Source organism: Pollicipes pollicipes, unplaced genomic scaffold (genome assembly GCF_011947565.3).
Source record: "Pollicipes pollicipes isolate AB1234 unplaced genomic scaffold, Ppol_2.1 Scaffold_3447;HRSCAF=4054_pilon_pilon_pilon, whole genome shotgun sequence".
NCBI lineage: Eukaryota > Metazoa > Arthropoda > Thecostraca > Pollicipedomorpha > Pollicipedidae > Pollicipes > Pollicipes pollicipes.
The window spans coordinates 15,831,380-15,903,468 of NW_023596297.1; the positions used below are offsets into that span (position 1 = coordinate 15,831,380).

General features: G+C 48.5%; 2 protein-coding genes across 5 annotated transcripts in view; one reads left to right on the forward strand and one right to left on the reverse strand.

The window, feature by feature from the left end:
* Positions 1 to 4,597: 4,597 nt before the first annotated feature.
* AstA (allatostatin A) lies at positions 4,598 to 32,035 on the reverse strand. Its single transcript, XM_037214846.1, has 2 exons — positions 31,986 to 32,035; positions 4,598 to 6,012 (listed from the first exon to the last, which is right to left on the reverse strand). Exon 2 carries the CDS (start codon positions 5,999 to 6,001, stop codon positions 5,288 to 5,290), a length of 714 nt encoding a protein of 237 aa, XP_037070741.1. The 5' UTR covers positions 6,002 to 6,012; positions 31,986 to 32,035; the 3' UTR covers positions 4,598 to 5,287.
* Positions 32,036 to 63,867: 31,832 nt separating this feature from the next.
* The window catches only part of LOC119091391 (DCN1-like protein 4), a 24,407-nt gene continuing 16,185 nt past the window's right edge, over positions 63,868 to 72,089 (forward strand). Inside the window, exons 1-3 of one of the 4 annotated variants that reach the window (XM_037214159.1) lie at positions 63,868 to 63,988; positions 67,529 to 67,638; positions 67,994 to 68,115. In XM_037214159.1, the coding sequence (XP_037070054.1) occupies positions 68,021 to 68,115 (95 nt within the window). In that variant the 5' untranslated portion in view covers positions 63,868 to 63,988; positions 67,529 to 67,638; positions 67,994 to 68,020. Of the gene's footprint in view, positions 63,989 to 67,528; positions 67,639 to 67,993; positions 68,116 to 71,114; positions 71,202 to 72,089 lie in introns of those variants that run through there. The other 3 variants (XM_037214161.1, XM_037214162.1, XM_037214163.1) reach the window with 3 other exon arrangements.

The following is a 72,089-nucleotide window of genomic DNA, read 5'->3' on the forward strand; positions in this document are numbered from 1 at the left end:
ATTCCAGCGGGAAAGTCATAAACAACTCCAATCTTCCCACGTGAGACAAGACAGTGTTGTAAACGTGCCCGTCTTTGGCGGTTAAGCGCAGTTATTTCAAACGCAAGCAAACGCAAACCTCTTTCGGTCTGTGGCGACGTATGACGTCTGAATCTTTGTTGGCTGCATTTGACAGGAACTCACGCTGTAGCATGGCACCCAGGCATACGCTAACAAATAAAACAAGGGGACCGGTGCTAGGAGTTGTGAGTTCTGATGTAACTATCCATGACGTTGATATCCGAATGCTGGCTATCAGGACTGCATTCAAGCTGCTTGTCGCTTTAGTGGCATACTTGCGAAATTCATGTGTGCATGCATGCGTACATGCCTATGTACAGGCGCACATGTGTATAAGTTGTCAATGTAGTGTGCGTGACTATCTCGTTGAGAACGAGACGGTGATATTACGTATGATCTACTTGTGCTACCTTACACTCCCTCATATCTCGCTATCGTCCATAACTCATCAAATGATGATGTCTGACCAGAAGCACTGGCGTCGCACAGATTTATCAGCACAAATCCTTCCTGCAACACGTTTACTCATCGCAGCAGTAAAAGCAGTTAGAAGCTGCGTTGACAGACGGCCTCTTACCTGGAATGTACGCAGCCGTACGCACGGGTCTTAAAAAACGCGCGATCCGTAAATGAAAACGGTCTTGTTCCTGCTGTCTTTGAAGGCCGAGAGGGCTTGAAAGAATGGTGCAGGCCTCTAATATATGGTGGGAACAGAATGGCTTTAATGAACGTGCATTTTCTTTGGTACATTGTTTAGTCCAGATGTCTATCCGTGTACCAAGCTGTCCGTCTGTTCGCCTTCATAAATATGGCGGCCAGTCATCGACTAATCAACGGCTATGATTACCTCTCGCGTTGAGTGTTATCTTCCCTCCTTGTAGTTCCCTACACAGGTCACATTATTTAAGTCTTCGTGCCCCACAACTATAACCACAATCATAACCAAAACCATAGACATGACCACGTGCCCGTACAAAACAACCCCCGCATATCATTATCTGTACTGGGAGAAGACGAAAGAATGTACAAGCATGCATGTACCAAGTTCATGTTCATGTTCATGGTCATATTCACCTGCGCCATCAGTTGGTGGTGTTCGGGTCCTGTTCATCCCGGCGTCACGTTGGCCACCTTCCGGCATCAGAAAGCCCAGTTGGTCCATTGGACAAAAGTTCAGGCGTGGCAGATGATTTCGAAGACATCCCTCGACTTAGGTGGTCTGCGCGATTGTCTCGGGACGGACAGTGATGTCATACTGTCTTCGATACCATGTACACACACACGTATATATATATATATATATATATATATATATATATATATATATATGTTTGATATCACGTGTCTCACGCGTCCGATTTTTCATGTACGATTTCACTGACCTTGCAGTATGAATCCAGTGCAAAGTGACCATTGGATCACTACAGATGAGGATGGCTTTAAAGGGCGTATCCCACCTATTTGTGCTTTTCACCTATTGCTGCATCAGATGCAGTTTGATCGATATATAAATATATATATATATATATATATATATATATATATATATATATATATATATATATATATATATATATATATATATATATGTATATATACATATATACATTTGATCGACACGATTTGATTAGCAATACCAATTTTCTCGAAATCCTGACCAGCCCCGAGTTTCAATTTGCAGTTGCCGACCCCGCCGGAGGAATGTTATTTGACTCCCTGCTCAACACTATGTAAGTAATGCATTTCTTTTGCATTCCTTTTCCAGCGTGTATGTTCCGTACTGTAATGTAAATAAATCAAAAGAACCTAATGTATCGAAGTGTATTTGTAACAAATGCTACGAAATCTTGAAACACTGTTTAGGCAAAGAGTTATACGAACAGGAAGTCATGATATTTCATAGAACAGAAGACTTTCATATAGAACATTAATATTTCATATGGAGCATCACGCGATTTCAACGAAACGTTATACTAAGGGTTTAATTTTACCCACCTTGGCGTTCACCATCAGTGTGTTCGAGGCGCGTTTTGACTTCGAGAATGAAAGTATCACATGATACATGTGACAGACGAGTTCCTACTTCAACCAATGCCCTTTTCGGTAACAGGCCCCTGCCCGCTGCGTTCAAGTCGCTTGACAACTATTACTGTTCCTTGCTTAATAGAGACGTCCCATTATCGGCTCATCCCAAGCGATATCAAGATTCCACAGATTTTGCATAAGCATGCGTGCTCTTATCGCGACAGGGATTATCCAGTCGAAGGTGTACACGCACTGTGGATATGGGCCGCAGTATTTCTCGTCTCCTGATCGCAAGACATCTGATCTGGTTTGTATGCGCATGACGGTTCGATCTTATACAAGATCCAATCGGCCATTTGAGCCCGAGAACGTTAGGTGCCGCGCTGCTTGTGCAGGCACCGTTTGTTGCAGCACAATGATTCAATGGCCCGCTGTTGATGACCTCTCTCTCTCAGGTACAGCTCAGCTCTGCTACGCAGGCTTGTTTAGGTCTGCGCAAATCTACCATTTTGCGTTCTTCGCCTGTCGTGTGGTGCAGGATGTCCACGGAGATGTTCTTCGCAATCGAGCGCGATGTCGGTGAATCTTATTTCCGGAGATGATGAGGTATGGTAGCGTTGAGCAGGAACTAGAGGCATATCACCCTGAACATCACCGCGCCGGTGCCGAGCACTCTCCATGGTCTGTTGGAAGCTCCAAAAATGCATTTTGTTTCGTTTTTTATTGACGAGGCATTACGTGCGTAGCTTGAGATCAACAGCCGCGTCTAGCACGTCGTCTTCGTCTTAACCTTTCGCGTTGTGCCAAAGTAACACAACCGCTGCGTTGTGTTTTTGTCTTCTTTTTCCATTTTGATCTCTATTTTTGCCTACAGAGGTGACAATGTTTTAGTTATCCGACTCCTAAAAGACGCGAATGCACAAAACAAACTCCCGGTATCGAAATATTCGTCACATTCTCCCACCTCTCTTATGTGCTCTCATCTATCCACCGATCGATCCATTCGTTCGTCCCACCGTTCGCCGGCCGTTGTGTGCTCATCGTAGAAATGTCCCCTCAATCGTCTGCGATTTTCTGATATATCTGCGGGAAGTCATGATGTTTTGTGGATCCCACTCGGCAGGTGGGCAAAGCCTATGCCGACCATCTCCTTCCCACTCCATCCATACCTTCTCTCCCTATTTCGTAACGCGGCCTCGCCCGTGGCCCGTCGAGCCGATTTGGCGGCGAGCAGCAATCCGGCGGGAAGTCGGCGCTGCGCCCGCGGCCGCCAGTTGTGATTACCTCGGGGTCCGGATGCCCGGCCGCAGACCAGTGCCGATGCGGCGCGCACTGCTGACGTGCCGCACCACATGCGGGTCGCCCGTTCGGGCTGCGCGGTCCTCAGGGGCGGGTACTTCAGTTTGACTTGGGATGTGCGGTGCACCTGTTAGAGTCGATTGCTGTTGGATGTGTTCAGATGGGATTTTTTGCCTTGTGGGGTGTCTGTTTAATGGTACAACACTGAGTTGGAAGAAGGGAAACTGGCAAATTTGGGGCCACACGCTATTTTCAGGCGAGGAGCGGGAAGGGGGGTGACTGCGGTGACTGCGCTGCAATACGGGAGCACGGCGGGATGCGAACTTACAGCCTATTCTCACCGTGTCGTTGCATGGCCGGCAACATCTATCCTTCATGCCCCCCCCCCCCCTCATTCCCTCCCCCACCCGAAGGTAGCTTGTAATCGAAAATCCGTGAGTTCTCCTCTTTTCGCTGTTTCTATATTTGTGCTTTCATTTCCCGCCGGCATACAGGTCACCGCTTGATTTAAGCTGCTGTTGTTGGTCTCAACGGACACCAATAACAAGGTTTTGATTTAGGTAGGCTATATCACGTTTCAATTTCGGTTTGCCACGCTAAGTCTCGATTTTGATGTGCTATAAAAAGCTATATGAGGACTGACTTATACTGACGGGCGCTCATCAAGTTTTGATTTTGGTTTGCCAGGATACCTCCAGCATCCAGACAACAATGCCTCCAAGTTGTTCGTTGCTCACCAAATTCAGTGGAATAGAAACAGCTATGCTGTGCTGTATTACCCGACACGCAACGCTCGGCGCTCTAGCTCAAACATGCCGCGACGCACGAATTGGAGGTAAATGATTAAATTATTCCGCCGTCTATCCTTTGATAAGGTGTGCATTGTTAAGTAACATCAGGGTAGATAAGGTGTTATGTGCAGCAACTCAGCTTTAGGAGCGCAGACAGACTATTTTAAAGGGTACGAAGCCCCGTGAGGATGCATCATGCTGATTTTCAACCTTTGGCGGGGAGCCTCCTGTGGTGAATTCGGGTCTAAGGAGGGGGGGGGGGGGGGTCCCGACGCCTGCCTTGGCTGCGCCCTTACTCAGATTTTCGTACTTCATCTCGCTGTGCTGCATTCCCTTGCTTGCGCTTCAGCTATAATGTATTTGGGAAGGATCTGCGCGATCATTTGATGACCAAAGAGCATCACTCACATGAACGTCATTGTATTCGGTGCCATGAAGCATGATCTTTCCCGACCAGCGGTCACAAACAATAATGGACCACTCATGCGCCATGCTCAGACGTCAGCCTGGCCGGCCGCGAACACCTCCACGGCTTCAATCACTGATGGCTCAACAACAAACCACCAGCTTTGACGAGCTTATATAACTTTTGCGGCAATTTTATTTTTGTGACAATGTTTTGACGGCTTTAATGAGCCCTAAACGACGCCCCAGCCTCGAGAGAGACGATGACAGAGCACTGCACTTACAGGAAATCAGACAGGCTTTGCGTTTTCGCTCTTTCCGGATCGGCAACTTTACAGTTAGTTCGTGTTTACCATTCCCTACGTCACACGGGTGGCACAAGGTGTTCGACGGAAGCCTAAATTGTGCACACTTCTTGAGGCGCCTCGTTGGAGTTCTCGGGACAAATTCCACAGGCAAGTTAACCTTTACCCCATTAGCGCTCGTATGAATGTTTTGGCTTAGTCACGGGCCGGTTTAAGCTAACAGCGTCACCGGAATCGATCTCAAAGTAAAGTCACGTCGCGTTCGCGAGGGAGCCCGGCGCAGACATCCGCTGCCAGCATAGGAGTCACTCTTGTCAGAAACCCCTACCCCGCAGGACATTGCACGGCAATCCACGCGCACAGCGATCCTTAGGAGGGTGAGGCGTACGGCTTAGCCGGAGCTCAAAGGTGGTCCGCGTACCTGACGCGGAGCCCTGGCGCCGCCTCCTCGTCGCCGCCCTCCGCCGGCGCCTCCTCGCTCTGCGCCTTCTCCGGCGCCGAGAACAGCGCGTGCGACGCCGGTGACTCCTCGGCCAGCTGCTCGGCCGCGCTCAGGATGAGTCGCGCCACCTCGCTCCGCTGCGCCTCGCCTCGCTCCGCTCCCTGCGAGACGCTGCGCTTGCCGAGGCCGAAGCTGTAGCTCGGGCGCTTCAGGACGTCCCGGGAGGGACCGTCGAACCAGGAGCCCCAAGTCCGCTTTCCCAGCCCGAAGCCGTATGTTTGCCGCTTCCCCAGGCCGAAGCCGTAGGTGCTGCGTTTGCCGAGTCCGAAGTTGTACGATGGGGTCCGCTTTCCGAGCCCGAAGGAGTAGGACGGCTGGCGTTTCCCCAAGCCGAAGCCGTACGATTCTCGCTTACCCAGGCCAAAGCCGTAGGACCTTGCCCGCTTGCCCAGGCCAAAGCCGTAGGACCGTTGGCGCTTGCCTAGCCCGAAACCGTACGACCGGCCCCGCTTGTACGGCCCCGCCTGAACGTCTGAGTCATCGGCCAGATCGTAGTTCGACTCCAGACTCGAATGTGCGGGCAGCTCAAGGTCCAGCTCCTCAGAGGCAGCTGATAAAGATGTGGCGCACCCTGCTAGCAGCAGCGTCATCAACGTCATCCACAGTGACGTCATCGTTCGGTGCCCTGTAACGAAGGTCACCGAGTCAGCATACCGCCAGCAGACGTTAGCGTGTCGGCACACTGCAAGCTGATATTATCAGGTCAGCACACTGTCAGCAGACGTCACCAGGTCAGCATACCGCCAGCAGACGTCAGCGTGTTGGCACACTGCAAGCTGATATTATCAGGTCAGCACACTGTCAGCAGATGTCACCTGGTCAGCATACCGCCAGCAGACGTCAGCGTGTTGGCACACTGCAAGCTGATATTATCAGGTCAGCACACTGTCAGCAGATGTCACCTGGTCAGCGCACCGCCAGCACACGTCATTAGATTAACTCACTTCAACAGATGATATCGGCTTAGCACACTGCTTAAGTTGTCATCTTCAAGAATGTTATCTCCCCTCCCCCCCCCCCCCGTCCCAGCTCATCTAATAGTGTATTCCCCGATATCTGGTGATTAGGAATAAGGTAAATGTTTGGAGACGTTCGGAGATAATTCATGGCAGACGTGCGTGGGATATTTATAAAATTTTCGAACCTCATGCACTAGAGTATCGTAACCACTTTCCAAAAAGCTACTTGAAATGACGATATGAAAACGATGACAAAAATAATGACTTTCCAAGTGTGTTACGAATATAATTTGGTCCACCAATGTAAAAGCTATGGTACTTTGTTACAGGCTTCATACGACCTGATCATGATGCGCAGCAATGTGATTGCCGTTGATATCCTAGCCCAATTACGCCATTCATTCGCCAACTCTTCTCGCATTTTGCTCACACGTTTTGACATTTGTGGCAGGCAGCTGTGACGCTAACAGCAGCGTAAAAAGCCTGGAAAGACCAATCCATTACGGATGCTGTACTAAAATTCAACGATGCAACAATTTCTGTTGGATCACTTAACACCAAAGAACATGTTATCAACCGTGATAACAGTGGCAGTGGTGAAAGTGATGTCTAAAAGTGGCACTAAGGTCTATACACTGGGGGCCCAGTCAAAGCATTAACAGCCTTTTCTATATCACAGTGCTGCCACTGATCGGTGTTTGGCATGCTTATCTCTGGGCAGTTAACTATAAAAATGAAGAAATACACCTAAAACTTAGGCACTACCCTGCTATATATATATATATATATATATATATATATATATATATATATATATATATATATATTAAAATGCATAACCGCTTCACAACACGTTTAGTAGTTTGCGTTATTTCCTCATGACAAGTCATAACAACATTGCAAATTTGAATGGTCTGATAGCGATTTTCACGTCACCGATGCCGTGTCGCGATGCCTGGAATCTGCCTAACCTGAAAATGTAAACCTGAAAATGCCTGAAACACTAATATGTAACACTAATTTAATGCTTGGCATGTATGGAACGTAAGGTATTACCAGAGGAAAATTTCAATGTCGTGTTACGATGTTTCCCTGACCCCAAATTAAACTTAAAGAATTATCTGAACTACGTAACTGTGTAGATACATGTTCCTACGATATGTACGGGGATCAAAGTCTGAATAGTTATGTTGGCCGACGTTAATTTATCATGCTGACAATTCCCTCTCTGTTTTCTTACCTGATATTTTTGTAAGGATTGAGACATTGAGCTGTATTTACGGAACGCTTTAAGAACCGAAGCACGCCGGGTCCGGGTCGCATAGACTTGCAGACAAAACCCTTTCAGAAATACTGCCACAATAATATAAGCATTGCGACTCCAAAAACCGCCTTTTTAATCCCAGCAGATCTCGAGCAAGTGAAATTTTGAGACTTTTGCACGCTGGTCGTAACGCTATGAAATATAATTTCATAATACAAAGTACCGTTGCCGCATACTCGTCTCTCAAAGTGCCCATTTAAGAGCCCAGGCGTCACAGAATAATTGCGGCGTTAAGAGTGCACCCTTGGTCCAAATAAGGAATTTAGACGTGGAATATCCGAAATCTTGAAGCATTTACTCGCAAATGGTATTCTGGTAGATGCTTACATATTTGGACATGTATTCGACTTCTAGATAAATTTCTCCGAGAATGTGCGATGCCGATGCATTACTTCGGCACACCAACATGAGGGTGCGTAGCTCCCAGAGTGGGTGTATCACCGGCCTCTCAGTAACCGACACTTTCTTCCCGCGTGCATCCACATCCGGTCCTTGGCACTTCAGCTAAGTGGTTTTGCTGTCGGTTTGCCTTTAGAAGACTATTCACCACCTTCATTTTTACGCATTTGCCGCCAGCCCCAGCTCGAAGTAATGCACGTCGCCTTCATATTTCGTCGGCACGACGCAGTGTTTGTTGTGCCACTAACACCCCATTAAGGAAAAACAGGGTCGTTGTTTCCTGATTGATGACGGCGGAAACCATAACGCACGTGCATTATGTATGTTTGCCTGAAGCGGGCACTTTGGCATACCGGGGTACTGCCAGCTAGATGAAAAAACGACGAAAGTGGTTGTAGACTTTCCCCAGAGTAAACAGTTCGAGGGCGTGGTCTTTTCCGAGACCACTGGCTAATGCCACGTACAGTCATGTTATAGGCAATTATCCGAAACATCTGTGGTATTCTCAGACACCTCAGCCAATAAACCAGTAATCAGACTTGCAATTTGAAAACAATGCAGTCGTAGTTTCACCCGAGCACGCAATAACTAGTAGCCGGCTAGCTTTACCCGAGAAAGGCAGTTCAGTCTTTAAAAAGTATGTATCTGTCATCCAAGGGGTAGGCAGAGACTCGTCAATTCACCACAAAGAACTTCGTCTCAGATTTTGCTGGAGGCTAGCCAGGCCCATACATGTCTGCTAAGGTATTTGTTGAGGTTTGATTAAGCGACATTTGCATTGGTTGCTTATATAGTGTGGACAAAAATCCAAAGGGCGTGTATGCATTTAGGTTATGGTTCGTTGGACCGAAAGCCCGCATGCTTTTCATGGCACCATCTCTCTTAGTTTAGGCTCTGGCAACATGCATCCGAAACAGGCATTTGAGCTGGCTTGGTGTCTTGCGGACAAACCATTTGCCTGAACTGTGTCGCTAGGTTCAAATTCCCGAGATGTTAGATTTATCCTTAAACCTTTGGATACGTGGCTGGGCCTGGAGCACGTAACCTACATCACACAGTGCCCACGTTTGTGCCAGCACGATCTTCTCGCATTCAAATCTTCCAATATTTGTGCCAAGCCGTTTTTCTTGCAAACAAGTCGTACTCATGCTATGTCGCCGTGGTCCAGATTGCTGGCTTCTGAACCTGACGACGGCCTTCCTATCCCGGCTATTCCCAACTCCCAATGTCGCTTTCGATGTAAATCAGATGACAATATTGCAGCAAACCAACGCTTGCTTAAGTGTTTCACATGCAAATGCATTCAAATGCAAAGCAAATTCTAAGCGATTGTTCCGCTTGCTCTTGGAAACTACATGAAGCTGCGATGAGCAGTCGCCGAGATGATGCGGACCCTGATATGGTTTGCATGTAAAAAGATGGCAGGTGCACCTGATCTGGCCGAGCTGCTCAAGTCGAAGGCTTTCCAATAGTTCCGTTAGTGCCAATCTTTTCCGAACATAATTCTGTCCAAGACCTCATCCACAAAAACGCCGTGGCTTGAAGAATAATCGAGTTCAGTATAAGCAGAAGGCCTTGCCACCACAAGTTCTGTGTCACCGAGCGTGAAACTCGTGGTGGCTCACCGGGCTGGGCAGCAAGATAGGCCTCTCGGACTGTCGGCCACCCTAACACGAGCCCTGATCAGGCCATCGCCATGTCGCAGTAATGTACCTTAGCGAACTTTTCCTTGGTCACGAGTTCATGCAATCAGTATCGACCTAGTCTTTCCTATACGTTGCTTGAATTCGCCCCACTCACTGCCCTAGCTTGGAAACTGGCGGAGATGGCTTGGGCGGTTGGCTTAGCTCCAGTTTTCATCGCATGGTGGCTGAACAAGGCACCTTTTCCAGGTTTCCAACAAAGTGATAGCCACCAGAGCGCTGGGTTATTAGTCATTTCAGCCACATCCAAACTTCGCCCGAACTCTCCTCACCACTAAACGCTTTGGGTCTATTTAAGTTATTAAGGTTCAGCTGGAGCCTCTGGATGCAGGACTTCTCGGAATCAGCGCCCACGCTATGCAGTGCTCGCTGCATTCACCCTGACATCACCATCCGATCGCGAAAGTATGTGTCAGCGGCAGCACTTTGAGACGAAAGAGGGATATCCCGCAGTTCTCGGCCCGATCTGTCCTACCCTTTAGATGTTGACCTTGAGCGTGGTGTCGGTCACCTACCGTGGGCCATCCCAGTCAGAGGCAGACAGCGAGCGCATAGAGCGACCCGAACCTACCCAGCCATGGATGGGTAAATACGAAGGTATACGCTGTGACCAACTTAGCTACCGGATCGGACAAACCGGCATGGTCTGCATGATCACGTCTGAACACATACCCTCCGCTGCGGACCATTCTATCACATCCTGGAAAATCCTGTCACATGTGTTAGCTGGATCATAACTCAGAGAGCTAAGCTTTAACAAGCATGTGTTTCCGTGCTCCTGTGCTTTATATTGCGGTCGAAAACGTATAGTGAACGAGGACTATGTACCCAAGCACCGCCTCGAATCCAAAAAAAGAAACTCTGCCGTATATACAGCGACACCAGTCACCTCCAGTAGCATCAGTCGCGCCCACAAACCTACGTTCGCCGCGCTTGTCGCTGCCCACTGTTCCCTGCAGCCTGGATCCGCAGCTCATGCTGAACATCTAGAAAGGTGTTCCATTCTCTGCGTACACTGCACGTGTCGCTCGCTCAGCGGCCTCCCACCGCGTCTGCCGGGCCGTGGCCGGCCGGGCTCGCCAGGGGCGGCCGTTCCGTGCGGCCACGAAAGGTCACCAGATAACGGCGCGGACAGGGAACCCGCGGCCAGCCGCCGCTCCGACCGTTCACAGGAGTACTTTCGGAAATTTACGACTCTAATGCACCACTTATTTCTATAATCTGATTACTTTTATCTCTGATCTTACCATAAGCGCCCGCAGTATCCCGGTCAATTGCATCGTGCTATGGGGACATGCATCTTCCTGTGGATGAGTGGAATATTCAGTAAAGCCGGAGGAGCTTAATAGCAACCACTTACAGTATGATACGGTACAACCACTAAGTTGCGTCTCTAGTGACATTTGCTCTATCTGGGTATCATTCTGAGCGTCGCATGCGGGAGGCTGCGGCCCTGGTGAGGACAGGACATCTCCCGCCCGCCGAGACGCCTACTCCCCAGGCGCCACGCACCATCTGACACCCGCTGGTGGCGCGCGGCGTCTCAGGCCTGCCGCCGACGGCGCCGCCGGCAGCGACGATCAGTCCGCGAACGTCGTCGGCATCGACGATCAGCTGCGACTCGCCGCGGGCGGCCGCCGGGTCACGTCCGACGCGCGCGGCCGACAGCCGGCACGACGCGCTATTTACGCTGTGACAATACGATAACCTCAATAGGGTGTGGACGCCGACGCCAACCGTGACCGTCCGCTGGCCTTGCTGCGAGGTGTCGGCGGCGCTCGCACGCGCCGGCGCGTGCTCACCTCGGCTGCGGCTGCCGCCACCCTCGTGACTTGTACGCGCTCGTATCTCGCAGGTTACCGCCGGGGTGCTGCCGCTGGCCCGTGGAGCGGAGCCACGCTCACGCGTCGCCGAGAGCTAGGACATGCTGCCCGGAACGGGCGCGCGACCGAAGCAAAAATATTAAAAATCATCGCTCAGTACGCTGAAAACCGCGCTCCTCGTCCCGAGCTAAAGAACGAGAACGTTACACGCAGGGTGCCGGCATGTTCAGAATTGTTTGGCTTTAGTTGCCTGTGTCTGCCCAATCGTGACTCGGGATGTTCCTGGCCGAAAAACGTATTGAGAGGCAAGCACAGTTTCCACATGAGTTTGGGCGTAACGCTGAGCTCGGAAATACAAGTTAAATGACTATAATTCGAGGGTTCACGTGACGCAGGCAAAGCGTTATGGGCACGTGGTCTTACGATTGTGGGGTGAATTCCCAACCGTGCAGACTGAAATGATTGCACGGCCGCGGTTAAGCAGCGCCAATTTCTGCTACGTAAATTACATTCAAGGACATCATGGAAGGTGAATGCCTTGCGTCTAGTCCATGATTTTACGACTGCCAAACGTGACCTATGTCTAAGCAAAGATCACGTTCTTGGTTCAGATTCAGAATCAATCATAATACAGCGACATAACTCAGAATAAAAAATACATCTTCTGAAAGCTAAGGAAATGTTCTTCCTTCCATTTCAGAAGGTCTGATACAAATGGATTACGTTGTTCTGCAAAGGAAACCTCCCTTCCTTCTCGCCACTATCGCTTAGATCTGTGTTACTTTTCTTTTACATGCCAAACGATAGTAAGGTAAGTACCCCTTTGACGCAATGGCCCTCCCGTAGTTCTAAAAGGCACCAAGCCTGACTACTAAGCAGCGAATAGAGGTTACCGTGGATCTGAACTACATCAAAGCCAGCTGCGTTTCCCAGAATGTAGACGTGGACGCTGTGACAAACGGCTGTTTTATAACATTGAATGTTACGGCAAGCGATCAGTTCGATACACCAGGTGGACTTCGTTCGTCGTATTACGCTTGTATTAGCGTGGATAGATAGGATGTGAAAGTGCGGATAGAACCGAAGCCAAATATCACCTTTGCTATCCCTGATAGTTCTTGGAAGATGATGACCCGAATACAGACACTTGCGTCCATACTGAGACAACAGCTGTGTCTGTCAGGCATACATATCCATTAAGAAAATGTGAACAATGATTTGGAAGCCGCATTGTCCTAAATTAAGCCAAAGAACAAACTTCTAAAGCGAGGCAGCCCTGCACATGTACAGCATCTGTGCTGCATGCTCACGCCCAGTTAAGCTTAATTTAAGACCCAGAACTGCATATGTGGGGCCGCGCTTCAGCCTCGTAACAGCGGTTATCTCACGTCACGAAGTAGTTTAACGACAAGCTATGCAAGGCGTTCTCACATTCCATCAGACCCCGACTGACTCGAGTCAAACCTCATCATTGGCCTCCGACACATGCTAGGTATGCTAGAACCCTGTTAGGCGTCCATGCATCTGCTAAACCACGGCAAGCATTAGGAGAAGAGGCAATGCTACGCATTCCAAAGACAATGCGAGTTTTTGCAGTAAAAGTCATGACAGCTAAATTTTTTGAAGTGTTAGTTTTGTCGTGTGGCACTAATGTCGGATGTAACACTTTGCGGTACAGGTAAAGTCGTGTATAAGTAATGACTACATACGTTTTGCATATAAATAATGACGAGTATAGATTTGTTAAGTAGAGGTGATGTCACGTATAGCTAAAAAGCGTGTAGTTTGAAATAGAAGAATGTTTATATGTATGCTGATATCTTAATATGCATGTACGTTTGCAGTATGTCTGTAAGTGTTTGCAGTAAAAGTGATAAAAGAAGTCATGCAGTTTTTATCCTGCCGGTAGGAGTTTTTGTTGCAGCGCTGATGTCGCGGAACTCTTGCCCAGTAACAGCCTCGTCGCACGTCGCCGTACACAGACTAAGCACACAAGCTGGGCACCGCCGCGAGCGCGTCGGTGTTCGGGCCCGTAGGCACATCCGCCAGGCATCCGGCGTCGCGGGCGTTGGCAACGGCTGACGCCATTACACCGATTGGGCCGCCAGCCGTTGCCCGGCTGCCGGCGCCGGAGCGCCGCAGCCATGGCGCGCCGGTCAAAGGCTGCCAAACAACGGCAGCCGCACGCGCCAGCGGCAGCCGACTAACAAGGTTGCGGCGCTGATCAGGGCCGCGTCGGTGCGACTGCGGCACCCGCTGTCTGCTGCACGGCGCGTCAGCGAACTCACAGCGGCAGCTCGGAGCGCTCCGGCTGCGATGGAAACCGAGACACGCGCTCACCGACCGGGTGCCGATGCTCGACGGAGCGTCTTTGCTCACCTTTTTATCACGTCTCCCACGCGACCCCTTCTCACACTGCGAGCTCCGACCGAGGGTACAGCGCGCGGTGCACAGAGACGCCTCGTCCACACATTGCGCGGGAATTTGATCGAATGCAGACACGCGCCCACAGCATTCTTGCCCGTGACAACCGGCCGTGGATATTCTCGTGTTCCTGCGTGGGCCGAATCCTGCGGGGACCTGCCTGCGCCCATCGCGGCGAAACCAAATCAATCAGCCCCCAGCTGGTCCGCCGACGCGCGTGCTGGGCACGCGCCTGAACTTCGGACCACCTGCCCGCACACCGGCGCGACTTACTCCGCGCGGCGGCTGGACACCATCGACCCGAGTGGCCGCCGCAGCGGTGACGGCGAACGGCGCTGCTCGAGCCGGCCGGACCACAGACCGCCGGGAATGACGCTGGGCGCTGGCGCCATCTCCTCTGTACACCCTTCTACGCTAGGCATCCGGGTGACGTTGTCCGGATGCCACCCACACGTTGCCCGGATGCCCAGTACAGCCTGCTGAAGGAACGAGACGCTGGGGACCTCGACCCACACCAGCGGGCCTGGGATGGGCCTGTGACTGAGATCATCAAGGCACAGCGTCGAGAAGTGCAGCTCGAGCCGTTGTAGAGCTTCCAAGGCGCCCCCGCCAAAGAGAGAGGGCACAGCCATGCAAGCACGCCCGGAACTCCTTACGAGGGGCACCCGCGGCCACGTGATGGCCACGGGTTCTGGCCTGTGCAAAACGCCCGTGCTTCCTGAGGGCATCACTTTCATAAGCGGTCCGTGGTTTGCTTATAATGGTGTCGATGACACATGCGATGCGTCTAGCAATGCGCGATTTGGTTCCGGTGGTGGGATTTCTATTATGTTTGGGCCGTAATTGTTCAACATGTACTGTTTAATCTTAGCTGAGGGTAAATCGCTGAATCTCCAGCTGAGTCGAAAGCCAACGCCACCAACACAATGCTATCATGTGCGCTACCAGACTGTACATCATGACTGGGTATTGAATCCAAATGACACACATGATTCTGGTAAATTGAAGGGCGATAACTCGGCATATGAACTGTGGACTCATATTACTAAAACATTTATATTTGCGTTCAACTCACCGCACGTACAGGCTGACAGTGTAGATATGCAGAAAGCACATAATTGGTACGAAACGTACATTTCTGGTGTGTATTGATCAATTGAGTAAGGGTACAGAAGTAGTAGATCTGCTATACTAAGCCCAATACCGTTTGGTTGAGACACATTTAGGCACCGGAGGTGCTTGCTTCAAGGCGGATTATCCAGGGTCATATTTCCGCTTGATTACGGGCGTTGATCTGCGTGAGGCAACATCAAGTTTGCTGTTTGATTCACACTCGCGTTCGAAAAAAAGCTATAACAGAAAGAGTGTCCGTGCTAAACATATGTGAGTAAAAGACAAATAAGCAATTAAGTAAAAATATCTCCGTAGGTTTGGTTCGGAAATGGGTGCATCGACAACGACACAAGTTTCAACACCACAAAAACTCAGGCCACACTAAAAGCTGATTGCTCCCAAGAATCACAATGAAGGAGTCATTTTGCAGAGTCATAGTTTTTGTATCTCGCTCAGTAACGAAACAAGCTACATCCATATTCATCTTATTTTAATATCAAGCTGGTCTGGCTACCAAGATCAAACGCAAATGTTTAGCACGGCTCCGAAACATTGAAATCTCCAGCGGAAACCATGGCATCCATGGTTTCCGCTGGAAAGCGAATGACATACCACACGTAGATGCTGACAAACAAGCACACAAACATTGGCATGTACACTGATGGAACGACGCGGTCTGTGCTCAGAAAAAGGTGGTTTTCTTGTGCGGTGCGATCACTCAAGGCTTCATAGACATTTGATCGGTTTTAACATGCTTTTGGATGATTTCAGAAAATTGACTGTGAGTGTCATTGCCATGTTAAACAATTGAAACATTAGTGCCATTTCGCCGGTGTAAAGCCAAAACTGTACAGGATTCTGACAGCGTAAAAAGACAACCTTTGGCAAAAAAGGAGACGACACGTTTATTGGATTTTAGTAAAGACATTGATGTCTTTAAGCATCATTTCCAAGGCAGCCCATGTTACGCCCCCCCCCCCCCCCCCCACCCCGCTGTCTTCTTGTAGGCTTCGTTCAAAACTCACGTAAAAACTAGTCTTGTAGAATTGGAGACATGGAAACCCCTGTGGCTTTGGTCAAGGCTGCCAATTCCAGCAGTGGCGTAACTCTTTCTCAGAACGGCGAAGCTAAACTAGCAATCTCCTCAGTTAATCACGACGTTAGTGTGTCCCTGGCGGCGTTGGCGACCGCCAGACCGCTGCTGATGCCTATTTCACCCCTGTCTGCGACCACGTGACGATGGGGCGAGGCTTGCCCTTCGAACAGCGCTGAGGGTGAAGCGTGCAACACGACCAGTACTCCCCTGAAAAGGTGCGCCAGTGCCATAAAAGTCATCCCAAGAGCTCTGCTGTGATGCTTTATCGCACGCGCGCATTTCGACAGGTCCGCGGGCACTGAGCAACTGCGAAAGGTGGAAAGTGGAGCTGACGCGGTTGTTTAAATTCGGAGGCGTCCAGATGTGAAAAGGACTGGTGCCCAAACCTGAACTGGCCTTTTCCAAACTCGTGAGCTGTTACTTCGGATCACTTGACGCGCCAGATCGTCAAAGTTGTAGATTCTGCTGCCTGAACTGCACGGCTTCCTTTCCGCTAGCTCCGCAAGACTGGGCTTAAGGCTGCCGGCCCTGCTTCAATCAATGTAAACGTGTAATGGCCACCCCTATGGCATGAATGAAACGTGATCATGCTACTTCGGGCGTCGCCAACTTCTCGAGAAGCCAGGCTGGCATTACGTGAGAGAACGCTCTGACTTCTCGAGAAGCCAGGTTTACACGGTGTTGGAGAACTCTGTGAAGCCAGGCTGGCGTTGTTGGCGAACGCTCCGAAAAGCCAGGCTGGCATGGTTTTAGAGAAAGCTCTGAGAAGCCAGGCTGGCAGGGTGTTGCGGAACGTTGTAAATCTCAGTGGCTCACCGGGTGGAAGCTTTGCCCGTGAGCGGACTGTAGCAAACGTTACAACGGTCCGTTCTAAAAATCAAACAAGCGGATGGGGAGCACATTTTTAGTTTTTGAACTGATTTTATGCGTATTGTTTGCGATTGGTCTGCCCATTGCTTCATGTAGTATCAGTCTACCTCCGATGTGCTCAGCGACCTTTACCATACATGGGATTAACAGTCATGATTTCATACCTACAGAAAATGCGAGGGAGTAAATTCAGCTCTCCCCACTTGGTTAGCTCGGTGATCTGGTCGTTTGCATGTATGGGCGAACCCTCTATCGCTATGTGAAACATTCATTGTCGCGTTTGGTTTCGCTGGAGGAGGAGGAACGTGTTCACGGGCCTTACGTTCGCGGTGCTCTTGTTATTTGCCAGTGCATAGGACGTCAGCCGAGCACGACCAGCCGACCCTGAGTCGCCTTTAAATCATATGCTTTGTACAGAGCCGCGTACACTTGAAGCATGTTGCTCAGAATCAATCGTGTACATCGCTGGCAATCGATTAAAAGGCTTGGCCCGTTAAAAATGCCATACGGACGTCCAGTTGAACTTGAGTAAATGTTCATTGTTCGGTGCCCACGCTCGTATGTTCGGTGTTCGCTGTACCATCCAGTCCTGGTGCAATCAAAATGAACTGAGCCCCAGTAAGACAGAGCTCATCCTGTTTCGAGTCCAGCGCCAAATCCCTGAGTCTTACTTCTCCATTACTTTTGCCGAAGGGTTGGCCAGAGCGGGCCAAAAGGTCAGCGCGTTGGCGTGGAATTGGACGCTGGTAGGTGTTGGGAAGACCATGCGTTGGGACCTCGGAGGGACGCGACCTCGGCACACTCACTGGATACGACAAGTCTCGAAAGTTGCTAGCTTGGTTGAGCAGCTTTATTCCCTTGCATATCTTTTCCGGCGCATAACAATGTGGGATGAAACCACCCGAACGGAAAGTTCAGGAATACGTGCAACGTGAAATATTGGCCATATCCGTGCAGACACTACCAAACTTTGAATAACGAACGAACTGGCACCCTGCAAGATCAATACATTGATATCGTAATTGCGAGATTACGAGGTGCAACCCATTATGGACCGAACCTGTTAATGGTGATCGTGTTCGTAACGCGAGCATGATCCGTTAATGGAAATACACGCAGTGTCAAGGTCCACACACAGGGAGCATATCCCTGTCCCTAATCACCCGATTTTGAGGTAACATATAACATGCACTCTAATATCCACCCCAGATGCATTCCCGTTCTAGAACTGATGTCTGCCTCAATCTCTAATTAACGTGTTGTAAATGCTGACCAAATGGAAGGGTATATCGCCCCACGCCATGCCCAACGACATCCTCCCTGTGTGCTTTCAGTTCCAGGGTTGTAATTGCCGGGACTCAGCTACCCTTTTTTAATGCAGCCTCACAGGTGAAACCTGTCAGCGGAGATTATTAATGGGCATGTGTAGCGTATCTCTCACGTAATGAGTTGGGTACGGCAAGGGTGGTAAAACGCACTGACTTGGTGGATGAGGTCGGCAACAAAAACTAAGTTTTTACGTGACGCTTAGTGTCAAAACTTTTTTTTACTTAAAATTTTGGCGACGGTAATGACACTTACAGTTCAGTAAATGCCAAGACTGCCTGTCTGATTAGTGCCCCTCTTGCTGTTTAGAGCCCATGCTCTTAACGGGGTCTGTCTAGCCATTAAGCGACCAGGTCAGCCCCCAAGCAATCCTCCGGCCACTGACATTTTCTCTGGCTGCTCAGGGTCCGCACTAAGCTAGTCACAAAAAGTCATCTAGCCATGACTAAGGTCTGGTCGAACGACCCCGTAGGGTTTGGAGCGCCCATTGTCACCCGATACCATAATTCGTAAAACCTGGAGTTTTGTGGAGGTGCACGGCGGGGTGTTTTGCTGCGTGCGGCGAGAAGAAGAATGGGCGTGCTGAATTAGAGCAGCCCGCCCTCTGCCTGCTCGCCAGGTCCCACCTGGCCACCGTAAGGCCCCTGTTACGGATAAGTGTGGGCCCAAAACCGTCCACCGTGGACACTCGGACTGCTTTAGGGACCCTGCAGCTACAGAGGACCCCTCTGGCTTTAAACTGTCGCTTCAGCGTCCAATATCGGCTCGGCACTACCAAGACTCTATCTGAGCGTCTTGGTATAGCGGTTAAGATGCGCGGGGGGAAGCCAGAGGTACGGTGCTCTATCCTCCTCCGTGCCTGCCTTTCCTGCCAGGGTGAGAACCAGGTGACACTATATAACCTCAGCAGCTGCGTGCGTCGTAAAGCCCCAAAGGCAACAACCGCTCACGTGCCGCACTGACCTCGCGACCTTCTGTATTTTCAGAGCCCCTCTGCACGGTCCATTTTAGCTGATCCATCTTAGATGAGCATTTAGCTTAAGTGACCCTTCTGACTGCTGAGTGGCCCCTCTGGCTATCCTGGAACCTCTGGTGGGTGGGGTACCTCTCTGACCGCTCATGGACTTGACCAGTCGTCCAGATGGCCTCGAGGAAGCCCACATGTTGGAAATCATCCCCGAGAACTGTCTGCCACCGCGCAGGTTCGAATTCTGACATGCATTCAGCTGCCATGGCTGTTGAGGTCCTTCGTCGTTTTTTTCGCTGTCGAGTTAAGCGAATCCAGCCGTATATCGAGTGAGGCCTCGTGGTTAGCAATCCCGAGGATGGAAGAAGACTGCTTTTGTGATTGGACTGTCCCATAGTCTAGGGCCGGTTTGCCCGCATTCCCAGTAGTAGCAGTTATTCTGTCATTAGTTGAACGGCATTGTACAAATGAGCGCTTCGGTTGTGTGCTTAATATTGGAAATTGCGGTGATGAAAGGACTTTTGGTGATACGCTGATTCCTAGTGGCATTACGAGGCATGCACTTCATCACCATTTTATGTCATATGGTGTCGCGTTACGCCGCTAGCGATACTTTTATTTGTAGAAATTTGGTCGGCAACAAAAAACACACTTAACGACTCTTGGGAGCTACAAATCCATGATTTATGTACATGTGTATGATTGGATATATATGACGTAGAAGGGTTTGTGGCAATTGTACTTAACAACTGCAACTGATCATACGGCACGCAAATGGTCTACACATTTTTTAAACTGGTGATTTAAGAAACAATGCACTCAACTGAACAGTAACCCGTGGTTGGTCGCATAGCGATGGGCCCTGCAAACTCCGCTTAGTCTTTAAGAGCTGCAGGAAAGACTTGCGCTTGTAAGATGGTGTCTTAGCTTTGTAAAGAATCCCAAATCGAAACATCGAAGAATGCACAAAGAACTTGGTAATGTGGAACCGGCGGTTCTTTTTGGTGGCACAAACTTAATATATGTTTGTATATATATATATATATATATATATATATATATATATATATATATATATGTATGTATGAGTGTGTATTAGAGTGTGTGCGTGTATGCGCATTATGCGAAAGCACCGAAGTAATCAACAGATGCAATCGTGTTCGAAAACAAGGATCGTTCACATTTTGCCGTATGACCTGACCCGCAATGCTTTTTTCGATAAACGCCCACGAGTACTGATATAGCATACACGTCACTCGTCTCTTTACTGCCAATCAACGTCCCTTCGATGAATTGAAATGCATATAATGTTTAGAAGGCCGTTCGACAAAGACACAGAAGCATTTGACCTTGACAATTTTCCCAGTGTGTCGTCACTTTTCCGTTTGCATCAGCACGACCGATTAATTGGTTCAGGAAATCTGTAAGGGGGAGGGGTAACCGTGCCAGAGCATAGGAGGGCGACAAATAACCGGCAATCCCGGCAATGACCCGGCAAATGTCACATCAATAGTGACGCCAGCTACAAATAGCAGTGTATCTGGTGAAGCAATAACGCAACAGAAACAAACACATGCAATCCAAGCATAAAATATGGACATGCGTAGGAAACTCAGTGAAGCGTAGAGGCTACTAAATCCTGACTTATTAAAATTTTCTGGTGCGCCCCCAGGTGGCCGTGAGACGAGGGTCAGCTGGCGGCCAGCAGACACCGCGTGACACCCGCGCCGGGCTGTGTGCATGCGGCCAGTGGGCGCGCTGGCGCCACCGCCGGCAAACCAATCCAGGCGCCATAAAGCCGCGGCGCCGCCGACCGCGACGCAATCTCTATCTCGTATTTCGCCGTCTCGGACAGATTTGAGCGACGCGGGGAACGGAGCCGGCCGCGTTATGAGCGGCGGAGACGGGGACGGCGCTGGCGAACGGGGCAGTCGGGCTGGGAAGAGCGAGAGGGCTCGCCATGCGCCGGTCTGGGGGGACCGAGGAGTCAACAGAAGCCGGGCCGTGAGGTGAGGTGGGAGTCACCAGGTGCCGGGCTGGGAAGAGCGAGAGGGCTCGCCATGCGCCGGTCTGAGGGAACCAAGGGGTCAGCAGAAGCTGGGCCGTGAGGTTTGGTGGGAGTCACCAGGTGCCGGGCTGGGAAGAGCGAGAGGGCTCGCCATGCGCCGGTCTGAGGGAACCAAGGAGTCAGCGGAAGCCGGGCTGCAAGGTTTGGTGGGAGTCACCAGGTGCCGGGCAGAGAGGAGGGGAAGGGTGTCGCCATGATTCAGGTTGGGCAGAAGGCACGCATCTGGAGCCGATCTGGGTGAAGGATACCTCTCCGGGAGAGGGGAGTGTCAGTCACCATGCTGAGTGAAGCGGAGAGTTAGAAGACGAGACTGGATGAAGGATACCACTCCGGGAGAGGGGAGTGTCAGTCACCATGCTGAGTGAAGCGGAGAGTTAGGAGGCGAGACTGGGTTGGAGAGGGATAAGGAGTCTGACCAGGAGACCAGGAGTCTGGATAAGTGGAGGGAGGTTGTGCCAGGAGCAGTGCGAGATAACGGTGTCGGGGTGGTGATGAAGGCATTAGAGACTGCCGCGCAAGATGAGGGTGGCGGGACTGAGAGGTAAGCATCAAGGGCTGGACCGGCCACCGCCACCACTGACCACGCAGCGAGTAAGGCTGGTCTCAGCATGATGAACACTCATTGGGTCAGACAGTTACACGCACGGCTCAAATGTCTCCACGAGGAAGACGTGAGCGCTAGCAGAGCGCTCGTGAGTGTCTGGAAACTTCCGCAACACCGCCTCTAGCGACGCTGGCACCGCCGCACTACTACCGGCGGCGGCCTGGGCTCCCCTGGGCGAGATGCGCGACGTTGGTGCATTGTTCCCTTATGAGTACGGCAGACTCCGGCCAATATCCGCGCCCGTACTCTGTGGCGGCCTCGTCGCCGGCGGGAGCCTCTGCTCGCTGCAGGGTCGCCTCGGACGAACTCGCGGCCGTCGGCGCTATCGGATGAGGCTTATAGGCGCGACGCCTCCCACTTGATGCCCGCCGGGAACATGCATGAATATGAATGACAGTCGGTCGCTATTTATGGACGAACCGGATGGTAAACGGAAAGTTTGGTCATGACTTCTGCCACATACGCTTGATGTGTTCGAATAGGGCGGTCACTAGGACATCCATTGTAGTTTGCAGGGCACACGCCGGCGGATGAAATCATGTTAGGCTGCAAAGTAAGCATGCGTGACGTGCAGTTGGAAAATGGCCGTCAGACAGCCGCAGACAAATAGTTTTATTATTAACGGTTTGTCGACATGGGAAATTCGGTCCGCTAACACCAGCACGGAAGGACACCGGTGGACCAGTTTTGTTCTGCGGTCGCTCTAGTTCTCAGCTGATTATTATTACAGTGAGCGCGGTGATCGCTTAAGTGAAAAGGTCACGTCTCATTGACGAGCTATTTTCACGCTAAAATATCCCTTCATTGGCCCACGTCTTTGTATATGACATGAAAAGGAATGTTCCACACTTGAAGATATTCAAGCAAGCATTAGATATGATGAAATGGGCTCACTTACAACTATTGGTATACTTTTAAGCGGGTACGTTTGCTCTAGACAACGCAATTTCCCCATTTATTACATTCTCTCTTAAACGTGTCACTGCTTGATTACGTCATTGTATCTCGCACAACAATGATTGGGAGCCAGTTGAAGGCCGCTTTATCGGAAATCATGCTCACGAACGCCAGATATGAACGCTTCGAGACTTATATGCTTCTTGGCTTTGACTGCCGCATGGTCAATGGAATGACATGACTAAAATGACTGTATTATGAGTCATGGATGCCTGGGTGACCTTGAAATAGTCTGCACGAAAAATTCTACACATATTTGAGGGGCGTGTAGCTTAGAAACTAGAGGGGTTTGGATCTAAAAAAGAGCAGGACTGTTAACTGCGCCGCATGAGTGATGATCTTTGAATGATCTTTAAATGGCTATCTCAAAATCTCACACAAGTGTGGAACATTCCCTTTAACCCTAGCCCAACAAGAATCTTCATATCCGCCCTAGGAGCGAGATTAAACAATGCCAAATATGACCTTTGACGGGCCTTATTATTCCGTAGGAGTCATATTAGCGCATAATCCTGCTATGTCAAGAACTAAGCACAGTGCGACAATCCAGAAAATGGTTTTGAATACGTCATGACTACCTTTATCAGATGGGTACTGCCGGACATCAACGCATGTTACATATGCGGGTGAAATGGATAAGACTTTTGTTGCATGCCCGTGCGGCTGCGTGCAGAACTGATCAAACCACACCAAGTGAAAAAGTTTGCAGATCTTCGAAAGGTGTGATGTATGCGATGTAAATGTTTAAATCACATCACTTTCAAAAGGTTAACAAATTCCATCATAAAGGCCAAAGGTTGACAAAGCTCGTCGTTGCATGGCCTGACCTTGGAGAAACCACCATTACGGTAGTAATACACTTCAGAGTAATTCAGGTAAGAAATAAGTTTTGACAACTACTTTGGAGTGCTTGGAGTTACCCTGCGCGAAATATGCGTGGTTTGCCATTCTTGAGCAAAACGTCAACGGATGACTCGAGAAAGTCTTCACAGATCATGAACTGCACAGGTCAGAAGCTTCATTTTCTTCTCCAAATGCGTAAAAATGATGCAAGTTGAGCTATGTCATATTTACGCTCCATGATTAAGATGGATCGGGTATTATTCTGGAAAGCAACTATAAAGACCTCCGAGCACTTGCCCTGGTAGGGCGAGGGTTAATGCCACTAGCAATCACCAAAACTTTGATTCCGATTCAACCACCAATTAAAGTACCGCATGCAACATCATCCACCTTGCCGGCAATCTACTCGCGTTCGCTCGGCAGCTTTACACCCGAAGCTGATCATCCGGGAACTTCCGCGCCCACAAAAGCAGCGGGCCACGGACAGCCAATATTCCGCCAAAGCTCCCGTCCACTACTAGAGCCAGACTTCGGCTCCTTTTGAAGCGCTAGCAAGGCTTCGGACTGGCAAGTGGCAATGAGACCTGCCCAGCTAGCCAGACCAGTCTACAGCTCGGGCCGAGGGTGAGTTCCACGTGAGGTCGCGCCTACCCGGCTGTGGGACGCCTCACCATGCTGATCGGTTGCTTCTGATCGCGAACTTCCGTCGCATAGTTGGATGGCATGGCTCGGTGGATTTACTATGGCATGGTGGTCGGAAGAATGCCACGCGTAATTGCCTCGTTCTCCGCTTAGAAAGTCTGCAAACCAATCGTAACCAGACAGGCAATCAGTCGTGCAAGCACTCAGCCCTGTCCGTCAGCCTGCAACTCTCAGGGCCAGAGCATGCTTCAAAACGATATGGTGTTCTCTGCAATCTGGCTTAAAGGAAAACACCTCCTCCTGAGTACAACGCTTCGATTCCGCGACAGATTAGAGGTGTCCTCTGTGAAATATCGCATGAATATCACGGCAGCGAACCAACACCTTTCTGCTGACAGGAGGGCTGGCTACGACTGTACCTGTGGCGGCCGCAGTCAAACTCGTCGGACATTTTGTGGGCTGCGTGATTGGGCACATACGGGCGATCTTGCAATGCACTATCAGCGTGAGAATTTTTACGGCGGGGTGGTTTGACAGTGATTGCACGTTTGAAATTGAAATGTTGCAATTAAATTATTGTTTCAAGTAAGATCTAAATACCTTTTAAAAAATGACTCTCATGCTGTTTTTCATTTATTCAAGTTCTGTATGCCACACAATATCGCAGTGTCAGGGACTTCAGGAATCCCTTACGTCAACCTTATGTTCCGATATTAGAGATATACTGAAGGAAACAGCACGCATAAAACACTCAGCTTATTTAGCTAATTGCAAAAACTGATTTTACCTGACAAAGTTACCATACTAGCTTTCCGTTCAGAGTTGCACATTGTGGCAAATTAGACATGCGAGTTCAGTTCTTGCGCGACTGCCGAGCATGTATTGGAAGTCACAACGCCCTTCATGTAAAAAGGTATGTACGCAGGGCACTGTAAAGAGCCACACTTCAGCTGCCTACAACGTTTGTGTACATGCTTTCAAAACCCTTAGGTCCCAAGTCATTTAACTTATAACACAGGTGAAGAACGGGATGGGCTGCCAGTTTCATAATAGTTGTCAACATGAGTTACATTTTACAATCATATCAAGAAAACAAGTGGCATGTCTTGAAACCTATCAGCTATATGAACACGTACAATGTGCAAATGTCCGTGTTGTTCTATCTAAAACCAGACATCCTGGGCCAAATTCCATCATGTTCCAAACTGCAGGTATAAGCCTACAACTGCAGATAAAAGCAGAATTACTTTAGAAAGGGAAACCCAGAAGATGCATGCAAATTCCAAACCTCTCGCGATATTTACATATGCGGCAGTGCCGTGCAGATGTTGGAGAAAAACAGCGTGCTATGTGAGCATGTCTGAACAAAAACGGGCCTTGTTATGCTTACTTCCCACCAACACCATGTCACCCAACACCAACCAATCTGCACAGCCCTGCTGTCGGCAGCCGCGTGCATTATTCAGGGAAAGGACAACGCTAGTGTTACACTTGTCATATTGTTCAGGAGCCAGCTCGCCATAAAACAGGAAACTCTGGACCAGTGGTGCTTTGGAGGGGCGCAGCCATCACGTTAGATCGCGCGAATAGCCCCACCGCTGATAGATATTACCTCAATGTCTCGGTACTCTGCGGATAACCACGATGGGAACTGTTGCACCGCGGTGCACGACCGTCTCCGCACATTTCGTAAACGATAAGCGATTTCAAGCAATTGAGACGAAACTTGCAGTCCCCAGGCGTGAAAGACCGGCGCCAGGAGATTTGTGGGTGGCCAGCGACCTTTGTGGCTTGTCCGCCGATCTAGACTGCTGAGTCACTGGACCAGGTACACACGTTGCAGTGTGTTGCAATGCATGACAGTGCAATATATGGCCCCCTGCGCCACGTACGGCTATAAGCAAGAAAGAAAAGCTGATCTGCCAGTGTAGTGGGGCTAGTAACACTGAGTGTACGATCGCTGCCGCGTCTTAAATGTTTCGCTTGCTACACTGTCTGTCCATGTGGAGATGCATTGGGTGCTTAAGACGCCCATGCGGTGCAATAGTGCCGGTGGAATCTGACCCTTTCCACATCCAAAAGTTCAGAGTCGACAGGACTGTTGACGGCCTCCCTCTGGTATACCCATGTAGATGCTCCTGATTGCAGATCCTGATTGATCCTCATATTCCGACGATCGAGTATCCCTCTCGGGCTTGGCATCCTTACCCAGGAATCTGTGCTCGAAGTCAACGCTCCATCTGAAGACAGAGCTCTGACTACATTAGCAGACAGGGGACGGGCCTTAGAGCCAGGAGCCGACCCATGTTCCCTCTGGTCTGCACGCCAGCCTAGCCTGGTCTAGACGGTCGGCACCGCACCGTCCGGTCGCCGTCGTCGAGTCGGTCCAGTGACGATGCCGCAGCCGTGAGGGGTGATGGGGAACCGACGCTACTTCTCTGACGTGACGAGTGGTGGGAACCGATGCCACTGCCCTGACGTGACGAGCGGTGGGAACCGATGCCACTGCCCTGATGTGACGAGCGGTGGGAACCGATGCCACTGCCCTGATGTAACGAGCGGTGGGAACCGATGCCACTGCCATGACGTGAGGGGTGATGGGGAACGGAAGCCACTCCCCTGACGTGACGAGTGGTGGGAACCGATGCCACTTCCCTGACGTGAGGAGTGGTGGAGAACCGACGTCACTCCCCTGACATTATGAGTGATGGAAAACCATCGCCACTTTCCTTGACGTGAGCATTGATAGGGAACCGACGCCATTTTCCGGACGGCCCTGCATCTTGAAACTGTTGCATAACTGTTTCGTGGTCGGTCGTATAAGTGCTGCCAGTGTAAACATCTACGTTAGGTGTTGGTGTTTTGGACAGCTCGAGGCAACTGGAGTATGATTGCAGTGTTTAACCGGTGTGACGCTAGTCGCCAGCGCTTATCATACGCGCAATTTTTAGGCCGGCGAATTTCGGAAGTAGTTAAGTCGTGGTTTGAGATAAAGAGCTTCAGACATTAACACAAAGTTAAGCTACGATCTATAGTCGCCTTGTTTCTATCCCGAGTTAAAAACGAACCTGTTAAAATTGTACTCCGAAATACATCAAACAGCTCAAAGAACGCAACTAGTTGTAAGTAGGATTTCCTTGTGTTCTCAATACTTGTATTTTACTTGTGTTGTCATCACAATTTACTTGTGTTGTCATGAAAGCTTACAGTACCTGTCTTCCCAAGCTTGCGACCATAGCTTTTGGAAGTGGCAGAAGTCGAGCAACTCCTAGATCATAACCACTGACAGCCGCCGTTATTTGGCTTTCTCCACTGGCGTGTTCCGACGGCCTGGCTCTAACTCGCGCACCTCTTCATCTCGCTGTCCATTCTCATGAAAAAAGATGGTGATGAGCCGATATGGGTGGGACTTGTAAAGAAGGAGCAACCGCCGCGACGAGCGCTGATCCAACTCACATCCATTCGTGGAGGATCTGTCTGTTCACTTCGCGCGGGCTGGGCAAATTGCGAGCTAAAATTCTGGGCAAGGGAGTACTTATGTGACGTGCTGCCATAGCCTTCCCTGAGAGACCCCGCATTCGTGATACCAACTTTTGTATGCCAAACTGACAAAAGTTTGTGGACGGGCAACGGGCCCGTGTACTTTGAGCAGAGTGCTGTGCTTACGTGCCTTCGTACTTAAATCGTATAACTTTTCATGTGGCATAACAAGGGTATTGTTTCAAGCGTTATCGGGTGAAATTCAGCACGTACACGCCCGCAGACGCACGCGGGCAGTGCCCCGGTACCAGCAGTCACGCCGGATGACCGCCGTAGCCTCGCCCGTCGTGCAGGGCTGCACGGCGGCACAGTCTACACGCGTGATCCTATTAAGGGTGAGGGGGCGGTGGCGGAATGGTGCTTGGCGTTGTGGGCCTCTAAAGCGACAAAGAAAAAACGTAAGAATCTGCTTTGTATCCTATTGATCCACGATTTTTGTCCACCTATATGGCAAGACCGGAATGGGAATGCGGCGCCAGGGAAGTAAGGGCAACGTAGGCAAGCGGGGCACGGTGCCCAGTTATTGTCAAAATATAAAAAAAACATTTTATATCATAGCAGATAAGTTGTTTCCAAGATAATACTTTCTGAGGCGTTTCCTCCTCAGCGATACAGTGCGAACACTTTTTGTCATAATTAGCCCCATCCACAGTCATTTTCCAACTGACAATACAAATGTATAAGTTTGGTCGTAAACGTTTTGGTAACCTTTCCATAATTTACAATACGTGCTGGGCAAATACAGGCGGGTGCTAACGCGTGGGCACAGCTGACGAGAGGAATAGGTGGTGGGTGGGTACGGAAGCTGATGAGAGGAATAGGTGGTGGGTGGGTACGGAAGCTGACGAGAGGAATAGGTGGTGGTGTGGTACGAACGGAAGCTGATGAGGAATAGGTGGTGGGTGGGTACGGAAGCTGATGAGAGGAAAAGCTGACGAGAGGAATAGGTGGTGGGTGGGTACGGAAGCTGATGAGAGGAATAGGTGGTGGGTGGGTACGGAAGCCGCCCCATGGGGCACAGTCACATGAAACACTTTTAAGCCCGCATGCCCGTGATGTGCGAGCTAAAACAGCCCAAAGGTGGTACCTTTCATCCATAACAGCTGACGACGGGCCTCAGCACATTCTGCGGCAGTCATGACAACGGCAGCTGTCATGATTATGACAGTCGCGATAGCTGCGGCTGCCGCGGACTAGGGCCACACTCTGGTGGAGACCAAGAAAGAAAGCAGTGCGGTGCTCTGACAGAGTACTGGCAGCACACTTTGGACTAGAATATGGCAAAAGGTCATTTTTTATCATGTATTGGTGGTGCTGCACTGGTGCTGTTATGGGACGTGATTGTGATACCCAATGCTGTTATGGGACGTGATTGCTCCTAAGGTTTCACCTGAGTATACTTTTTAAAATATGCCCCGAAGGTGGGACACTCCTCTCAAGTCGTAACTTAAAATTGTGAGACCAAAAGCGTTACCATTTGAGCTAGATAGCCCGGGCTTTGCGGCGGGAAAGTTGGAAGTCGATGACGTGCTGTGCGGATAACTCTTGGGTCTGTTCACTCAACAAGTTTAGCTCGTTAGTAGCGGAGAAGTAGCAAATATAGCTACCAGAATGTAAGGAAACAAACCGGGTCGACATATAGCTTTCAGCCACATATCCTGGGGATGTTTAGGCAGTGAATGCGCCTTATGTTCTTCAGAAGGCTTGTTCATTTTAGTTGCAGGTGATATGTGCAGATGAAAATGTGTGCCTTAGAGTGCTGATGCTACCAATAACATTGGTCAGGAGGCCTGATTCGGCCCATAAACCAAAAAGTCTGATATCAGTATTGCTGTTCCGGCAATATGGCGCAAACGACTTAGTCTAATGTCACGCAGAGCCGAGCACAAATATGTGTGCTTGAAATGAAACGCAATGAAATGTTTGCTTAAGATCGACTGACTGTGGAACATATGTCATCTAATCAACTTGACGCCGGTCCACTGAAGCAGTGAAAGGCAATGCAATGCAACTCGGCAGTTCAATTTTATGGCAACCATTACAGCGTGTGCACCGCGTTCGGTGAAATCACTGGGGTTTGTGAAAATAACGGACGTAATGTTGTTGTGAGGCCACGAATTCCAGAGAGCGTCATCGCAGTCCTCAAATCAAGCTTTGCTCGCACCATTTGCCCAATAAGCAAGGCTTAAGCTCAGTTAGGCCGCGGACAAGCCTCCAATCTCGTGACCCCAGGCCGCACACCGCTCCTGAGCGCAACGCGAACCGACATCACACTGGCAGCCCAAGCTCTCGGACCTGGCTGGTCACGGAGACCGATGGCCACGCCCGCCAGCCAGCTGGAGACCCTGGAGGCCCACGGTCTCGCGGTGGAGCGACGCCGTCATTCCGTGCTGGACCGGACCGCTCGCCCCGCGAGCTCCCACCTGTCGTGATCGGCTTTATAGGCGACCGGCATGGCACATAACAACGTTGCGTGCTTTCGGTCTATTTATGTTACGGGTTTATCTCGATTTTTTGTCTGTCGTCATTAACTGACATGCGTATCAGCACATGCACCAATTTAAAAAGAGCAACACGTGCGCCGGTGGCCCCTCCCGTTCAGATGCGCCGTTGATGTCGGCCGACTTCAAGGCGGCATTTGCAGGTACGCTGAAAAAGTGCGTCTTTTGATGTATTGTGCTCTATATCACGGTGGGTTCCTCAGTCAGCAAGCCACCGTACGCTTCTTCGCGCCTTTAGCTCATTTAGGGTTCGAAGTCCAGACGCAGTCGTGACCCCGTCAATATAAATATTATGTATAAATCCCGTAGCGCGTAGGAGGTAGTTCCATATTTCGTAGGTCAAGGTGTCATAGCCATAGACACGACGTGGCAAAAGACATAGCACATCGTTTGAAAGATGTGGATCAGTCGAGATAACCAGAGTGCTGGGCTTGATACCAACAGGCCATTAAGCTGGACAATGTTTGAGATAGTTGAATGCTATCACTTACATTTGACAGGGTCACACGGTAGACTTACATCCAAAGTGTTGTTTTTAACGTTTTGAAACGCTTTGTTACAACACTGCTGATTTGGTAGCTGGGAGCAATATCCCGGAGACAACTGCATCTTGTCGTTGTCATGCAAGTGCACCATTTATTCCGTGCATGCTTGGCGCGTGAAATGAATGCCCTGCATGCATAGATCATGTACTTCATGTACGTATATCTATCCCGATGTCATTCGCCATGTCACATAAGTAAACGCCGTGATAATTTTCCACAAAAACAAGGAATCGCAGTAGCGCAAAACTTGCGTGAAATACATCAGCTGCTGCACTCAAGACGTGCAGTCTACACAACTCGTAGTGTTCCTCATCACAGACGGGCAGGTTCTTCAACCACACAGCTGTGTTAAGAGAATAAAAGACAGCCTGTCGTGCATTGTTTTGGAAAGGTTGTCGACCAATCGTGGCTCCATCATTTGTATCACCAATGCGAAGCATACCGCAAAGCATTTCATGAAAAAACGAGGATGGTTTGGTTCGCCAACGTTAAACTTGAATTCCTTGGTCGAGCATGCTAACGCTATAAAAACCGCAAGTGACATTAATATGCACATCTATGCGCCGGAAATCGTTGTCTCTGTGCAAAGCTCGACAGATTTTGAACAAATAAAATGCACAAATAATGTGATCTCAAGATGATGTAGGTTGGAAGCCTCGCTTGTCCGCTTATGCCACTGTGAATGAAACTTGCTGCTGACCATAAGCTTACTGAGAAGGAGAATTTCATGACAATGGTGTTCGTATGAACTTTCAGAGTAAATTTCGATGGAGATAATTCGCTCTTCCGCTGCTATACACAGCAGGTATCTTCAGCTTCAGGCCTCCACCCTTTCCCTACAGTTTCGGGCCCGCTAATCTGCAGCAGATGATGATGCCAGCGTCGCTGCCTCACCTCTGCAGGATGTCCTTCCGTGCTGCCGCGATCACCTCTGCCGATCAAAAAGCACCGCGGATTGCACGCCTCGCAACTTGGTCTTTATACGGGCGCCTCCCGTCGTGACGTCACTGGCGATCCGCCAATGACGAGGCGGCGCCGCGACGCCGCCGCCAGCCGATCGTCAAACGCGTCTGCATAGGGTTGATTTTAGCCCCGCGTCTGGCTATTGCATGGGGATTGCGATTGGGGCAAATCGCTGTTTTATGTGAGGCGAGCAATATTCGCTGTTCGACGAGACGCCCGGCAGGAATCGGGTGGGTGCCAGCGGATTTGTAGGCACGCGCGGTGACGCGCCGCGGGCGGTCTGATTTAGTGCACGGTCGGCAGCGTCGAGGTGATGACGTCTTGCTGAGCGGAAGTGGCACCGCCCACGCCGCATTGTCTGGTCACCGTAGGAACGTAGGGAACCATGAGCTAGACGCTCTCACTACTTCGGGGATCTAAATGTAACAAAGACCAAGGTCCGGGTACAGGGCTTTACGATTTGGGGGCGGAGACAGCGAGTCCACGCAGTCAGGTTCAGTGGTGCCATTACATGATTGGGACGGGGCGGCCATCTGGTGGGCGTCGAAGCAAAAGTCGCGGATGAATAGTGGCGAGTGTATGGTGGTGCCCATACGCAAACATTGTGTAGTTATAGGTCAGCGGTCGATTTCCAACATATCACCGGACCAAACCCCACCGGTTTCAACATTTAACAACATTACGAGAGCCCGGAACTTTGCGAACACTTTTGACCGCGAGGAAAATGCGTTGGAGCACCCAATTAAAAGGAACGTCTCACTTTGACAGTGTTTGGCAGCGAGTAGCACACGTGACTGGACAGGGTGCACGAGCATTGATCCTGCTGTTTGGTTTTGCCGGGCGCTGACGAATAGCACAGTTTCAGCAAAGAAAGAAGTCGAGACCAGTGCGCCACACATTGCGTCGCCCGCAGGCATGTCAACGTCACGTTTGTGGAGACATTAGTAGATGCGCAGCCGTAGCTACTCGGGCTGATGGATGTCAAGTGCATCATCTTTGGAAGCGGAGGCAAACATTAGCAAATTAGTGACTGAACCTTCCAATGTACTCAGGAATATGCACTGCTCCACGTGGTTTTTCTCGTGTGCCGCCTGTGCTCACGCTTTACTCGGAATAAGTCTAGAAGGAATAAACCCCGGAGCATTTGCATCAACGTGCAGTAAATAAGGCGTTGCAAACTATATATCCATATTCCAGGCGAACCTTCGGTCTCATTTGTGAGCCGAGTACATCTTGTGCGCTATGCTGAGACTGCACTACAAAAGCTCGGTTTTAATGCCCGCCAGGCAGGCTTTGCTATCAGGCAGATGAAATCAGTATCGGGGTCCCACTAGGAGTACTGTTTCCCGAGCATTCATGGCATCGATGGAAGGGCAAGTATTGGGTGAAGGCGCTGTCAAGCCATTCTTGTGCTGCAGGTATATTGCTGACATTGTAGTAGCCGTTCGCGACGCTGGGAGCCTCAGCAGACCGACGTAAAACCCGAACAGTAAAACCCGAATTTGCAATACCATACAAGAGCATTCACTTCAAACAAAACAATCATCACCATCAAATCATCAAATCATCATTAAACAATCATCGAATGTACGCCTGAAAAGCGAATCAGATGTCATCAATCAATCAAGCAAGTCAGGCTGGTTCCCACGTGGTTTGTAAGCTTTTGAATAGTGAGTTAAGGTTAAGTGAGCTCATATTTAGGCTATCCACATCAATCAAGCCTCCATTTCCCCACTCCCTCCATCCACAGCCACTTGGGAAGGTTCTAGATGTCTCGCATCAGCCACCGCCTCCGGCAGGAGACTATCAAAACGTTCGGTATTACAAGCGCCCGGTACACATATCATTAAAAAAAAACAATCGGGAAGCGCCGGGAGAACCACTGATATGATATTTAGTCCTCTGTAATTCGTTTCCCATTTGTTTTCTTAAGGGAACGTGAATGTTGAAATGAAAAAAAAGAAAAAAGGGAATGTCTTCATGCTCCTTTATGAAGAAGCAGCGACAGCATCGGCCACATTAACGTTTGGATCCCACGACACAACCAGGATTCGAACCCGCTGCAGTGCAAAGGGACTGCGCATCGGAAATCCATCTGGCAGCCATTTTGAAAAAGTATACGTTGTAGCATACGTTTCTAGAGCTTCACGATAGAGCACTTTACGGAGCGGCCTTCACTTCACACTTTGCTTCACTTCACTTCACAGATCAATCAGCGGCCGGATTTGATCGGAGCAGAAAATTTCCACCAGAACATGGGTTAGACTGGACCGGATTGTCAACTTTGCCAGCACGCACAGATTAAGTTGGCTGAAAACCAATAATCAAAAGGAAGCCATCCCTTAATGGCCCTTGAAATGCTCAACAAAGCCATCAACTCGGAAAAGCATATTTACACCAATGAAAGTCGGTAGTTTCTATTCCAAACGATGCACAAATAGGCTACATTGTACATAACTCAGACAATCAGAACAAGCAAATTTTCTGATCGACAGATCACATTGACAGAGTGATGTGAGCAAGTAACACTTAAACGTGCTGCCATGGAAACCTAGAGCTCTAGGCTCCTCCCAGGTAACTGATATGTCTAATGATCTACTAACCTATTTTATCATCCCATAACTACCATTGCTCGGGATCTTGATAGCAATTTCATTTAACCCTCGTGGGTGGAATGCACTACAGAGTTGAAAAACCAGACAGGATAATTTTTGTTGGTAGAAAGCACGCTAAAGTGTTTTGAGATCCAAGATCCTGTTCAAGAGCAACACTATAGTTTCTGTTTACTTAGCCAGCCAAATTTAAGTTTAACACCAGCTTCAAATTACGTCTGCTGCTTAAACTGATCCATCTGCAGGTGTCTGCCCGAAGAAAGTTACATTCTGGTTGTTGATTTCTCACCCCCCTCCCTTTCCCCCAACAACATTGATGTATCACAAAGAATTAACATGTCGTCCTCTACAACCAACGGCCAAAAGTATCTTTCTCACCCATATGTTAGTTGCTGGATGTGAGATAGATACTCCTTGCATCCAGCGAAGATATTTGGCCTTACGTAGGTACCTGTTGATATATGTCCTAACTATTATACACCTACTTGCACTACTCATGTATAAATTGGACGCCAACAATGGATTCGCATACCTGTGGTCTGTATGTAACGATTTAGAAGGTCCAATGCACTTTACACAGAGTCAGCAAATACACGTTGGTGAACATGCCACCCAATATCGTCCATTGATATCTTAACTCATGATTTGGTAAGCTTCGGGGTAGCTTTTGCAATCACTAAAGCTCTTGGCAAGCGTGTAGCACGTATATGAGATTTACAAGCGCCAGCAGTCATGGCAGCTGTAGGACGAGGGGACGAAATGTGCCCTAACTCTCGCACCACGTTTTGTGAATGCGGGATGTTTCTATATGTGCGTCTGTGGTACTCATAACGTACGAGTCCTAACGCACTTCAACTAAAACGCTGCGCCATCTGACATAGCAACTATGATACCTCTATTAGCGTGCTGAAAAACGGATGCAAAGTGACTTAACGTTGCCATCATGTCTAGAAAAAGCTGCTTTTAACCATGTAAATGTGACTTCATGCAGCTGTATGATGTACAATAACAAATCACATAGCTTTCGTATTTTGTTCCCGCGGGAGCAAAAAAGGAAGATCTGGTAGCATATGGCACTTATGTACTGAGGTTAAAAGATAACGCAACTGTTTCGGTCTCCTGTATGAAAGAGATGGTGCCTCAGGCACTTTACCAGTGGACAGTCACGCGGGTTAAATGCATTTTTGACGCAACAGGTAATCTAGCAGGACATGATAATTGCACTTGAGATTGTTTGAATAGTTGTGTCCGAGAACAGATACACACTTCATTAATAATGGGCATATGAGGTGAGAATCTCACTTCACATACCGACCATAACAAAAAGACCAACCGATAGTCGTTTAATTCATTATAAAGGCGTCCGAGAAGGGCGTCGTTCTACCCTCGTTAACTGGATACCACTGACGCTGTCGAGTGGCACGTGGAAATATGTTTCACTTGAACCGGAGTGTGAAATTGTTACGTGCCGCTGATAACGCCTTGTGTGCCTTTAGATCAATGAAACCGGAAGCGATTTGCTCCCGTAGAATGTTGTGATGTTTGTGAGCTATTAGCCAATACAATTTGATATTTTTAATCATATAATGAGTCTTGTTTGTTCCAATGTTCACGTAAAATGGCATTCCCAAAAGGCAACAAACTGTATTAAGTATCTCAACACTCACCAGTTTATAGCAGATTATTGCACATCTTTCCAACGGAAAGTAAGAATTATTTATATTTTAAGCACTGAAATGAGCTAAATCTTCAAGTAACATGTTAGAAAGTCTTAAACGTGGAAGCGGATTGGCACGGGTATACTGGAGAAAATATTCTGATAAGTCGAACCGGACCGGGTTAGATTGTCAATTATGGCGGAAGCTGATTGACGAGCGGATTCGCCGTCAAGCGGTCTACCTCGCATTGCAAGCACCGCAAATGGCTACCACTGGCTCCACACAGGCGGATGAAGGGTATTCAAAGGCAGTTCCACTGTAAAAAAACAACAAACGAGCAGGATATCTCACCCCCAGTTCGGGATCCGGAACACAATGCGAGGGTGTGACCATTCCACGTGAATGGTGTCAGCTCGACTCCTCATTTCAGGCGGTTAAGAAGGCGAATCTCTCAGACTATTACACCACTGTGGCATCAAACCGCGATGTTATTACGCCATAAAGGAGCTCCACCGAATGATCCCCCGGGGCAAACTTCTCCACGGAACTACTGATGTTTCGCGGTGACGTCATCGGCCAGGCAGTGGAACCTGTTTCATACTTCAAACCATCTCAACCCCCGCCAAACGCGATGCAACACGACACAGTACCACACGACACAACACAAATCGACACACGTGAATACGCCAACGGCGCGCGGTTACTTTCCAGCGGCATCAGCGGCGCGCGACCGCCTCCCTGCGGCATTAGTGGCGCGCGGCCGGCCGAACGCCGCCTCCAGCGATGTGCACGCAGAGCAGTCAATCGTCCGTCGCTGATACGCGCTGCCCGTATCTCGCCGTCAGTTTGCCACCGGCCACTGCTGTTGACTTTTCTCTTCATTGTCAGCCAATATGGGACCTATCTGTTGGTTTTCTGATTTGCTCGTTCGCCACCGTGGGCGACCGTGTTTGCCCCTGCCGCTAGCTTCCACGAACCAGGCTGCCTCTTGACAATATCTTTTTAGAAAACGTTTCGTTCTGTCAAAGTATGAGTGGCCGGGTTCTGTTTTTTTTTCTGACGGACCTACGTGACGTCACGGAATGCAGTTCAGGCTGAAGACCTAGCAAAGTGTCACGTTAAGCGGGCTAATGCCACGCGCCGCAAAACAAAGCAAAGCTTTTGCTGATTTCCTAGAGCCATAGCAGGCTATCATTAAGTAAATAGATTCATAGAAGATTACACAGTCATAGTCGAATTGGGACGATTGCGTAGATGATTATAGGGTCAGGAAAGCAGGCCGCGCTTCAACAATTGTTTTCGGAACCAAACACTGGTCGCTCAGGCTTAGGACATGCTACGAACTCAGTCCCAGGTTTCACTATCATCGCTTTCCGCACCTAGGCTCGAAATGTTGTGGCCATAAACGCTTTGTTTTGGTGAGCCAGAAGCGCCGGCTGGTGAGTTTTGGGTGCTTTCTAGTGCCACCACTTTTTAAATTTGGAAAACTCACGCCCGCCCGCACCATATTCTGAGGCCTGGCAAAAGGATGGAGGCTAACCGATGTACCGGGTGTAACGGCGACATGGAACTTAGAGGCAACTTTGGCAACTTGGCAACTTTGTCGTCTTAACGCTCACCTGCTCTGGCATGGTATGATCACTCTGAGTCGACACCACCGGCTTGGCCGGCTCATCGTGGCAGCAATATCCTGGGCGACCTGGATACACATGCCTTGTGGGCTTTTTGGCTCGTTGCCCGCTGGCCGCGACCAATCACAGTCAACCAAACTGTGGTACGCACGCCGCTTCTCGCGAGTGCGGAAAACCATTTAGGCAGCGGTCCTAAAACCCCGTCCAGGGTCGCTATGGACCCCACGACTTCCAATCATTCCGATCGCGAACAGCCCGAACAGTTGTACCAACAGGTGATGGATGTGGCTGAGCCATGAAACGTCATGGCCAAATATAAGCCGGAACCATAACCAACAAGTTTTATTTACTTTGACCGAATTACAAAAGGCTCGATACAATAACATAGCATGGGCTTGAAGCACGTTTGTCGACTCAAAGAACCTTCATTCTTATTTTGCTTCGTTCACTTCTTTCAAAAAACAGAGTGCAATTTATCTTGTGAACTGTCAATGGTCTTTGAACTCGGGAAGTTTTCCATAGTCTTGGAAAAAAACCTCGTCATACCTTCACATACGCTGGCGGATATAGAAAAATTCTGATAGTTACCACCCTATATTCTCGACATGTGATGAGGAAAAAGGGAGGAAGGAATGATTACAAAATGATTACCAATGACGAGAAACTAGGGGCTGAAAATTTGTCTTTCTTATTCAAAACAAACCTTTCTTTTGTATCATCTAGAGCATCCAAACATCCAACATTTAAAGGCATGACAACTTTGACTGTCATCCATCATAAACCTATAGCACCGGAACAGCACAGTGTAAATGCTCGTTGATAACAATTGCGTCAGGGCTTAAAAAATGGCGATGAAACAGATTTTGTCCAACAAAGAATTGTTTCGTACCAAAACTTAATTCTGTGCAAGACAGTCAACACAGAGAAAAACACTTATGTTTTAAGATTGCTCACAAGCATCTTTGAGCATGTGTATACATAAAAGCTCAATTTTCGTACCTGTGCTACATGGCATGAATATATATATATATATATATATATATATATATATATATATATATATATATATACATACATGTACTCACATACATATCTGTATGCATGCGTATACCCATACGCCATTTTTAAAATTTAATCTGAATTTTCTTTGTTGAATAGAGCCTGAGTTTAGGACACACCGTAAGCAGTGCTTAATGCATGAGCTCTTCCCCCACCCACCCAATCGGAAACTGTGGGCGACGACAGAGTTTGCTGTAGGAAGTTAAACGCGTCGAAATGCTCAGCACTGTCCGGCTCTGGCCTCATCAGACCTTTAGCACAGACACAGTCAGGGCAAAATAGCGAGGGCATGAAGAAACTGGACCTCACATTGATTCAGGTGGATGATTAGACAGACAGTCGCTCTAACCAACTGAGCTATCTGGACGGGTCTACAGAGCACTTTGTCTTATTGAAGGCATTAAAATTTGTAGAGCATGTATTTGTTCTCAGACGAAATCCGCAGTGCAATCAATTTGTACTTCACCTCAGTTGTTAAGTGCATTTGCAAGAAACATTGTGCATAAAGATAAGGCGGAAGTATTTACTTTATTTTTCGTAGAGAAGCCAGAAGAAAAAAGAGATAGATAGGTTGATATTTCAGCAACATGCCTTTATCAAAACGGATATCAGTAGCAGATTCAAAATTTTCTGCCGATCGTACGTGATTTTTCAGCTTTTTGTTTGTTTTGAAACAGCAAGCCACACTTTTTAAAGTCACCAACATTCAAGGGATTAAACAGGGAGAAGTTGCCATCCCTTACCACGATACAGTGCATACCTAACTAAGAATTAGAACACGCCAAAAATGCGTGTACATGCAAACGAGTAAACAGGCACAATGTATCACGCATCAATTATGCATATAAAATATATTACGTTTGCGGGTGTAATTGATTGATCTTTGTCCTCACTATATTCCGCCAAGGTCTGGACATGCACACTGACAACGGCGGGTATGTGACTATCCCGCAATTCGCCGGTATTCGTTCTCCAGTTGGCGTTGAACATTCGCTGCTTCATATGAGCGAGAAACGCCTTGAGTGCATGGTAACCATCGTGTCGAGCGGTATTAACCGATGTAACATTTGACCTCTGTTTGATACAGCTCTTAGTGTGGTGCCATGGTGTTGGGATGCTGGAGTTGGCGTGATTTTTTATGGTAGTATCTATACAGTCCCACGGCCTTTTCTGCGTGAATTTGTCTTAGGCCGTTTTTTATAAGCATTGTTCACTCGCCACCAAGCGTATAGCTTTAAACGACGAGTTGTGTCAACATAGTGCTTGCTGACAGCGTCGCTTAGCAAGTTAATGCTGGCATGCTTAGGGCCGATTATTGTCAGAATAAGAACTCCCAACTGATCCAAATCGATGTCGCTTTAGTCGCTTCCTCGGCCTGTGTCTTATTCCGCCCGTGAAGTAACACCATTTAAAGTCCAACGAAAAAAACAACGCGCAAGGCTGACAGCTGAATCGGGTTGTAGCGTGCCGGTACAGGGATCCGTCGATTACCTGCTTGAATTGACACTGTTCTTCTCGGCTTTGGAAATATCTACTCCCTAACTACCGTCGTCAGCATTGTGTACTTTTTTGGTAATCGTTTTTCCCAGTCAGCCTCTTTCAGCGCACTCCTTGTTGACAGGATGTGTTTATTTAATGTCTGCAGCATTGGACTGCATTCACTCCGACTACCGTTGCGCACGGTAAGGCCATGCAGCCAGGGGAAGTCACCGGGGATTTAACCAGTTTAATGGGCCCGTTGTGCCCATGCTGCGCTAGGATGTGAAGCGGGTCTCGAAAGACTTATGTTATCTATGTAAAGGCATACATGTAATTCTACCCAGCTGACTTTTGCCATTGTAGCACCATACAAAACTCACTTAATTGTTTATCACCAGCCAAAATGTCATTTCCTGCCTAGAAGCCAACATCATGTGCTTTTCGAGCGTCAAAATTTACGCGCATGACTCACCGTCCCATTCCTTGAATTCGGAGGCGGCGGCAGTGATACCGGTCTTGTAATCCAAGGGTTGCGCCTTCGAATCCCGGGGCTGATTGGGCTTAACGAATTAATTATCGCATTCTGGTTTGGACAAGCATTCTTATCATTTACAACATTCATCTCTAAACGAGCTTATTATGCTAAGATTATCATGCCAAACGAATGGGGTACGACGTACATGATGACGAGACAGTGGTACCATTGACTCCAGAGATGAGGCCAGTCTTGGTAAGGGGAAAGGGCACCGGGTTGGGAAGGGCATGCTGCTGAAAAGCTCCCTTCCAAATACAGTTCACTGGATTTCGCAGTTGTTATTCCGAGTGGCTCGGTGTTCTTCGTTTTGTCTTTATTGTTGCCTTCTCTTGCTGAGATATGAGCCAAAAGGCTTGCCTGAGAAGTGGGCCTTCAGGGTCCATACTGACGTAGAGCTCATGTGTTATTGGTGGGCTTGGTCCACCCGAATCGTCCTAGAGGCCACCCTGTATCGGATACCCTGTACCTTCAGCTGATGTTTGTGGGCCCTGCCCTGAGGGCCAGAGTCCCTTAATACGACTTCCAGTCGGCCTATCGCGTCATTCAATCGGGCCTCTGGTAATCGGTCCTAAGAAGGGGGGGGGGGGATAGGAGGTCATAAGCACCTTTCCCACTGAATAGAAAACTACACCCTGGATTATGCATAGGCCCAAATGGGCCTCCTACCAAGGACCAGGTCCTCTTACTTTGTAGCAGGGTCTCCTACGTCATAACACAGAACTCCTACTTCATAACGGGGCCCCCTGGCTCATAACAGGGGCCTCTTACTTTAAAGCGAGGCTTCCTAGTTCTCAACGGGGCTTCCTAGCATATGGTGGGCCTTCTTGTTCAAAACGGGGATCTCCTAGTATAGAACGTGTCTCATAGTTGATAACGGGGACGCCTAGCTCTTAATAGGGGCCCTTTGTTCAAAACTGGACTCCCCAGTGCATAACAAGTGTCTGATAGTTCATAGCAGGTTTTAATTCATAGTTGAAGACACTCAGTTTATAATGGTGACCTCCCACTTCATAACGGGTGCATTCTCATTTATAATATGGCCTCCAAGTTTATAACGAGGGCCTCCTACTTCACAACGGGCGGCTCCTTAGTCATAACAGGAGCCTTTGGGCAAAAGCATGCTCTTGACCCCCTTCCTGCCGGCGGGGGAGCAGCTACCCCCTATGCCCCCTCCCCTGCTGCGCCGCCTCTGATTTTAGCAGCGTAATATTTTTGTCTATAGTTGCCGATGGCTTTACTCGTTCAGCGTTGTATCCAGCATGGCCATAGTTTCCAGTACATAGAGCCGGTTAGCTGGTCATAGTAAATATGCTGAGTCTTGATAGTATCTGATTAGTGTGAGTTACTCTTTGCTCCATTAAGTCTATAGGTCTTACAGTAAGGCATGGGCCCTTTGCTCGCAGGCATTTACTATATAAATGGATGCAAATACAGATGCCGATGCATCTGTGCGTTCACCAAGGGTCCACAGCAATCCACAAGCTTTCGGACCACGTTGTTGGTCTTTCTTCAGATGATAATTTGTTTGGCGATTGAAAAACTTTCAAGTTTATGAAACTCTGGTCTTAGGAAACGTGCTGCCAAGGTAATCCAGGTACCAACGACAGAATGATGAAAACAGAATACCCTACTTACAAGAAATACCCACTTCCATCTTTCGCACTGCTTATAAACTTCACGGCACAGACAAATTTATTGGAGCCTGTGTAACGCTCATCCGCACACAGGAAGGCTGTACAAACGCACGTTTCTTTCAGAAAACCCAGGCATGATGCAAATACCTCTGTCGCAAGCAACAAACAGCCGCACTCATGCACATTATTTCAGATTATTTCGGCATACTTAGATTTGATTATTGAGATACGATACATGAAGAAATGCAAAGTGGAATGTTTATGTGGTGTGAGTGCGAGCAAGATGTGAAATGAAAGCGTGATATTTGCAGTTTAGTTGTGAGCTAAATATAGCCCCTCCCGGAACGGGCTATACTCAAGACCTTTATCTCTGTTCACGGAAGGTTTGTATTGTTTAATGGCTTGGAGTTCAATTAGTTTCCACTCACTAAAGTTCTTGCTTCTGCTGATGACGTCACCCTGAGTGAGCGTCATGTCCGTAGAGTAAACCCAGCCGTTCCCTGCGATGGCTGGCACTTTTCAAGATGGCTTTTTATAAGCGCATCGTGGTGCTCAGCTGCTACATTTCTGGATTGCTGGATCCTGTCATGAGAGCATCGTGGATCACTGCAATCCCACAGTGAGAGCGGTCACCCTGTCTTTCCGACGTACAGCCCACCACAATCGCAGACCGCTAAATACACCAGCTTCTTCTCTTTTCAAAGATGTGCTTGTTACGTACGCTGCTTACATGCTGAAGGGTTTCAGGACCCTGTCGATGCGTTCATTAAATGCTTGGCAGTGAGGTAAATATCTACACCGAGAGCCTTGAAATAGTGGCGTCTAACGCTATAACTTCCGCGTGTTCATGCATGACTTTAAAAGATCAAATTGATGCATTGCCACCCACCGGTTCATAATTTTTGAACGCTGTGATGCATAAAAAAGCAATATATCTATCACAACCTGGCTGCAAAAAATATACGAAAAGTTTTTTAGACATATCGGTAACGGAACAAATGCGACGGTCAGCTCGGTTTTCGATCGACCGGACGTTTGGACTCCGTTCGCAATACTTGTCTGTGCGGTTGAAATGACGCATCTCATAAAGTGTATGCATGTAGGTGCACTTGTTTGTGCTTAATGAAGCGAAATTAAGAATAAACGTATGTAAGCCCTAATGCCCCGCTGTAAAGCTGCACCCCGGCAGGCATGACATTTAAAGATATACCGGCCTTCGCATCAGACTGTTTCGTGTCTGGCACAAAATGCCCAAGGAAGTGTTTCCGACTACAGTGAACGAGGCTGTCTGGTGTTTGCCTCGCGCTCAAGAATGCCACCTCACTTAAGCTTGGCTCTTCCTTTGTAACAAAATACAACACAACGGAACAAAACGCATGTATGACACATGCGTACAGTTGCGCGAGTTCTTTAGAGTGCATGAAGGCTTGTGGCAGTTAGGCTTTTTGTGTGAATAGGATATCGCCATGAAATGCATTTTGTCATATACTTGACTGAACCCACACACTTTTTAACTTTTCCACGACAAGAAAGTTGCCTTGTCATTCCGACAGTGATAAATATGGTATGAGAGTATTTCATGTATTCATCTATGCATCAATATTTCATCTGTGAATGCATCTAGTCGTAACTAAGATACTTTAGTGCAAAAATTGTCGCAACATAGCTCTTCATGCTTGTAGATGAAGCACAGTTTCTAAAAGCAGGTATCTGAGATGTTTGTTCCTCCTCTCCGTCTCCACCGCCCGTCATCAGCCCCGCTTGGTCCGGCTGTGAATGGCTGTTCGCCACCGTCAGTCAGGACCGCCAGGTGTCGGATGGCATCCTTACGTGGGCCGTCTGACCGAGGAGGACCGTCTGACCGGTGGCGCGTAGCAAATCGACCTGAACGGAACTAAAAAGATGCAAATCCGTGCGTTACTGAGCCGAGCGGAGCTGTTGTGAGCTCTTGGTTTTAGCTTGAACAGAACTGAAGCGGTTTGTACTGATCTGATCTTATTTGACACCGAACTGATCCAAGCATGACGAGATGACGGAGCGTGGACGCAGTCGTGCGGGCTAAGGTGCTGCTGAAGTCTATCACATGGCACACAAATCACCAGAGTTAAAAGTTTCCTGTCCTGACCAGTAGTATGACGACACCTGTTTCTTACGGTAGGGGGCATTAGTTACGATATGAGTAGCGATTTAAACGCGCTCTTGATATCTAAGCCTGCAAATGCAAACAATGCTAACAGCTGCATATTGTTGTTTCGGATTGTGAGTGCTTGAGACCTGACCTTATGAGACCCTGGAACGATGCTCGTAGCCATTGGAGCTAGACTAAGCTCGAAAGTCACGTGGCTGAGAGAAATTCGAACAGCGAAGCGACTGAAGATATTGAAGCTTTGCATGGAACGCGCAGCTGTAAAGCAGCCGCTGGATCTGAGACTATACCGGCTGAAAATTGAAGACACTGAGAAGCAGAGGCTGGATAATGAAGTTCGGAATACCGACAGCAGACGGGACATGCTCTGTTTTAGCCGTGGCTGTCGATGCGGGTATGAACGCAGACTCGCACAGGACGGCGGACCCCACTGGTCAGGGACGGGCCGCCGCGCACCTCGAAGTTCGGCATAAACCGCGGCCTCGTCTGGGCCTTTCCGTCCCCAATCGCCCCTTTCATCAGTGACAAGGCTGTGCGAGCTGGGTGCATTCGTTCATTCAGTCACATAGAGATATTTTGGGTAGGCAGTGTTGCAACAGGGAGCTTAGTCAGTTGTAAGGAGTCTTGACAAGATGCTGCATTCCGGTCATCGGTCGCTGCTGTTCGCTGCCACTGTCGTATCAGCGCCCCTGGCACTTACTTCGCAGATCGTTGTTCATATGACCTACATTCTAGCGCCTGCTCTGCCAGGATGTTGCTGGAAACTGATTTCGCGATGCGAGCTATTTGTGGCTTTGACACGTATGCCCTAGTCTATCCCGGTGGTGTCCTACTTCGTTAGCCTGGTTAGAGTGCCTGCCTCCCGACTCACTCACCCGCGAAGCAGTGGGTTCGGGTCGTTGTATTATGCCCCTGGCTGGGATGGCCCACGGCTGGTGGCAGCGACCGCGCCAAAGGTTATGTGACGTCACAGGGTAGGACGAAACGTGCCGAGCGTTACGATGCGTTGGGCTTTCGCTGCCACATTCTGCCATTGACACGTAATTCCACGATCGGATGGCGGGTCAGGGCTCAATTAATAAGCGCTGCTTAGCGTGGGCGCCGATCCTAGAAATCCATTCAATCAAAAGGCTCGAACTGAAAAGCTAAAAGCAGGCATAAACATAACAGCCGTCGTCGTCTGTTACAGACTAGAGGTACGACTTTTGAACTGATTAAAATCGCACCTTACCAACCCCCGGGCTTAAAAGTAGTACCTCTACCGGTATGAATGACGATAGTACAAGTGAAACCTTTATGAATAGCACGGCGGATGGCAAAGGCCATGTCCCGAGAAGCGCATTGGCTGAAGTTTAAATCAGATCGTCACTAAAGACCATGCGATACTCTGTTTTCCGAAGCCGAAATGAGCTTCGAAAAGAGCCACTATGCTAAACGGCATACCGTAGGAGATAATCACGGTCATGGAACGCTTCTTTTCATTTGCGTGATAATAACCTCATGTTTGTATATCTTGCTTCCCAAATATAGTGTTGCAAGCCTCTGTAGCATGAATTACACGAGCATTTTGACGAATCAGTGTATGCAAACATTACAGAACACACACGGTTGAAAAGACAAGGAAAATAAAGTATTACTTTCTTAGTGGTGATAAGGGGCTCTTATGTGATTTGTTCCACTGAAGTGTCTGCTTGAAATAGAAAATGTGAGCTATTTAGAAGCATTTTGAAAAACTGGTATTTCTGATTAATGGGACGCGTCTGCTGTAACAATAAGTGAAAGTACAAAAGGCGACATACTGCCTGAAATGGCCCAATCGGTGATTTTGTTATTCGCCTAGTTGTCGTTCGGGCAAATCACATCGTGGCATATTTACATCCCGCTGGCCAACACTCGGACTTATTAGTGTTCAGCGCAAAAGCGTTAAGTCTCTTGCATTTTGACGGTTCGCATCCTGTCAACAAGCCATGTTGCTAGCACGCATTTCGCCTTTGTAACATAGCGGCAAAAGGACATATAAAAAGCCCTTCTGGCCTCTTACATTCCGCGAAGCATTCCGCAAACATTGAGCTCAATGACACCTGGCACCCTGCCATAGATCCTTTGATATGACGCGTTGGCATGTTAGTCATATTGAGCTCAACGTGGTTATCGTTTCCACCATTTCAAAGTGCGACGTTGATAAAGTGGTCTACTTCGGGCATTAACCACAGTTGTGTTCTCCCCCCAAAGCGCAAATCCTGTAGTACAAACCCTTTAGCAAGTACCCTTGCCGCAGGTCCACCGACGTCGTTGCGTCGGCCGTGACGCTTGCGATTATCACCTCTATTGAGCAGGGATGTATGGGTCAGTTTTGAGAGCGTAACGTTGGCTTATAAAACGACTGGAAGGGTGGAAATGTGTTGACATGCTGGGCTGACAATCCCACCGCTGCGGGCGAAAAACCTCTAGCCAGCTCTTCTTCACGCAATAGTGTTTGTAGGCAAATGGAGGGCCAATCGTGTTGGTAGCGTTGCAGTGTTAAGCCCGTATTCCGTTATTCTGACGTCGACTGATATGCTCGGATATCCTCTCTGCTGCTATTATTTAGCTAATTTGTATCAACTCATCGAATTCAGTTGCCGTCACAATCACTTAAAACCATGAAAAGATCATTACGAAGGTTTATTACGTGCCAAGTTGGAGCACCGTGCTACACGCGCTTGAACACACTTACAAACACCACACAAGGATAGCACAAACCCTACAGAGGTGGCGCAGGTTGCGGTCATTTCGATAAAACGTGGACCGAGATCAACTCGTCTTCAGCAGCGACGCACGCCAGACACACTACCGGAAACGCTGCAGCATCTCTTCCTCCCGCTGGAAGGCAGTCTGGAACGAAACGGAAACAGATGTTAGAGCTGAACAGCACCCGTGCGGTGGGACAGCGAACTTATGTTTACATCACTTACAACTATGCTCTTGCATTGTTTAGTTTACATCATGTTTTTATTGGTGTGTCATGTTTCAAAATTGGAGCATTTTTGGCGATTGTATGCTCTAGTTGAAGTTAGATGGTTGGAGCGGAGGAGGGGTTCACCACAGGGAAAATATTAAAGCAAGGGGGCGGGGTGGGGGGGGGGGGGGGCAAAGCCTTCCCAGATAGATGCAAAGCTCAACAGGTGAAGAGCTGAGCACAGGAAAGTAGAAACAGATTGCAAATCTATTGCCAATTTATGACCTATTGGTGTCCAAACCCGTCAAAGGCGCGAATGAAACGACGTTGGTTAACAGAACGGGACTGCAAATCACGCCCAAGCTATTTTGTGCTCAAGAACAGGATAAATCATCATGACGTATATTGTTCGGACACAGAAAGAAAATCTCACTTGTTTGGATGGATGGAACGTACAGCTGTATTGCGGCAAACACATACCAATACAGTCGAACATTTGCATACAGATGTTGAAAGGCGCCGTATATACGCACTCGGACGCGGACGACTTACCTTAAAGGTATTGTAGGCCATACGATGCGTCTCGTTGATAGGATAAATCAGACAGGATAACTCCTCATCCATCAAAAACAGGATAAATCATCAATGGCGTATATTGTTCGGACACAGAAAGAAAATCTCACTTGTTTGGATGGAACGTACAGCTGTATTGCGGCAAACACATACCAATACAGTCGAACATTTGCTACAGTTGAAAGGCGCCGTATATACGCACTCGGACGCGGACGACTTACCTTAAAGGTATTGTAGGCCATACGATGCGTCTCGTTGATAGGATAAATCAGACAGGATAACTCATCATCATCATAAACAGGATAAATCATCATGACGTATATTGTTCGGACACAGAAAGTTTGGATGGAACGTACAGCTGTATTGCGGCAAACACATACCAATACAGTCGAACATTTGCATACAGATGTTGAAAGGCGCCGTATATACGCACTCGGACGCGGACGACTTACCTTAAAGGTATTGTAGGCCATACGATGCGTCTCGTTGATAGGATAAATCAGACAGGATAACTCATCATCATCAAAAACAGGATAAATCATCATGGCGTATATTGTTCGGACACAGAAAGAAAATCTCACTTGTTTGGATGGAACGTACAGCTGTATTGCGGCAAACACATACCAATACAGTCGGACATTTGCATACAGATGTTGAAAGGCGCCGTATATACGCACTCGGACGCGGACGACTTACCTTAAAGGTATTGTAGGCCATACGATGCGTCTCGTTGAGAACGGTCCGATCATGGAGCGTCAGGTCTTTCTCCTCCAGGCGCGAGGCGACGTCCGCCATGAGGCCCGCACCTCCAAGAACGAGAGCTTGGGGATGCGGAGCCTCCTCTTCGCCTTGAGGGGCGCAGGTCGGGTTGGACCTTTGCTGGCGGTCGTCTTCACCGGCGGGGTCGCCGGCGGGTCGCCACCGGCGGCGTCGCCACCGGCGGAGTCACTGGCGGGATTATCGGCGGGGTCGTCACCGGCGGGGTCACCGGCGGGGTCACCGGTGGGGTCGCCACCGGCGGGGTAACTGCAGCTTTTTACACGTTTTACACTGCAGCACACGTTTAAGTGATGAGCAGTGTAAGCTCACGTTTATGCCATGTTCTCGACGCATTGATGATACAACACGCGACGTCAGGGCGATGAATATGCTTGATGATTTAACTTTGTGCACATGATTGGATTGTAGATATTCCTGCCTGTCAGGCAGCAATGCTTAAAACATGTGACATTTTTCAATATATTTAGTTCTTTGGATTCAAGTTGCAGGTCGCAATTTATCTGTAGCTTAATAAGCTGCCTACTGAGCCCATTGTTACCTTTTTTAAAGTGAAACAAGATTTCCCTGCCGTGCCGAGCACTATTCAACACGAGGGACTGCTTTCCTGTTGAGCTTCAGTAGACATACATGGCCAAGTTAAGCTAATAGAATACATGCTGATTCTCAATTCACTAAAAATAAAAAGTGGTGATGGTACTCGAAAACATAGCGTTGTGTGATACGGAATAGCTTTGATAGCGCGAGGCGCGGAAGGCATCTCCGGCGCTGTCACGTACCAAAAGATGGCGGAAGGTCGCTCTCGAACGTCCCCTGCTCCGGGAGGTGGTACAGGACGTCCTCGACGACCCCATCAAAAAGTTTGCATTCCTGAAAGCCGGCACTGCATTAGGATCGATTGCCATTAATACTCGGGGTAGAACAGACCCAGCCGACATTCACGTGTCACCCATCATGCGCAGCTTTAACACACGCTCGGGTGTGAGGGTCAATTTGACCCCCCACCCGAAGACTTTCCAAAATGATTTCCGAACGGCGCGGTGTAGCCAAGCCAAATTTTGCATAGTTGTAGAAAATTAAATAGGGGGATCGTTTGGTGTCAACAATTTAGATTTACCTTGCAAGGTTGCTGACCTACGGCAGGTCAAAAAAATTTGCAATCTGATGCAAGAACGAAGTGCTAGACGGAGCCATACATCTCTGAGATACTTCAGGCAACATTGTTCATTAAGTTCACTGACCCTTAATAAGCATGCTACCTTTTGCTTAGCACATGTATCTAGATTCATGGGGGACTTTGAACACTAGCTTGAGTTTTACCTTATGTAAGTGGAACGTCATGACCTAGGAATCTCAAACTTTGACCCAAGTGAGCTAACACACAAGCCAACTCATCATGCGAGTTTGGTGTCTTGCGCTCTCTTAGTTTCTGAGATTCCAGCGGGGTCAAACTGACCTCTCCCGCCCTGTCGGGAAGGTATCCAACCTGCCGTGCGCATTAAACGTCAGGGGCGCGTAACACAGCGAAAAATGCCGACGGTTAATGCGTTGCTTCATCCCCACATGACAATGGCGTGCGTGATCATACAGCTCCCATATTCGCAAATGACTGAAGCGCTTCAATGATTCAGCTCAGGTAGCATGACCGTAGGAATAATAAGCATCTTGCAGTGCGCCACTGTCGCTTCAATGGCGTTGCCTTTTTTATTATTAAGGCCTCCTGAAAAAGCGTACTGCACTGAAATTGTGTGCATGCAGGGTATTATGGACCGCATAATTGCTTCCTAAATGTATTTAGTTGGTTTTGGTGGCATCAAGTGGTGCGGTGTCTGAGAGTCGTGTTTATGCTAGAAAACAGGAAGGGCGGCACTGGAACTAGCACATTATCTTGTTCACTTACAACAGAAGATCGCGACGGACGTATAATTGCTGTCATGCAACGTTTTGATACCGATCTTACAAAACTTCAAGTGTCAGATATCGTTGTAATTGGGGTTTCATGACGAACTCGAGCGGTGAGGCCACACGGCGTAGCCTTTCACCTTGGCAAAAATGGTGGACATCGCGTAGAAACAAACTCCTCACCTATGGTGCTCCAAACAAGAACTGAAAGCAGCCAAAACTGCTTAGAACGGTGGCTGTCGGGTTTTATCATCATGTGCCTTTTCAGTAGTTTCAAGTTCGCTGTATTTTGTGATTGGGTGCCATCGGATCTCAGCTTTGGTTTTACGGTCTCTCTGATGATGTTACCACGAAAAGTGTGAATATCCACTGAGTGCAACCGGGCTTCTTTTATAAGGCAGGAATGCTTGGTCTTTACAGCACGTGGAAGCATCACATCCCATTATGCTATGCTGAACCACAGCTATGCATTTGGGCTTTTCAGGTCGGTCAGGCTCTGGTTATCTATGTTCTTTCGAAAACATTTTTGTTAGCAGCACAAACCGCCCTGAACTTTGGAACGGTAAAGAAACGGACTGATCGAACACGGCCCAGAATTCGTTTTGAAGGCAATCGCTTACCTCCAGAAATTCGCTGACGTCAAAGGTGATGTCCGGCAGGGAGTTCATGGTTTCAGATATATACAGCTGGATGGCTGATAGAGCAATGCTTCTCTGCCGATACCACCGGAGAAACTGGCCACTGGGACCCATTCGGACCCTCAAAGCACAGGTGTACCCGCTAGCTATACCTCAAGACGCTGAATAGGGGTGGCCAGGGCTCGGGCACATCCGACGTGTTAATTGCACGTCCGCTAATCCCCGCTGACGAGCGGGTATGCCGGTGACAAGGTGTGAAAACGGCGGTGTGGCTTGCAGAGGCGAGGATTGGTAGCCGAGGGGACCCTCTCAAAGGGACTGGTGCTGATGATACTATCGTTTGACAGGCAGTGCGCTAAGTACGTTCACGTGGGCTAGCATCTTGCTTTCAAACGCCGCCCAGCGCACGCACTGCGAATTAGGCCAACGCGTCTTCAGACGAAAATCATTAAAGAGACTTGCAGAATTCCCGACACAAAAACTGACGAGAAAATAAAAACACAGCATGCGTTCTTGACAACCTTGCAAGCCGGGAATGCCGGTGTGCAGTCCGGTCATGGCAGTGTGGACCCGTTCTCTATCCACCGTTTGCCCTACGTGACGGCTCAGAACCCTTCTGACAAGTTAATTACTCTGGTTCGCTTATCTTCAGTACTGCCCACGGGGGCCAAAAAAAGGCTCCTGATTTAAAGGATCGGTGACAAAAATTGATTCCTTTGAGAGCGATTTGGCGACAAAATTGCGAGAATGGAAACAAATTGTAGCCGATTTTTCCAGTTGGACGAAACTCAAGGCTCAGTATTTGTCTGTACTTGCTAACGCTTGCAGCGTGAGCTTGTGTAGAGCATACGCTGAACATTGACGTTTCGCTGTGTGAGCAAGCTGAGCCACAAAATATTTCAGTACACGGTAGCTCAAGCCCTAATAGCTTTTAGCAGATGAGAAATATACTACAAGCAGAAATATGCTACAAATTTTACTACATCAGTACCTACGCTACACATCAGTGGTGACCGCGTTCTTCTAATGCCTTCTGACTAGTGTTTTTTTACAGATTATTCAGCCAAGATCAACTCTACATGCTTAACATTATAAGATGCAACATAACTAAGCCTATCACTAGTCACAAGAATGGCGACTGGCCTCAGAATCTTGCGACGAACGTGATCAGTGTGCTACGCGGCGTTTTAAATCGTCGTGGCATTTGAGGCAGCTGCTCATCACGCGGTCATGAACTGGGTTTAGTGCATGGCTGTAGGTAGGCCTTGGTTATGTTCGTGTAGCGAGAAGCCCACTGTCTTGGAGGGACGTAGCTAACAGTCAGTTTCTTTAAGGCACTTCGCAGCTTCTCTAAGGATCTACCGTGGGGGCCGTCCCTGGTAGTGCCGTTAGAAAACCCTGCCGATCTAGGAGGCCTGCTGTGTGTGGATACAGGAACTGTACCTCCAGAGGTCAGTGGAGGACGCTGAAGCGACACTTGTCAAGAATTCACCCGGAGCTTCCTGCTGCTGAGAGGAACAGCGGCTGTGGGGCAAGAGACCGGACACCACCGGCGAGGGTCTCAAGAGAATATCCTCAGAGAGCTTCAAGGGGAGCAATCCCCGCTCTATCCTATCAGGGATAGGGTTAATCCGTCCTTTTATAGGATAATTGCCTTTCCATTAAATACTTTGCCTCATGAAAGATTGATAAAGCCGCAGTAAGCTTTATGGACATGATCATTTCCCGAATTGATTCCAGGATAACATTGTGCAAGTGGCGCATATATCAAAGGCTGGAAATGATTGTCTTAAAAGCTTTTGTTTGGCGCGAGGGTATTATCCACCCGTACTCAGTCCAAGTGATTACAGTTCTAGATCTATGTGTTCGAAATAATTAATCGCCCTATTTCATAAGATGATTAAACTCATGTTCAGGCAAAAGAACAAATGTCATGCGTCCACACATTTAAATGTCATTCATTCACTGCCAAGAGACAATGATGAGCCCCAGTGGGTTAGGCTCAGGCAATGGGTGAGGTTTTTTGGCGCAGGTCGCCACAGCTCTGGCATGGGCCAGATTAACAATGTTGCACCTGGTACCACCTGCGGCCTGGCCGAGTCGACGGGATCGGTGGCCTGGTGCGAAGCCGACGGGAATGGTGGCCTGGTCCGAAGCCGACACTTCGTTGGACAGACAGTCAGCAGATTCGTTCAGGTGATTGAAACCGGCTTGACCCAGTCCTCGCTGTATAGTCAGGCTAGGTATTTGCCATACAATGCGTGCACCAGCTCCTGTCTTTTAGCAGAATGCGCAAGGATCTGGCCGGCAGGCGCGTTTACGACATCTTGTGATCTTATTTTTGGCCCGCAATGAGACAGGTCTCGTGCATATCCTTGAGGTCCGAGGCCGGTTGACTGTGCACAACCTCACGCGCTCCCAAACATCGATCAGCTTGACGCGTGGCCCACTAAGGTTTTCGGAGGATACCTCTCTGGCACGCCGTGCAACCGCGCCCAAGCTTTTGGAACCCTCTGGAACATCCATTTGACTCATCTTGGCGTAAAAAACGTTTCCCTAGCAGTTCTGATCCCTGAGAAGATGTTATTTTTATGAACACTACAACGATCCACGGCTGACGCGAGCGACGGGTGGCAGCCGACGATTCCGCGGACCGCACGCGCTGTGCCGACACCGCTACGCTAAAGGAAGCGTTTCACATTTGTTTGGGGTTCTTAAACTAAAGTAGCAATGTTGGAGATCATTCCGTGCAGCTCACAGCCTTGGCCTACTTAAGACCTAAGCCATTTTAGTTTTTAAGCTACACGCCCGGGAAGCTGTGCAGGCTGTTTTGGGATGAGCATTTCAAACCCACCCAGGCATCCATGATGCCATAATAACGTCATTAAAATCCTGCCATTCCAGTGGTTATGTGGCGATCAAGACCAATAAATAATTGCTGGGTCGTTGATGCCTGGCATTCGTGACACGATTTCCAGATATAACGGCCGTCAGTTGGCTTTCAATCAATGTTTGCGAGGAGCGTTGTCGTAATCAAACATTGACACATTGGGGAGTATATTTACTTAACAGGGATATTGTGTAGTCTGGAGAAACACTTTCCACTGAGAAGCATACCACTAGTTATAAGTGAGCTTGTTTCATCATATCTGATGATTGCTTTAATGTCTCTCAATGTGAAACATTCCTTTTAATGGACCCCCGCATCATGAATATGTGCAGAAAAGCACAAATTCTGTTTAAATTCAGAGTCGATAATTAGCATGAGCTCGTACATACAGACTTGTGCAAAAGTGAGACTTTCAAGAAAATATGACCTTTGACGTGGTCTAATAAGGCAAATTATTGACCTAATAACATGCGGCTATTGCCAGTCGTGAGATGCTGTTGAGACCTATCTCTGTTTTTTTTCGGCTAGGCCCTGCCTTTCCTACCTTGCAAACTCCAGGGGGATCGTGTTGGCCTCCCCTCACCCATCCATCAGTCCGTGCTATGAAAAACGGCGACCCAGTGTGAGGTTTGTACGCTCCGCAGCCCGGCGCCAAGTCTTCCCAGCCCAGCCCCCGATATTATAGGCCCAAGTGGCTTGTCCGGGTTATGCGTTCTAACATTTCCAGACGCATAACCTGGGGAAAGTTGTCCAGTTGATTTAGAAAAGTGGACGCTTTCTGGCACTACATCAGCGACAGCCATCAAAAGATTTACGCTAGCCTGCAGCTTGGCGTTAGGTCTCTCCTGGTCACTTCAAGCTTGGTATCGTCGCTACGATGCCATTAATCTTGCTACGGTACTCATCTTTATCCAGAATGACAAACATGGACTATTTGCCAGCACTCCTAACTACGATTCTTAATCATTACAAAGCTGCTTGGTGGTATCTTTAAGTTCCTTTGAAAGTTGTTTTGATTTGCTTTTTTCTCTCATTTTGGCATTCTTACCGATAAGCTGATCTCCTAGTCAGTGGTTTTCACCTCTATTTTCTTTTCCCTTTTTGCTAACGAGCGGCTTGATATAATAGCTCAAGTGCGGCCTTCTTGGACGGTGAATGATGGTTTAATTCAAAAACACAGTTGAGTTTGGAGGGGATTGTGGTCAGAATTAGCGGCACAGTTCATTTGTATGATTTTTGGCAACAGTTACTGTCACGAGCAGAAACAAAGGGGTGCGAGTCGTCTTTGTAGGTTTAAGCGCAGCTCATTTTCTGCATAATTAACCCATAATAAAACTGGGCTCCCAGCCTCATTCCTAGTGTGCTTTACTTTGTAAAGGCACATGCACGCTGCATGCTGTGTTTGGAGGTGCACTTCATGCCATTTGCATGTTAGTACTGTTTTTGTTCTGTTCCAGCTCCTACAAGCTGGTTCACTTTATTTTGCGTATAATTTTGCTCGCAAATACATCTAACATCTTACGTAGCTGGTTCACTTCATGATTGCCTGGATAAACTATGGAAATAGGGACTTAATAACATACGTGTGGATGCTACAATATATCTGGAACGCTGGAATGGATCTGTAAGCACATCGATGAGTGTGGTAACAGTGGGGGGGGGGGGGGGGCACGACCCTGCAGATGGTGCTGCTGCAGAACCAAAACTCTGTAGGCAAGGATGCCAACGACCACAGTTAAAGCAGCAATGGAGACGGATGCAGCTGTCATGCACATCTTCAGCACTCGACATTTGACGTGTGGTCTGATTGCGATGTTCGCCACATGCTTGCCTTGGACAGCGACAACAAACCTGGTTTGTCTTGCCCTAGCGTCAAAAAGTGCAACATAAGGGGGCAAATCGCTCAAAGCATGCAAAATGATGGCTTTAAGGTGACTTCGACTTCGGTCATGTCAAACCTGCAAACCCAGTTCAATGCCCGTGAAATAAGTAGCGGCAATAGGGATTTAGGCCGTGGGCGCGAGACCTGCACATATCAGGAAGAAATCAGGGCTGTGGTTGGAGAAGATCATAGCATAGCCCCACCTGTGATGCTTGATAACCTCACCAACAACCCCCGTCAGCCACCATCAGCATGTGTCACAAAGGAGACTCATTTCCAGGACGAAAGTGAGAGTGAAGGTATCGCTGAGGGAAAAGGTGTGTGCCCATCCGGTACCTCAGATACTGAAAATCTACCTCGGGCATCTGGAGGCAAGCCTGCAAAGAGGCACTCCTATAGAACATCAGTGTTCAAAGCAGGATAAAATCATTAATTGGTTGGAAGAGGCCGAAAACAGACTCGAGAAGCGGCATGAGGGAAACATTTGGCATGATTTAGAAAATGCATGAGGAACTGATGACATTGTGTGACGTTTGTGTAAACTGTTCATGCTGTGAAGCACACTTCAGTATGAAGTGCCAGTCAGGACCCAGGACACTGCACTCTGAAAAGATTAGAGCAGGATTGCTGGAGATAGCAAGTGGGCATATGCAATGGTTTGCATCATGTTTGCTTCAAGTGTGTACCTGTGTAACCTGTGCCATGCTGTGACACATTTGAAATACACTTCCTTTATCTTGCTTTCACACTCCACTTCATATTGCTCTGGCGCGGCATGCATTATGACGCAGTCTGCCACAAACTTCTCAATCAGAGCGTGAGAACAGACTAAATATGCAAATAAGTTGTTCGCTTCAGCTGCCTTTAACCCACCACAGTCACACAACTTACAGATGCCAACACTTTTTAATATGCATGAGCTTCAGCTTACACAACACCTTCTAACAAACGTGACCACACTTATGCCACAGGGCGGCAACCACCGAGCTAGGGAGACAAGCGAAGCACAGCTCACACTTTTACAGACATCTATCGGCAAGCAGGGCGTCCATGAGCTGGTCTCCGAAGCCCCTGTGTTTCCACCCGCCAGCTGTTAGTCATCTGGGCCTGCTGTATTCCTTCCTACTTGGTCAGCATCTGCAGCTGGTTCGTCTTCCACATCTTCGCCATTGTCCCGACCAGCGAGACACATGTTGTGAAGCACAAACGCTGCAATTCAACTTAAGCTCAAGTTGCATGCAGGTAAACATGTGTACAGCGTGACTCGCATACCTCTCCGCTGTTTGGTACGGCTCATCAACTACTTGCAAGGCAAATGCAGCCAGCATTGACACATATGGAGAGATGGAGCATTCGTAACAGATTCCTGTTCTCTGTCTAAGACAACCACCGTCCGTTTCCGCCACTCACTGTCGTTGTTGGAGCTCTAGAATGGTTTACACCAATCAATCAGGGCGTACCGGCAAACAGCCACGACGACCCCGACTGTCAGATATCTCGGTGAACAGCAAGCAACGACGCCTGCCATATCGACAGCATGTTGAAGGTGTTCAGAGGGAGGGTCAAAAAGCAGTGTCATTGTCGGCGTGATTGGCCTGTTCATTGCTCGTCGCCATGACTGTAAGTCATGGCTACACCGCGTCATTAATCACAGAAGTTTGGGTTTATATGTGACCTGGATAATTCTAGTTGGATCACCACTGCCGATCCGGTAAAAAGGCCTGTTCTCATGGAACGAGAGCATGCGCGCTGAATTCAGACGACCATCAAGCCAGCTCGTTCCGTACCCCAGCTCTGTGGACGCCAACACCAGCCACCGACGCGACGGGGCAATCCAAGACCGACGGCTGCCGTCAAGTGAATGCTGTCGTCCAGTGATCATCTACACGGTGATCTTTCCTGATGTGCTTGACGGCGCGAGTATCGTGTCGTTGTCGACTTGTCACCACCGAGCTCTGTGGTCAGCTACGTGTCCGACTACCCGCGCTGTGGCCGCGCCCGACCGTGCCACCGCTCCACGTGCCCCTGGTGTCAGCAGCGTACACATCATCAGACGGAAACTCCTGCTGGTATTTTTGGAGCAAGTATTATTAGAGCAAAGGTCATTTCATCTCAAGTTAAAACGGTTAGCGCTGGAGGAGGGCTTAAACCTAATAAAAGTGCAACTAATCCAGAGACCCGTACTTAGCGAAACGTCTGTGGATGACGCTTGAGAGAACATCAAATTCCTCACTCGAAGCCGGAAGCTGAGGTGCGCTAAATCCGTGACGTATGAGCAAAATATGGCGCATCGCTTAACGGGAATGGTTTAAGAGCGTATTGCATTAAGTGTTTCACTGAACCGAAGCATGGAAACTGACGGATGTTTGACGCTTCAGCCGAGGGGCGTAAGACGCGTGGACGGCCTGGCTCTGACTTCAATTATCTTAGTAGCCTCTCGAAGCGAGGGGCTTCAACAACAACATCACGTGCGGAGTGCTAGCTGAAGTTTGCTGAGACTGCTGGACGAACAGCTACGGCTTGAGGAAAGTGTGATTTGGCTTGCTTCCTCCGCCAGGCTGAAATGTCACCGCGCCATAAAGTTCTGAAAACATAGTTGTGCGGTGGAGAAAATGGCACGCACTGAAATTCTCGTTCACTTTGCGAAATTTAGCAAATGCTGAGTTCTAACCTCGCAGTCGGTTAGTTGTTAAAAATAATTGGCTAATGAGAAAATATCACACTAAGGAGGTAGTTATAACTTCATGTTAGCCACATGGTGTGGTGTTGAAAAATGATTATACACTCCCGCATAAAGACCAGTTCCATTTCTTACAACTTACTTGCACCGTTGACAACATCAGAATAACGCTTTGCATGCTTGTAAAGGGAGCATTACTGCAACCTTATTCGAGAAATGTCGCAAACTCTTGAGCAGATACACATCCGAATGATTTACGCAAAATGCACTGCTCATGGCAGCAAAAACATTTAACGTCACATCATTTGCCACATAAAAGCAAGTACACATCTAAACAAAGACGTTCCGGCAAACATGCAAAGTGACGTTTTAAAACCTAGGAGATCAAAGTATGTAAAGTCACAAGACCTGTAAATCGTGAGGAATAAGGTAGTTAGCCTAACTCCTAGAAGACAACCTGAGAAAACCAGCTTATCATTCCTGTTCCCTCCAGTAGTAAATGTAATGATGGTCAGGTGCAATTGAGGAAAAACATTTGAGTTTATTGACAAGGTGCCATTGGTTTTTAGTCCGAAACTGATGGTCGACGTAATCAGGGCCAATGACAAATATCCCAAGCTGGACGAGGAAGGGAGGGGAGGAGATAGCCATTTTTGGTTATTTTTTCAGTCGACACCGGAGGGCCAATTTTTAATTTTCAGGGAGTTTGGGGCGGGGTAGCCGCTACTGCTCCCCTAGTTTCGGAAATCGTGTTGGAATTCATTTTAATCAGTCAGTTTTTATGTTGAAAATAACCGACTTTCAATATAACGGGAGGTACTTACCAACGCCTACTTGATGCTTCGTTTCCCCAGTTTCTCCTGGTGTGTCTACTGAAGGCCATTGGTTTTTAACTCAAGGTTTTGCAATTTCACGAAATGTGTTGGTGGGGGCTGTTCACGGGGAGTGCCGTGGCTAAGAGGAATATGCCAGGTATGCACGTGACCCAAAGAAAATAGGGCTTTCCAACTTAATTACTTCTTGTTCAGCGCTGCCATAAGCTCTTATTATCTGGATGCAAGCCGCACCAGATTGAATGTACTTCGACTGTCGTTCTTTTTTCAGCTACAACGCAGCTCAATTGTGATTTAGCCATATCTTATCTCACTTCCGTTTCCACGATCACCCTAAAACATAACAACCCTGCAAGCAGTCCATGATGTTTTCACTGGCTGACACTGGACGATTAAGGAGTGCGTTCAGCAGCCTGGATGTGATGCTGCTGAATGTGAACAGCTACTCACCATCGGGTGGGAATTGGCAGCAACCATCAATGAGGCATGCTTTTTGTTTTTTTTGTTTTTGTTCGGGCCGCTGTACCTACCTTGTCGGGCCTCCGACTCCCGCTCGCGAGAGGGTACTTGAGCGCACCTGTCATCCTGGCCGACGCTGGGTCCATCAAGGAAATAGGATCCAAGCATGTTATTTTCGAAATCAGTTGTATGTGGTCTTCTGAGAATATCAACATATTTTGTGTTTCACTGGCTTCTTCGGAAAAAATTTACACCCCTCTCTAATGGATGAAAACCATGCTGGTGCGGTGTTTGAACGATGAGACGGTCAACAGATGTATTCGGGTGAAGTTTGCTGTAGGACGTAATTTGACTAATGCCTCATTCTCCTATCTCCATTGCCCCACATCTTAAATGTTTCAATGGACAAATTCGACTGGCAGCCTTTTTAAAAGCACATTGGGTCAACTTCAAGCTTCTTTGGACTCCTTGGACTGCTCACTCAACAGCCAAGGATCCATTTGTCTAGGAGCCACATGGCGAGAAACTTAAGAAAACAGTTCGGTACCCAAACGTTTTAGAGCCGTCCTCTTCGCCATAGCGTCATGAATTGAATGTCATAGCATTTGCACCTTTTGAAATGGCATTCTATCTCTTTTACCAAGAAGAATGGGTCTGCGTGGGTCAGAAGGTCATCCGCGTTAGGGAGAGCACCATTATGACATGATGTGTCCCTTTAAGGGCCTCCGGATCGGCCAGGAGATCCCACCCCGTTTCGCCAGAATGGCAGCGGGAAGACACCCCGCGGTGGGACGGAATGGCCCTTCAACCCTTGACCGGGAACAACAATGTGCCATTGTTGTTCTGCTCAAGGGGGCCCATTCCCGAAAAGAAATAAGGGGTCTCATTAGTGTTGAAAAGAGTGGACCGAAATGAAGTAAAAAACGAACGAGGTCATTCTATCAGGCCGTTCTGGTTTCTTTGCCTGAGACCGTTTATTCTTTTGCAGAATCGACAAGTGAAGCAAATTTTTAAAGCATTTGAGTCTACGCTGCCGCAATCACGGAAGCAAGGACAACGATAGCCTGGGTTGTAGTTTCCGTATAACCGAGCGGCATTGGCTGCTGCAAATAACACCAGACGGCGGGTGTGTGCGCGCGGGGGCGATCGTCACGGAATAATACTTCCGAATGGTTTAAAGAATTAATTCGTACCTTTCAAAGATTAGGCTGGGCGTATATTTTTGCAGCTTGGTTGTCCTCTTGATAGATTAGCAGCTACTGCAACACGGAAAATAGAGATCTTACCTTTACTCCTCCAGTTCTACCAACAGATTCCAGCACCACTTTGTGGTGCTGTAAAGGCCAATCCGTTCAGTTGATCAATCTTAAAGTCACACAGATGAAACATACCTCCGACTACCTCCTCAATTTACGACGTCATATCCTAACACCTTCAAAAGCACTTTTGTCAAATGAGTCATCATTTTTGTACACCCGGCGGCCACGACTCCGTATTGATTGCAGGACCAACGCCACGCGGCCTACGGAGACTGCAACGCCTGGCGCCGAGACTTGCTGCAAAAATTTGCGAGCGCGCATGCTTAAAACCGCGCTACATGATTTGTATCATTAATCAATTGTGATTGAATGTGAAACATTTCCAGACAAACATGGCTTGGCCATGTTAACATTGATTGTTGACTAATTTTGATCTTCCTTTTCGGGTTCCTTAACACGCGCTCGGGTGGGGGTCAATTGAACCCCCTGAAGGTTTTTCAAGAATGGTTTCCAAACGGCGTGGCGTAGCCGCGCCAAATATTGCATAGCTGTCGAAAATTGAGTAGCAAATCGTTTGGTGTTAGCAATACAAATTTGTCTTGCAAGTTTGCTGGTCTATGGCAGGTCAAAGTCAGGCCATGGTTTCAACGAAGTCAATTTCTAGGGAATCGCTCAATCTGATGCAACAACGGAGTATTAGACAAAAGCATTCATCTCTGAGATGCATTCTTAAGCAACAAAGCAATTGAATAAGTAATTTACACTGACTTTAGGTCAGATATGGAGGTCACACCAAGGTCAAACCAACTTATTTTATTACCTCTGCGGCTTGCTGTATGGAATAGTTTCTGGTGCTCATTTCGAATTTATTGATACCAGGAATCGCATTCTTTATATTTCATGGACTTCTGAGAAGTCAGAACAGGTCATTGACCTAAAATGACCCAAGTCAACATTTCATTCGAGAAACATACTGCCTAGCGTAATCTTTTTCGGTTATTCAAACGCAAAAATCGGAGCAGTCTTGTATGACTTTGGCACCATGATCTTCAAAGATCAAACAAGGTCACTAACCTTCAATGAGCATGTGAACTTTTGTTTAGAAACAGTTACCTAGGTCCTGGGGGGCTTTGGAGACCATCCTGAAATTTGACTTTGTTTGACGTTATTTGACCCGAAGGGCATGACTTAGGAACCTCAAATTTTGACCTAAATAGGTTCACGTAAAGAGCTTCTGACTTGAGCTATTATGACTAAGCACTAAGAGAGCTGAGTTCCATTGGCTTAGAAAGAGTGAACTGGACCATTGTAAAACGAAGAGCGCTGCTAATCCATTTCATGCAATTGCTGAACGCATGATTTCCTGTTGTTGTAGCGCATGCTTTGAGTGGCTTGAAAAAAATGTACATTTGATCTCGCGGCAGCTTTTGGCTTCTTTTGCAGCTATACGAGGTGAAAATGAAAGCATGAAAAGTAAGCCTCATTAGCAAATGGATCATATCCGGCATTTTCTTGGGCGGAGCGGCTTTTTGTTATCAGCGGGCCGTTCGTCAACCCTGTACCCCTGCCTTGTCGAGGCTCTGGCTGCGCGCCCGTGCTGAAATATAGGGCCCAATGGTTTGGGGGCCCTTCGTTAAGTCTTTGCTCCGCCCCCCATCGCAAATTCGAATACGCCACCCCTGAGAGGGTGCCCCGTAGACCGAAACCGGGCCCTCCTAGTTTGTAACTGGAGCCACCCGAGCAAGCAAAGCGGCCTCCTTAACACATCACTGGGCCATCTGATCCAGGGCACTGGCGAACTCAAGACACAGAGAACGGGTTTGCTTGTGTAGCAGTGTCTTTTGCATAGCCCGATTTATTTCTTCATAGCTCAGTTGTGGGCACTCCCTTGATCTGAATTTTTGGATTCCTCGTGTGCAGTGAAATTCAACAACGGCCTTAGTTGGGAAAAAGGGCATCGAGGAATGAGGGGGGGGGGGGGCAAAAATATCCTGTTAGCCCCCATGCTATTTCCCTTGCTTCGCCGTCCCCGACTGAACTAAGATGCGAAACTGATGTACCCCGCGGACAGTTTCATCGCAGCGATAGCCTGAGATATTCGGCATGCCTCAAGATTTTTCATCGTTTTCTGTACTGTGTAGTTTTCATATCTACCATGCTGAAATGGATGCGCCCTCCGACCGCGTCGACATTGGTGGCGTTTATTCCAAAAAAAATCTTCATTGAAGGACGGAATTGTGGCAGCGATCTTTTCATGCTGATCGCGGCGGAGGTGGGCTGGCCGCTGGCAGGCCATTAAGCAAGCAAATACAGTGAGGTAGTACCTGCAGTTGGTTCCTTCAGGATGCGGTAAGGCAGACTCAGTCCCTTGAAAGAGCAATCAAGGTGGATCAGCAAACGCCCATTAAGACTTGTAGAACATTTTGAACGTTAGATTAGCTGTGATAAGATTCAGGTGGTGTACGAATGTGGCCCAACTTAACATTACTGGACTTAAGGCTAAGAACCCTGTGCGTATTGACCGGCGTCATTCAGATTCAATCACTGCACTGGGTGCTTTGTTGTCATAAATGTACTGAGCCTTGCACTGGTGTGCACCAAACTGGGGCCAACCAAATTAAGCCAAATTTTTGTCATCTTAATTTTTTTTAGTTTTGTTGCATGACCTAAACTGCAACATTACAATTCCTTGCAACATTGGTCTTATGCACTGAAATTGATGCAGGCTGCACAGAACCTTAAGTTTTGGATTTATGGCCTACCATGCTCTGGTTTCTGTTATATCATTGCTATGCTAGACATGTTTGGCAAAGCATGTATTTTTTGCTTTCTGATGCAGTTATATAGATGCAAGAGATGCTGTATTCAGGCAGATGCTGATAAATGTGCCTCTGCTGGATGTTGCTGCCAGTGTTTAAATGCTAGAAGTTAGTGTGGCATTGGCTGTGGAGGGAGCATCTTCCAATGTTGAAATGACAGAAGTAAGCCATTGTTGTCACATTGGATGACCACTATCACACACTAATGTCCATGCTATTGGTGGTTTAACATGGCACGCTTCTCTTTGTACAGTATTGATGTAAATGTGCCTAACAATCCTTTGGATTTAGAAGGGTAGCATTATATTTTATTGCTCACCTTGTCTTTTATCATGTCATCCCTGATTCTGGAGCTAGCTGCCTCATTCATTTGAACCAACATCTTATATGCCATCAGTTTTCTTGCTGTGGAAAATGCATCCATCATGATCAATTTAATTTTGGGCAGCACCAAAACCAGCTAGTATATAGGTACTTAGTTGTTTGGGAGTGCTCAGGCTATTTTATTTGTGCCCTTGGTTTCTACCAGTGGTTAACTTGGTGGTTGTGTTAGGTGCTAGTGCGGAACTTGAATGGGAGAAAACCAGGTATTGGTGGTATTTGATGCCTACTTAGCAAACATTACTCATTGATATGCACCATTCATTATGGATGAACATGAACCATTTAAGTGTTAGTAATATATAAATAATTAAAGCATCAAACCATCCATCCTGGCCAGGCATGCTGTGCACAACAAAGAGTTTGGTGGAATACATTTTAGACCCTTTTGTGGTCTAACCATAAAGTATGGCTGAAATTTGAATTGGTGCATGTAAGTAAACCAACATCTCATGCTGAATGTCAAAATGATACAGGCAAAAAATTGGCTGATCCTCTAGTAAGACTGAAAGGGGGTTTTGTGGGAGGACTTAATCTCTATGTTGCCTTGTATGTGATGTGTTGCCTGAAATTTTGCAACTTTCTGTTGTCTTGGGTCCTGAGAAAATTTGGTCTCCACAGATGTGTATCAGACAAAAATCATAAAGTTTCTGCTCAATCTGCATTACAACAAATATTGCCTACAGGAGTGATGACCATAATCCTGTTTAGTGTTTGTACTTACCTTACCATGCATTATGGTGAGCAGGAATTATGAAAAGCTACCAGGCCTGTCAGTCTCAGTCTCATCAGTCTCCTGGTCTGGTAACCAAACAGTCAAATTATGGATAGATTCAGGTATGTAATGCCATGCATGATATCAGCTGAGTGCCTGTCAGGCCTGATTTTGAACTGTTTAACAAAGGTTAGTGATGCAACCAGGTGTGGAAGAGCATTTGTATCATTGATGACCAGTACAGCCCAGATAAATTATTATGAGACGCTGAATGAGCCACGCTCAATGAGAAACAACGCCACACCAGAAGACGCCATGCTGAATGAGAAACAACAGACAGAGGTTTTTGTAGCTTCCATTGGTGCCCTCTTGTTACTTCTGAGCTGTGTCTTGTCAGAAATTCCCCTTCTGACAGGAGCATACCCCTGTGAAAAAGCTGATACTCTGTAACCATGCCTCGCTGTGATGACAGTAGTCCAGTGAGTGGGACTGGAGGAGCCTGAGCCTCTCAGGGCCAGTGCCTCACTTCGTGGGCAAAGCAGGCAGCTCATCGCTGAACCCGCTTCAGCCTCTTATGATCCGGTCTGCAGAACAGACCCCAGATGGTGTTGCCATACTCAAAGTACAGGCATTCTAAGATCTTGAGGAGTAGTGGCAGCATGTGAACATCAATGTTGGCAAACAATCGCCTCAGAACTGGTGGCATCTCATTGGCCTTCGAGATCGCCTCCGCCATCTGCATGTGGAACGTGGGCATTTGATCCACAAAGATTCGGAGGTCCCTTTCAATGGGCTCGACCATGATTCGTTTTTGGCACCAAGAGAAGAGAGTGCGGTACTGTTAGCATGTGTTAATGCATGAAAATATATCACCATTGAAGGATTAAGTTGGGATGCAAATTTTGTGACAACACCAAGTTGACTGGGAAGTTTTAGTCCTATAGACTAGAGCTGGAAAATTTTGCTCTCAATCCCCAATATGTAAAGCTGAGTTGAAAACACTGATATTGTTTGTGTTGAAGTTTTCCTGAGATAAAGGTTGTCTCTGCCAGCCCTTTACCCTCCTCCCTCCCTCTTCTTTATACATCACTCCAACAAGCAATTAAGTTCTTTGAAAATATTGATAGCAAGTTGTATTACTGTCATATATGTATTTCCTGAGCATTTCTGACCACAAAACTAGAACAGTGATTGTTAAGTGAAATTAAGTGAGCTGGTAATCACTAGCCTTTGTTTTTTCCAGGATATGTATGATAAATAAAAATTATTAAGGCAAACTACAGCCTAGTAAGTTGTATTGTGTGTAGGACCAATCATTAACTTATGGTACATCACACTCCTACTTTTGCTACAAGAAAAATCATCTTTGATATACTCCTGATATCTGGTATGGAATGCTACATTTGACAACATGTAATTTTGGTTCTGTCATCTTTGTGTTTTGCCATTGTCAAAAATTGCGTGCTCAAAAGAAACCCTGGGTTAAACCTTAGCTTGAAAGCAATGAGGCTCAGGCCATGTTGTATTGAGACCTCATATTGATACTGTATATTCATGTACATTTCTCAGTGTTCTTAGTGGGCCACTTAAGTGCAAAACTCCATTCAGAGGTGAAACTGTAGGTTGATTTACACAAGGGCCAAATAAGTCACAAGACACAAGAGGGTTAAATTAGTCCCAAATGTAAAATCATTGCCCAACAGACTCCTGGAAGGGACCATTCATGTAATTTTGTCAGTTAGGGTTCATCTCTAATTGTGTGCAGCCCATTGACTGTCCTATCATTTAAGAATAGCACTAAAATTATCTCACTAACAAGTTTTTCAGATATCTTTCAGAATGCGCCATTTGTGAAAAGTACTTGAATTCTGTAACACCTCATGCAAATAATAAGTATCTCTACATGATATTCTTATAGCCTCCCCTGATATGTACTTGAAAATATTGTGCGGTTACTGATTTTTGTGTTTACAGAATGTCCACAATTCACTTGAAGTGAAAGCAACTGGGTTTTAGCAGCTGGCAGTAACAACACTGAAAAGCTGGAACGTTCGTCATATCTAGATAACTTACTGGAAACCTTGGTGAGTTGAGTGTGCGGATGTTTCATTTTCATGCTGAACATTGGGTAAATTATTTTCTGTTCTTGTTGAGTGCAACATTTGATCTTGTCAACATGAGACAAATTCCAGATGTGTGGTGGCCAGCAGGCTTTTCATATCTCATCTATAGAATTAGACAGAGTGGTGAAACGGTGTCTCACAACGCCTATGACCACCAAGTTTTATGGTTTTCATCCACCGGTTGTTCTCATGGTCATCTACGACACCAGCTACGTCAGGGCGTAAAGCAATGTACACTGCAGCCATGCAAATTCCCCAGACCCGAAACCACACTAAGCGCTGTGGCCAGTGACGGGGGGTTCGGGTGTTTCCTCAGAGCCTGCAAGATCAGGGTCAGGAGGTCATGCCGCGGGGCAGGAAGCGGTCCGAGGAGCAGCCAGACGGTCACGTGCGGCCGGTCGCCAAACGCCACCGCAACGGACAGCACGTCCAGCCCAGGTGGGCGTGATTCCCGCTGGCATGAATCGGCTATAGCGACGTTTCCTCGTTCTTTTTTCTTTGGGTTCGTTGCGCGTGTCGCGCATCGTTCTATGGAGCGCTAGTGATGGCGTCAGCGTTATTAGCGTCGAAATGTCGTTGTGCAACTAAGTATTGAGCCCATACCCGCGCGTGGGCAGCGTACCACGGGATGTTTGCGCCACCCCTGACGAAGACAGGAGCGCCAGGTCAGTGGATCAGCATCGCCCGGTTATCTGGTCAATAGGACCAGGCCAGGTGGCACCCCAGGCCAAACAGGCCTCGCCCTGGGCAGATGGACCCCGCCGCTGTGCAAACTGCTGTGTTGTCGGAGGTACGGCAGAACTGTACAGCGAATGGCGCCGTCCCTGTAGCCAATTTGCTAGAGTGTCGGACACTGATCCCTGACCAAGGTGTAGCGGATATGTCAGTGCACGTCACAGAAGCCACGGCAATGGAACCGCGCCGGTGTGGCTCTCCTTTGACAGTCATTTTGTGACTGGCTGGAGGAGTCTGGACGAAACAGGCGCTGTCGTATCACCGCGTTGCGTGACACGCTAAAATCTGGTGGCGAGAGCTGCTCTTCGAGCCGTGAAATGTATGGGGTTTGAGGTTGTTAAGTAGTTATTAGGTTTATGGGTGCATTAAGTGCATCGCTTGTTAGTGCCAAATTGAGATTGACGGCGCAAAAAAGTTACTGGAAGAAGGAAAAAGTTACCAAATATAAGGAAGATTCAATGTCGCCAGGAGAGGGTTGTGATAGTCAACAGTTAATCATCCCCATAAACACAGATTGACGGAAAGATTGACAGATCCAATTATGCTTTTATCACTTCGACTCGAGGCGCTACAACGCTGTGACGTGAAGTCAGCACCGCGATAAGCGCGCTTCTCGGAGGCCGTACCAGCATTGTGTAAGGTCGAAGTTAAAGAGTCCGCGCAAAAGTCATTTGAGCTGCATAGGTAAGCGGATGTAGCACGGATGTAGCATACCAGCAGTCAACCGTAGAGCGGACGATATTGAGTCTTCCGAACTGATACCGAATGCAAAACGTTTTGACCTTCGCTGGGAACAAGAGGTCATACCGACTACAGCGACGTGGAACCCTGATCATTGCGACCACCAACCATCCAAAGTGCTTACGTGTTTCCCAATGTTGTGGCGGCAACTGCTAAAACTGTATCATGGCCGATTCAGCGATTTCGCTGGTTGAAAATATCAAGCTAGGACAGACCATGCCAAGCCAATTTTCGGGTCATGTTGGTTGCGAATTGGAATTGGAAATTGGACGCTGATAAGTGCACTTCTGCCTGCGAAATCGAGGAGAGAGGAATATAACAGAGCAGTTATAGTCCTAGTCACATGGATGCTTGTAATGACGGCGCCCGTCCCACATTGCAAAAGGCGTTGTATTGATATTTTGCACTCAATTTCGATTTCACTTAATACTTTTTGGCTGGATTTCAAGCCCGCCTTGCAGTCCCACCGCGTGCGATATCCAACGGTCTCCCATGATTGTGTGGCCGGCGGTAAGACTGGGGGGCAAGGTGTACCCCAGAAGGATTGCTGCGCTCTGATTGGCCGTCATGCTGACCGGTGTTGATAGTCCAGGCACATATGCTCGGCACTCTATTAGCTTTATTGGAAAACACAATGCCATTCCACAATGCCACACTGGGCGCCAGATGGCCGCTGTCCTTAACGCGCCGTAAAACACCAGGGCACAACAAATAGCTCCACAGTACCACTCGATACCCCTCCGTACCTGAAATGGTACAGTGATACCGTCACGGTCCCTGTGTCGATATGTTTTCAAGACACCGTAGACCTTACCGTATCATGTAAAGCTGTCCCCAGTGTGTTTTGGGGATGACTACTGTGCGCCGATTCCGTCCCGTCCCCAGTCTGCCTGCCATGATGTGGGTGGAGGTTGGTATGGGCGGATCGACCCGTCTGTAAACAACGCGCCAAGCAGTCCACAGGGGCGCGTTGAGTGGAGGCCACCGGCTTATGCGAGAAGGCAGTTCCAAGCGGTCGGTGTCGGCGTGGTAAGGTCAGGCGCTATCGGAAAGTAAATGGACCAGGTGGACAACGTGCAAAGGTCACGGCTGATAGCGGGCTTAATATACACGTTTCCATTCGGTGGGTCGGCTGCAACTGTGTGCTACTGGGTCTGTGGAGCTGGGGGCAGCCGGCGTGCCGTGCACGGGGACGTAGAGTGTCTCCGCTTCGCACCACACCGGGTCCCAGGGAACTCACCGCAGCACCTGGTCCCGGACCGAGTGTTGAGTTGCTGTCGCGGCCGCCGACGATCGACGGCTTACGCGATGCGTTTCGGACAAGTCTGAGGGCGGGTGACGAGCGGCTAGAATATAGCCGCCACTGGGCTTTGCCTGCAGTTCTTGTAGATGAATGTCGTCACACGACGCGCGGTTATGAATTCGTACCGACGCGTGACGAGCTTCCGCATTATTGTAGCTGTCCGCTATGTTTGTGCATCTTTCACGTCCGATGCTACTCAGAAACCAGAGCCCAAAAGATATTGCTTTCTGTGAGAAGCCTAGCAACGCCTCTCCTTGGGCGTATATGGCCTGGATTGGATCTGGGTGGGCGGATATAGCGGATGCGATCCGGATGCGATTGGTGGGATCTGACGTGACCTACAGCATTCCACCATGGACAACAGAAACATTGCAGATGCGTAACTAGACAAACAACCAAACACGCCAAACCGTTTATCGTCGGGCGCGTTGGAGCCGGTCCGCCGTTCCGTCGCGACAGCGGCACGTCACTCCCAGCGAGCGGGGCGAGTGGCGGCCACAGCGGCGTGGCCCGCTCGTGTGGCGAGCTTTGGCGCGTGGCGTGGCCGGCGCCGGGGCAGGTGCCAGGAGCCGCTGCCAGGCCGCCGGCCGTCGACCGAGCGGCCGACCGGCCGACCAGTGCCCCCGTCCGCCGCCGCCGCCGCCGCCGCGACGCGGCCGGCCCCGTCCAATTGGCTGCTCATCAATTCGTGAGCATGCCGGCGTGATCACGAGTGGTGCGGTATGGAGGCGGCCGCCGGCCAGAGGTGAGTCGACGACGCCGCGTGGGCCGCTAACGCCGCCAGCCGCGCCGCTGCGCCGCCGTATTTTTGGCGGCTACGGACCGGGCGGGCCGTGCACGGCGGCGCCAGCAGCCCCGATTACATCGTGAGAGCCCCGTTACATCGTAAAGAGGCTCCAGTCGCTGCTTGGGGCGTGACGTTCAGCGGCGGATGCTGGGCGTGTGGACAGCCGTGCGACTCTGTGATATTTTTCATCACGTGGCTCCAGTGGGAGTACCATGTTTCGAAATAATGGTGATTGAAAAGAAAGCCGTCAACGTGGTGTGTTGCCGACACTCACCGGTAAATTGTGTTCATAAGGATGCAGTGAGCATTCTGTCCACTCAGCAGGTCCCATATGTACTGGCTTATCCTGTACTCTTCCTCATGAACTCGTCATTGTTAACCCTGAGCAACGGTGCTTGAAAAGCTGACGATGGGTCGATTCGGGCCGACGTGAGTCGCCATATTGTGGGCCCGTTGACGGAGAGCAGCCGCGGACGCAGGCCATGGCGATCAAATAAAGGTATGAGGCATACTCGTGTCTGCCTCCTTTATCAGGGCTGCGTGCCACGAGCTGTTCTTGTGAAACCCGGCCGGAAACTGCTAAGTTTCTGCAGCGTCACCATTTTCTCTCAAGTTTTCGACAGCCCTTTTTCTATGTGTTGAATAGCGAGGCGCTGTGTTTGTAAGCTGCCGAAGGCGCGCGTGACTTCTGTTTGTTTAATCGGTCCATTGTTTTTAGTGGGTGACGGGTTCCAAAGCTGGCATGCTGCCTGAGCCTGCAGTCTTGTTATGCCATGAAATGGTGAGCCAGCGCGACGTTGTGTGGCGGCACCTACTCATGTCGCATACCTGTCCCAGTTCTATCCC

Bases quoted from the DNA above. Each gene is read 5' to 3' on its own strand.
- AstA (XM_037214846.1), bottom strand. From the start codon at position 6,001: ATGACGTCACTGTGGATGACGTTGATGACGCTGCTGCTAGCAGGGTGC.